The sequence below is a fragment of the Arachis hypogaea genome, chromosome 5 (assembly GCF_003086295.3).
Source record: "Arachis hypogaea cultivar Tifrunner chromosome 5, arahy.Tifrunner.gnm2.J5K5, whole genome shotgun sequence".
Classification (NCBI taxonomy): Eukaryota; Viridiplantae; Streptophyta; class Magnoliopsida; order Fabales; family Fabaceae; genus Arachis; species Arachis hypogaea.
The window spans coordinates 66,216,793-66,288,881 of NC_092040.1; the positions used below are offsets into that span (position 1 = coordinate 66,216,793).

The 72,089-nt window shown below is 36.4% G+C and overlaps 1 protein-coding gene and 2 non-coding genes across 3 annotated transcripts; 1 reads left to right on the forward strand and 2 right to left on the reverse strand.

The window, feature by feature from the left end:
• Nucleotides 1–6,408: 6,408 nt before the first annotated feature.
• LOC112804405 (small nucleolar RNA R71) lies at nucleotides 6,409–6,517 on the reverse strand. The gene has a single exon (XR_003203013.1). It is a non-coding gene; the product is annotated as a small nucleolar RNA R71 (small nucleolar RNA).
• A 16,675-nt stretch (nucleotides 6,518–23,192) lies between these two features.
• Nucleotides 23,193–26,064, reverse strand: LOC112803581 (uncharacterized). The gene is made up of 3 exons (XM_025847065.3): nucleotides 25,806–26,064; nucleotides 23,990–25,035; nucleotides 23,193–23,440 (listed from the first exon to the last, which is right to left on the reverse strand). The coding sequence occupies exons 2-3, from the start codon at nucleotides 25,000–25,002 to the stop codon at nucleotides 23,224–23,226; spliced, it is 1,230 nt and encodes a 409-aa protein (XP_025702850.1). The 5' UTR covers nucleotides 25,003–25,035; nucleotides 25,806–26,064; the 3' UTR covers nucleotides 23,193–23,223.
• Nucleotides 26,065–45,009: 18,945 nt separating this feature from the next.
• Nucleotides 45,010–45,117, forward strand: LOC112804877 (small nucleolar RNA R71). Its single transcript, XR_003203495.1, has one exon. It is a non-coding gene; the product is annotated as a small nucleolar RNA R71 (small nucleolar RNA).
• Nucleotides 45,118–72,089: the final 26,972 nt, after the last annotated feature.

Genomic DNA, 72,089 nt, shown 5'->3' on the forward strand with positions numbered 1-72,089 from the left:
TGTTATTGCTTGTTTATGCACCTACAACAAACAACAACTAACCTTCTATTCGCCTGACTAAGATCTACAAGATAACCACAGCTTACTCAATTTAGCAATCCACGTGGAATTCGACCCTCACTCACCTGAGGTATTATTTGGACGATTCGGTGCACTTGCCGGTTTAGTTGTGTGAGTCACAAATTCGTGCACCAAGTTTTTTACACTGTTGCCGGAGATTGTTTGAGATTGACAAACAACCGGTTGTTTTGCTCCTTAGATCAGGTACTTTTTACTAGCTTTCTTTTAATTTCCTTTCTTGTTAATTTTCGAAAAACTCTTTAAAAAAGTATATTTTTCAAAAATTTATCTTTAGTTATCTTTTTCTTTTGTTTGAGTCTTGTGTCAAGTCTTAAGTTTGGTGTCCCTGTGGTTTTTGTTCTTTTCTTGAGTCTTTGAAAATTATTCTTGCTTTTATTTCTTGGTGTTCGAACTTTTCTTGGTATTTTTCCTTATTTGATTTCAAAATCTTTAAGTTTGGTGTCCTTTAGTGTTTTTCCTTTTTGATTTTTGAAAATTTAGTGTCTTTGATTTCAAAATTTTTAAGTTTGGTGTCTTTTAGTATTTTTCATTTTAATTTTTCGAAATTATTGTTGTTTAAATTCAAAATTTTTAAGTTTGGTGTGCCATTGGTATCTTTTCATTTAATTTAATTTTCTTGCTTATATTTTTATCTTTAATCTCTATCATATCTTTTTCTTTGATTTTATCTTTTATTTTTAAGTTCCAAAAAGTAAATTTTGCATTAAAACCTACTAAAATATAATAAAACTTAATAAAATATACTGAAAACACTAAGAAAATGACATCAAAAAGTGTATAAAATATCTGCTCATCACTCATACGCAAATGGTTCCTCCCTCAATTGATTATCCCACTCCATGATGCAATCCCAAGTTGAAGTTATTATACCCTACAATATAATCACAACCAAACTCCAAGCAACAAGGGTAATAACTCATAGAGAAAGTAGAAAATCAAAGCAAAAGACATCAATAAACAAGAAAGACAAACACCTAAGTATTAATAAAAACAATCAAATAACCAAAAAATAAGATATCTACACTATTGATATATTTACAATAACCAAAAATATAACACTGATTTCATCAACCCCGGTAACGGCACCAAAAACTTGATGTGTAAAGGGTTATGCTGATTCAGAATTTAGACAAAACAATTTCGTTGATAGCATAGTCCAAACCGACAATCGATCCTCTTAATCAAAGTTTAAATTCAAAAGATTTGTCAATCCAAAACAAATCTAAACCAGGAGTTATAAGTCCCGGGTCATTTCCCTCGGACAATCCAATTAAGGTGTCACACTCTTTGTTATGAAGAAAGGGGTTTCTTCAATTAAGGAACAAAAGATTAAAAGAAATAAGTAATAAAAGAACTAAGAAGAGATCAAAATTGAAATTAATGCGAGCACAAAGGAAGTAAGGTCTAAACTAGTGAAAATGCTATAAATGCATAAAAGAGCCTTGAGTTGGGAATAAGAATTAAGGAATCCTATCATCGTCATAACCACAACTATGGCAACAATGATGAGTCAATCTCATTTCGTCAACCCTTAACATCAAGGAGTAAGTCAAGCAAGCATAATTGACCTTAATCCATAAGTCCTAGCTAACTTACTAATTACTTAGTGATGCCTAGGCATCTTAGGCTAGTTTCACAAGCCTTTTTCATTAATTTTTACTTAGTTTTCATGCATTTATTAGGCAATAAGTAAGCATTTGGATGAGAAATTTATGCATCTCTTGATTCAATCAAACATTGTTAATTATGTGCATTTTCATGAGATTTAGGCAAGAAGTACTTGATGCAATGAATGATGCATTATCTTATGATTATGGCCATACTTTGATGCATTTTGTTTGGTTGATGATAGGTAAGAAGAAGCAAGAGAAGGGCAAGGAAAAAGCAGAGGAGGCAATGTTGGTGGCCAAAGTTGGCTCACCAACGTTGCCATGAATGTTGCTTGTGGAAAAGGAAGCAACTTTGGTGGCCAAGTTGGGTCACCAACCTTGCCACAAACGCTGGTTCAAAGAGGGGTGAACAACATTGGTGGTCAAGTTAGCTCACTAACGCTGCCACAAACGTTGGCATTAGTTAAAGAAGGCAACGTTGGTAGCCAAAGTGAGCTCAGCAACGTTGCTAACAACGTTGCTAGCAAGAGAAGTGCAACGTTGGTGGCCAACGTTGGCTCACCAACGTTGCTGGCAATGTTACAGGCAAAAAAGGTGCCAACGTTGGTGTGCAAATGTTGCCACAAACGTTGCACACCAACGTCTTCGACAATTTCAAGAGGAATGCATTGGAAATATTGGTTGTGACGTGCACGCGTGGGTGACGCGCAAGGGTGAGAGGAGTGTTGGTGCACTAACGTTGTGTCTATAAATCTAGCATTTGCACGCCAACGCTGGTTCACGCGTACGCGTGGTATGAAAAATGTTGGTGCACCAACGTTGGTGCTAACGCCAGTGGCAACGCTCCCAGCAGCTTATTCATGCAACGTTAGTGCCAACATTACTATACTAACGTTGGTCACTAATGCCATGGCCAATTCCAACTTCAATGGCACCCATGCAAACTTGTGAACGTTAGTGAGTTAACGCCAATGTCAATGTCACAAAGAGCCACTTTTCACTTGCTTCAATCAAGGCCAAAAGCCCACATCCAAGTACTTGAAGACCCATTTGAAGATGAGAAGAAGAGTATAAATAGAAGAGTTTTTAAAGTAGAAAGTAGGCTGGAGGATTAGAGACTACAGAGCTCTCTTGTATCCTAGAGGATTAGAGACTCCAGAGAGCGTAGCATAGTTTAGATAGACTTTTCTTTTTTGCAATTTTACATTTTAGTTTGTATTGAGCTTCATTTAATTTCATGCAATTTCAATTCCTTTCACTTCTTCCTTTATGCAATTTTACATTTGAGCTTGTATTCAGTTTGATTTACTTTCATGCAATTTCACTTTTTCACAATTGTTCTTAGAGCGATGATCAAATAAACCCCACATCATTAGGGGGAAGAGCTCTATTGTAATTCACATGATTGAATGAAATTCTTCTTCTTCTCAATCCGCTTGTAGTAGCTAAGGGACAACTTCCATGTTTATTTGATCCACTCACTCCAGAAGGGGGTTTGGGTCTATTGAATTCTTATGTGAGCCTCAGAAGGGAAATCATAGGAATTAGAATTGAAGCTCTATCCCTCATAATTCTCTTGACCAACACCATTCGGAAGGAATTGAGGTCTTGAGGATTAGTGTGGCCTATGGATAAGAGAATGCACTTAACCTCTTCTCATGACAATTAGATCAAGGAATTGGCAAATTGATTGTGTTTAGAGAGATTGGGTTCCCAAGGAATTGGGACTCAATCAATTACAATCCGCCATAGATCTACTTCATATGATTGAGAATGAAGTTGAGACCCATTAATTCATGATGGATTATGATATCTCCAATCCCTAATGAATCTATCTTTCTTGTTATTCTTCACTTTAATTTGCTTTAGGTTCTTTTAATTTCCTTGAATTTACTGCTTCTTTTAATTCCCAGCACCCAAAACACTTTACATTTCAAGAAATTTACTTTCCATTGCTATTTACATTCTTGCCTTTACTTTCTTGCCATTTAAGATTCAGTTATTCAGTTTCTTTCCATTTAAGTTTCCGTCGTTTACATTTTGCAATTTACTTTCAGCACTTTAATTTCTTGCAATTTACATTCTGTCAAGTCAATTTCACCAAACTCTCTCAATGTTAGCTTGACTAGACTCATCACCTCACTAAAGTTGCTTGATCCATCAATCCCTATGGGATTGACCTTACTCTTGTGAGTTTTACTACTTGATGCGACCCGGTATACTTGCCGGTAGTTGTGCGGGTGTGATTTTCATCCATCAAGATTTTGGCGCCATTACCGGGGATTGATTAAGATTGACAATGATTAAGTAGGTGATAGTCTCGATTAAGCATTTTTCTTTAAAGCCTACTAACTGTTTGACAGATTGTGTCTACTAACTCTAACACTACTCTAGCAATAGAGTGTTCTGTTTTGCTTTTGGTATTTTTGTGATTGTGCAAGTCATGGAGAATGAGGTGCATGAGGAAGGAGTGGCTAACAACAATGCCCAAAATCTTAAACTTTTACAAGAAAAATTTGTCTTTTCTTTGTTTGAGTTCTGTGTTCTTTGAGTCTCTGATTTTTGCAAGAGTATAACTCTCTTTCTTTGGTTAGAGTCTTTGAGTCTTTTATTTTTATTTTCTTTTTCTCTATTTTTTGAAAATTTTAAAAATAGTTTTATTTTTCTTGCTCAATTGGTTAGAGCGTTGCGTTTATGTTCTTAGTAACTTTTTGCTTCTTTGAGTCTCAGTATTTATTAATTACAATAATTTTTTATTTTTTGGTATCTTCCTTTCAAAAAATTTTCAAAAATAATTTTTCTTGGATTAATTCTTGTGTCAAGTCTTTAAGTTTGGTGTTTTCTTGTTTATTTTCTTTTGATTTTGGAAAATTTGTGTTAAGTTTTCTAAAAAATTTTAGTTTGGTGTCCTTTTTATGTTCTTGAGTTCTTTGAGTCTTTAAATTTTGTTCTTTGTATTCTTGTGTTTCTTCAAAGTGTTCTTGAGTCTTGTATGTGTTCTGATCTTAAGATTTTTAAGTTTGGTGTCTCCTTGTGTTTCCCTCCAAATTTTCGAAAATTTGAGTGCACTAGATCAAAAAATTTTAAGTTGTGTCTTTTTTGTGTTTTTCTCTTTCCTCATTAAATTAAAAAAAATAAAAAATATCTTTCCTAGCTAATTTCTAACCATAATTTTTGAAATTAACCATAAAAATTCAGATTTTGATTTAAATTTTTATCTTATCTTATCTTAGTTGTCAAGTTTTCAAAAAAATCAAATCTTTTCAAAATTAAAAATAATATCTTTTTCAAAAAAAAATATTATCTTTTTCGAAATCTTATCATATCTTTTTCAAAATTCAAAAATATTTTCTTATCTTATTCAAATCTCAAATTTTAAAATTAAATCTTTTTCAAAATTAAATTTCTCATCTTATCTTTTTCTAATTTCAAATTTCAATTTCAAATCTTTTCTTATCTTACCTTCTATTTTTTTTTTCAATTTCAAATCTTTTCTTAATTAATATCTTATCTTCTCTCTCTTATTTTTCAAAACTTCCTAACTAACTCTTCTCTTCCTTAATTTTCAAAAATAATATCCTATCTTCTCTCTCTTCTTTTTTAAAACCTCCCAACTAACTCTTCTCTTCTTAATTTTCAAAAATTACTTCTCTTCTTCTCTCTCTTCTTTTTCAAAACTACCTAACTAACTCTCATCTCTCTTAATTTTCGAAAACTTTTTCTTCTCTTCACTCCTCTATTTTCGAAAATTTAACATTTAAATTTTAAATTCTTTATAAATTAATTAACTAATTTTCAAAATTAATTAAATAATAAATAAAAACAAAAATATTTTAATTCTTATTTACTTTTTCTATTTATACTGCTGTTCTTCTCACATCTATAGTATTCAAACTCTACTCCCTCTCTATTCTACCTTCTCATCTTCTATCTTCCCTTATTTACTCTTATCTATTATTTCGAAGGTATTTTTCTTCTACTTCTTTTCTGTCTTCTTCTTCTTTCTTAACATCTCATTGGAAGCTCTTTGATCCAAGTGGCACAAAAAGCTTTCTTGTGATTTCCTTTCCATCTTCTTTCTTCTTATTTTTTTCTTTCTTCTATTTTGACTTTAAGAAAGAGCTTCTTGCCTATTGGCATAGTCTCTTTTCTTCTTTTCTTCTTTTTTCTTTTTTTCTTGTTTATGACCAGGAATATGGATAAAGAACCCCTCTTTACTACTGATCCTGAACCTAAAAGGACTTTAAGGAAGAGCTTACAAAGAGCTAAAGCACAGCACTCCGGAAGAGACCTTTCAGAAAGTTTTGAACAAGAACAAGAAGACATGGCCGAATCACAAGAGGAGCCTAGAAAGGTCCTTGGTGACTTCACCATGCCTACCTCTGATTTTTATGGCAGAAGCATTGTTGTACCTGCCATTGAAGCTAATAATTTTGAGCTTAAGCCTCAGTTAATCTCTCTTCTACAGCAGAATTACAAATATCATGGACTTCCAATGGACGATCCACATCAGTTTTTAGCTGAGTTCTTGCTAATCTGTGATACTGTAAAAACCAATAGAGTAAATCCTGAGGTTTATAAAATTATGCTCTTTCCTTTTGCAGTAAGGGATAAAGCTAAAAACTGGTTGGATGCCCAGCATAAAGAGAGTCTTGACTCTTGGGAAAAGCTGGTTAATGCTTTTCTTGCTAAATTCTTTCCTCCTCAAAGGATGAGCAAAATTAGAGAGGATATTCAAACCTTCAGACAAAGAGAAGGTGAATCTCTCTATGAAGCTTGGGAAAGATACAAGCAACTAATCAGCAGATGTCCTCCTGACATGCTCTCAGAGTGGTCCATTATAGGTGTGTTCTATGATGGTTTATCTGAATTGTCCAAAATTTCATTGGACAGCTCTGTAGGTGGATCTCTCCATTTGAAGAAAACGCCTGCAGAAGCTAGAGAGCTCATTGAGATGGTTGTAAATAACCAATTCATGTACACCTCTGAGAGAAATCATGTAAACCATCGTACCTCTCAGAAGAAAGGAGTTCATGAAGTTGAGACTCTGAATGCCATCCTGGCTCAGAATAAGATCTTGACCTATCAGGTCAATATGATCTCTCAACATATGACTGGAATGCAAGCTACAGCTGGCAGTAATCAAGAAGCTTCTTCTGAAACAAAAGCTTATGATCCTGATCAAGACACCATGGAGGAGGTGAATTACATAGGAGAACCCTATGGAAACACCTACAATCCTTCATGGATGAATCATCTTAACCTCTCATGGAAGGATCAACAGTAACCTCAGCAAGGTTTCAATCAAGGTGGTAGGAACCAAAATAGGTTCAACAACATACCATCGTTCCCATCTTCTCAATGGAATATGGAGACCTCTAAGCCAATACTTTCTAACTTAGCCATTCTAGTCTCCATCTTCACTAAGACCACTCATAGTTTCATTAATGAAACAAAGTCCTCTATTAGAAACTTGGAGGTACAAGTTGGTCAACTGAGCAAGAGGATCCCTAAGATCCCTCCTGACACACTTCCTCGTAATACTGAGGTTAATCCTAGAGAAGAGTACAAGGCCATTGATAAACCCCATTTTTAGAGTTTATCTTGTGTTAGATTTAGAGGATTTTGTCAACTTTTCTCCCATTTATTCCCTAAGATAGCATGGTTTTGTAAATTCTCCTTTAATTGTGCTTAAGAGTGAAAACATGCTTTTTAGATCTTAAAATAGCTAATTTTAATTTACCTTGATTCCAGTAGATGCCTTGATATGTTTGTTAAGTGATTTCAGGTTTAGGAGACAAAGATTGGATTGAGGGAATGAAGAAAAAGCATGTAAAAATGGAGAACTCATTAATAAATGAAGGAATCAAAAAGTTGTCAAGCCTGACCTCTTCGCACTTAAACGATCATAACTTGAGCTATAGAGATCCAAATGACACGGTTCTAGTTGCATTGGAAAGCTAACATTCGGGGCTTTGAAATGATATTAGATTTGCCATAGTTGCCGCGCGTATAAGGATGCGTATGTGCACTGTACGCATACACACCGATGGTTGCACATGATTCACTTACTGCAACATGTGGCCAGCGATTTTAGAAGCCTTGTGGGCCCAATCCAACTCATTTCTGATGCTATTTACCCCAATGATTGAAGAGGAATGAAAAATACGTTTTAGACACTTAGTTACCACTAGCTTAGTTTAGTTTAGTTTTGGAGGCAAAGTTAGTTTTTAGAGAGAGAAGCTCTCTCTTCTCTCTAGGATTAGGATTAGGTTTAGGTTTAGGTTAATCTCTTCTTAGATCTAGGATTAATTCATGTTTTGATTTACTTTTCCTTTACAATTTCTTGTTCCTATACTCTTCCTCTCTCTAATTTTGTATTTCATTCTTGTAATTGTTTACTTTGTTGTTGATGCACTATTTCTTCTTCTATTTTCCTTTAATGCAATTTGAGGTAATTCATGTAGATCTTGTTTTCTTTAATTGTTGTTGTTAATTCTTTGCAATTAGTTGTTGTTAGAATTCATTCTTGTTTTTGATTTACTATATTTTTCTTTTGTGCCTTCCAAGTGTTTGATAAAATGCTTGGAGGAGTGTTAGAGTAGAATTTTATGTTCTTGGCTTGGAGAGGTAACTTAGAAACTCTTGAGTTAATAATGTCCAAGTAATTGATGATTGGGAGTCATTAACTATAGTTCTCACTAATTGGATTAGTAGAGAGTTAGGACATATGGGCTTGGATTGATATAGCTCATTTTACTTTCCTTTACTACTAGTTAGAGGATGATTTAATGAGATTGATCCTTACCAATTCTCATGTTGTGGTTAGTTATAGGGATAGAGATCCCTGACCACCAACCCTTGCCAAGACCTTTTTGTTATTTGAATTTCCTTGCCATATACAATTCTTGTCTCTCATCTCAAAACCCCAAAATATACCTCATAACCAATAACAAGACACTTTATTGTAATTCCTAGGGAGAACGACCCGAGGATTAAATACTTCGGTTATTAATTTTAGGGGTTCGTACTTGTGACAAACAAATGTTTGTATGAAAGGATTATTGTTAGTTTAGAAACTATACTTGCAACGAGAATTCATTCGTGAAATTCTAAACCATCAATTTTCTGTTCATCAGCCATAACCATAGAGGTTGAGGTCGAAACAGAGGAGAATGGGAAGGCATTGAACGCCAGTGAAGAAGCCTTCACTGGCATTCAACGCCCACAATGGCAGCAAGCCTGGCATTAAACGTCAATGAGGAACCCCTCACTGGGCATTTAATGTCCATCCTGGCATAAAAGCTAGCATTGAACGCCAGCCAGAGAGCACTGGCTGTGCGTTCAATGCCCAAAAAGGAAGGCTTTCTGTCGCTGAATGCCAGTGAGGAACCCCTCACTAGGCGTTCAACGCCAAACCAGGCAGCTATTCTAGTGCTGAACGCCAGTGAGGAACCCCTCATTGGGGTTTCAACGCCCACCAGCCTAGGGAAGATGGCGTTGAACGCCAGTAAGGACATCCCTGCTGGGTGTTCAACGCCCAGAATGCTAGAGGAACTGGCGTTTAACGCCAGTCAGTATAGACAACAAGGGCATTCAATGCCTAATAAGCTGACAAAGCTGGCGTTAAACACCAGCCCAAGCACACCCGTTGAGTGCTTGAAGCCCACTCAAGAATCCTCTATCCCAGAACCAAAGGAAACCATAAAGACCATTGAGGTTCCTTTATATGCACTTCTACAGTGTATGAGTTCTGATTACTATTCATCCTCAAGTGAGGATGAAGACACTAGGGAAGAGCAAGTTGCTCGATACCTAGGAGCTCTTATGAGGCTGAATGCCAAGTTATTTGGTACAAAGCCTCTGGAGGAAGAACCTCCACTGCTTACCAAAGAAATCCATTCTTTGGTTCAGCAAGAGCTACCTCAGAAGCTTCCAGGTGCTGGACGCTTTATGATTCCTTACACCATAGGCACCATAACCTTTGATAAGGCTCTATGTGACCTAGGGTCAAGCATCAACCTCATGCCACTCTCTGTAATGGAGAAGTTGGGAATCCTTGAGGTACAAGCTGTACACATCTCTTTAGAGATGGCAGACAAGACCATGAAGAAGCCATATGGTTTAGTGGAGAATGTCTTGGTTAAAGTTGAAAACCACTACATCCCAGCAAACTTCATTGTCTTAGACATAAGAGAGGATGAAGATGATTGTGTCATCCTTGGAAGACCTTTCCTAGCCACAAACAATGCTATAACTGATGTGGCTAAGGGAGAACTAACCCTAAAGTTAGGGAAGGATCACATCTTATTAAAGATGTCTCATCCTAAGTCTCCATATAAAAGAGAGATAACAGTGCAACACCTAGTGTGCCAACCCTCTCTTTCTGTGCAGAGCTCTGCAGAGCCCCTAGACATCAATTCTAGATTTTGTGTTGGGCAGCCACCAACAAGCTCTAAGCACAAAGGTACGAAAAAGAAAGTACCTAAAGGCTAGAGGGATAAGAAAGTTCCTACTGAATGCCTCTCACCTGGCATGAGAGTTGTCTTCAATAAGAAGCCAGTCTTACCACACACAGTGAGTCGTGTTCTACCTTTGGAGCTCATTCATGAGAGGACAGGAAGAAGATTCATTGCAAAGGGTAAAAATCTGAGCTCATACTCACCTCCGTAAGGAGCTAAACATCAAGCTAGTGATGTTAAAAGAGTGCTTGTTGGGAGGCAACCCAACTTTACTCAACTTTATTTATTTTGTTTTGTTTTTCTTTTAGTTGTTAGAGTCATGATCATGTGCATCAGTCAAGAGACGAAATTCACAGCAGTGAAAACAGAACACTCCAGATGGAGTGTTAAAGTTGAACGCCAGTGAGGAAGCCCTCACTCGGCGTTCAACGCCCCAAGAGGGGAGCATTGTTGGCATTGAACGCCGGCCAAGGAGTAGCCATATGTCTATGCATAGCTTTTTCTCATATATATATCAAATCACTCAATGGGGATACCATTCCCGAAAATTTATAAGTGCCCAGTCAACCATACATCGTAGGGTCAACAGAGTATCGAGTCTCAACCTGGAATACGTGGTGGCATGCTATGTTACTTTACCCAGGAAAACTCGTATCTCAGATAATTCAAATAAATAAGCCATATGAATATTTCAATTATAATTCATCAATATCCACATCATTCTCAATCATGTTTCATTCATCACGAATCTTGTCATCAATACCACAACTAACGTCATCAATCACAGTCATTACCCCACATCACTATAATTAACCAGAATCATCACCAAATCTCAAACAACCCAATTGTCACTAAATCACACCTCAATTTCACAGACAACCTCCAAATAACTCACTAAACTCACCTCCAAATCAACACCACACATTTTTCATCATATTTCTTAAAATAACTTTCTTCCTCTTAACTCTTATGTTCAATTTCGTTAAAAATTTTAAACTCACTTTCCTATTCCCAAACCCTTGAGTTTATATTCAATTCACCACTTAAATTGTTTGGCTAGTTAATCAAATATCTTAGAAATCAAATGAGTTTAAAACCACAAGTTAAACAAATCATAAGAATCCAATTCTCTTTAATAATTTTCAAAAAATTCAAAACATACTTCTTTTATTAAAGTTACTTAAATCTAAATCATTTTTGAAATCACAACCAAAACTTCTTCAAAATTCTTTGAAAAATTCCGGCAATACCTCCCTTAAAAACTAGAGTTTGCCACCTGTCATGGGTCCCCTCTTTTCAACCTCGACTCAATCAAAACTAACATTTCAAATTAACATTTCCAAATCCATCATTCAAAATCAATAAGAACCAATTTCAAACAAACGTTCAAAATCAACATATTAAGTCATTTTCGTCAGAAACTCAACAAATAGACAAATCAATAATCAATTCAGCCACAACTTCAATCACAGTAGAAAATCATTTCAATCACAGATATTAATTCATTTGCATTAATTCACTAAACTCATCAAGTATTCAACTCCAAAATATTTTAACTTTAAAACAATCCTCTACCTCGAAAAGTCAAACCAACGCGTTAAAGGAAACCTTTTACCCTTGGTTCGAAAACAATGGCGTTAGCTCTGACTATGTTCTGCAGCGGTAACAGCCTCAAGGGCACCAGCTAATAATAGGAACTCAACCCTGACATAAAATCGTCGTGCAAAACTCGATAATCTATAACAGAATAAATAGAGAGGTTTTTAGAGCAAAATACCTACTGCACAAAAAAGAACCAGGATCGAAGCAGCGGCAGATCTGACGGTAACTCCGGCAGCCACAACACTGTCCCCAGCAGCCACAGACACAGCTACGCAACTCAAAATAGAACCAGAGTGAGCGGCAGTAGCCTCCAGCGACTCTGGTGAGCTTCCTCAATGATAGTGGTGGCAGGAGCTTCGGCAGTGCTAACCGAGGCTTGACGGCGGCAAGAACGGTAGCGGTCGAAGCTCAGCAGCAATGGAGACCAGGCGCGGTGGTGACTCCACACACGACGGTGACAGCGATGGCTTCACCTCCTCCACGCGCGCTCTTTCTTCTCCGTATGTGGCTTTGGTTTGCGCTTCCTTCCGTTCGCAGTTCTATTTCTGACGCGGCGCAAGGACGATGGTCGGCGACAACCAGACTCCAGCGATGGCAATGAGGATGCCCGGCGGTGGCTTCTCCCTCCCAGTCCTAGCTTGGGCTCGTCACTCTCTCCCATGGCTTCCTCCACAAACGCTCTCTCTCCACGGTCCGACAATGATGCGACGGCGGCGGTGAAGCCCAGTACGCCAACGCGGTCTTCTTCTCCTCTCTCCTCTGCCTTCCCTAGATCTCTCTTTTCCCTCGGACTCCCCCTTTATGCTTTCTTTGTTTTTCTTCATTTCTTTCTTGGTGAATGGCTAAGGGTTTGGGGTGGTGGATGGCAGTGCTGTAGGTGTGAGGGGGATTAGGGTTAAATTTGGGGTGATTTGGGTTAATTAGGATTTGGTAATTCTAATCAAATTAGGGTATATTTTATTAATTTGAAATCTAATTTAATCCCTTGAAATTACATTAAAACTATTAATCAAGTATCTTAATTTAAAATTAAATATGATATAATTTATTTTATTTTCTTATGAAATTAAAATATTAAATTCTAAAATCTCAATTATGTAAACTATATCATATAAAATTCTTATTCTTTTACAACTGCTAAATTTTATAATTTAAGTATATAAAATTTTTCAATAATAATGAAATTCAGTAAAATTTATATTTTAATTATCAAAACCTGATTTAAATATTTTCAATGAAATAATTTCTGAAAATAAAATATCCAATAAATAAATAAATTTGAAATTGGCTCATAATAAAATTTTTCAAAATTTCTGGGTCTTACATCCTACCCCACTTATAAAAATTTTTGTCCTAAAAAATTAGTGTATTACAGAAAACATTACATGATTTTAACACTTTGCAAATCTTGCTGGTCATAAACCTAACATCAACAAAACTCTTTCACGTAAAACAAATCTCCATAGCATCCTATGGCATCGCACATTTACCAACTTTACCTTTTGCATACACTAACCATGTCCTAAGAACTAATGCATTACTTGTCATATCTAACATCGCACGTGACATTAAAATAAATCTCAAATCGCGCAGAATGACACAAGATTTTAAAAAAGAATGACAAGTGACAAGGATAGTACTCATAGGGATTTGAAAGAATGAATGAAATTACAGGTAAACGTAGATACATAAGTAATGAAGATTGCCAGAAAGGAATCAATTAACAACTACAAGGATAACTCTTGAATTAAAGAAATTTGATAAGATCAATAAGAAGAAAAACAGCTCGTTATTTTGAAACAAATTTCAAGCTGAGTCGAAGAAGTGTGAGCTTTTATAGAATTGGAATGATTAAAGACAATAGCGACGCATCACAGCAGAACAACTTCGGATTACTATAAGGGTTCCTTAGCTCGTGGAGAAATATGAGTTCAACAACTATGTTACTAAAGTTCTTACCATATTCGAAAATGTAAACATATCAAGATATATTGTGAAACAAAGAAATATAAACTATATATTAAGAAAATGAAAAGAATAAACGAAACTTCAAATTACACGACATGATTAGAACGCATAAGCCAATACCGTCTAATTAAAAAGAGCACTTACCAATTTAAAAAATTTAAGGATTCGTGTTGTACCAAAACAATTTTCAATGAGATAAGTGCGAGTATGTTCAAAAAGATGCAAATCAAATTAGAGGAAAAATCAAATTTTATTCAGAGACGAAGGTCCGAGGTAATTGGTACGTTACAAACAAACAGGTTTCGATTGCACAAGGAAGTTTCAAAGCTTCATACAAAGGAGTGTATACTAGTTCCCAAAACAATCTTATCGAAATTTAAAGTATAGCTACGGATGGTATCTAGCAAAGGAAGAACTGAATCAAAATTTCTTCAATGGAATCTGAAACAAGAACCTTAGAAGGAAATTATAAGAAGTGGTATGTTGCATCAAAATAAGTTTGGAATTTACTTAAAGAAATACAAACTTTGGAAAATAAGAACAAGCAACCAAGATAATCTTTCGCAAGAACTTGGAGAAACTTTTGAAATTACAAGTAAGCAAAAATGTACAAGAATAACAAGATGCACCGGAGGAGAAAATCAAGTTGTAATCTTATGAAGGAATGAACTCATTTTCCCAAAAGAATTACCAGAAATCTTAATAAGGTATTGCGTCAAAACAACCCAATTTAAAATAAATTATATGGTGTTTGTCAAATAAAGATTAACTGGAATAGAAGCAAAAATCTCTCATCAAGAATCTTAAAGTACATAATCAAGTAAAGTCATACATAAAAAATTTAAGTAATATTAGAGAAGAATCAAATTGTGTTCAAAGAAGGAAATCTATTATAAAGTGTTCCTGTATAATTAATAAAAGAATAGATAGTACTTTTAGAAACAAGTATGTTTTTTTTTTAGCTACTTAAAAGATTTATTTATTTCTTGTAGGAAAGTACATATAAGATTAGTGGTGGTCATATCCAGAATTCAAAGAATGGTTGCAGACAAGATCAGATAAATAATAAAAAAAAGATCAAACCAAAACTCTTTTCAACGAAGATTCCGAAACGAGAACTTCAGAAGAATACTACTAGAATTGTTATTTCGTAACAAGGCAAACTCAAAATTTTTACCAAGGGGATTACTTTATTCATTTAGAGGAGCACAGGATCAAAGATTGTAATTTGGACAGAATAAGCATAAGGTGTAGAAGGCGAAGCAAAAGAACCAAATCGCACAATTAGCTTGCTTCGAATTGTAACTTTCACGATTTTAAATCACTTAAGTATTAAGAATTATGTGTTACGCCAGAACAGATTTAAGATCGAATAAAAGGGTACATAATTCATGAAGAAATTCATAAATACTGATAATGATGGATAATTAAATCGGGTTCCAAAAAGAATTTAAACAAGGAGCGAGAAAGATGATAAATCGAAGAATAAGCAATACGCACATCATGTGGCATGATTAAAGCACTTGTCTTCAGTGTAAACTAATCAAAGAATAACTTCTGACATTTTTCAAAGAATTAAGGACCATTGTCATGCGAAACAGGTTCAAAGCTAACTAAAAAAAACTCATGATTCATGAAGAGAAATATGAGCAATATCAGGGATAAAAGTTCAAAGTGATTTCAAGTGAATTATCAGGATTATAATCTAGCAGAAATATACATATATATATATATATATATGTATATTTCTGCTAGATTATAATCCTGATAATTCACTTGAAATCACTTGGAACTTAAGAAATGAATAAATACGGTTGGGAACAGAGTCGAATCATATCCTAAAAGGGAAGATCTAAAGCAAGGAATTCCAATATAACCAATAAAAGAGAAAACAATGTACTAAGCAATGCAACACGAACAAGATTACATGTCAAAACGGGACTAACTTCAAAAATTAATTTCTAGCGCTCCGAAAACCCGTAAACCGCATCACTTATTAATTCTACTTTGTCCATGATAACTCATTAACTTTCTTAAACACATAAACCATCAACATTAAGCTGGTGAGACTTAATATCAACAGATATGCAATGGTAAGCTAATAGTGTTAATCAATAGACAGTCATGTGCATAAAGTTATAATTCTCGTCATTCGGACAAGACTTATAACATGATAAACACTTAGAGTATGCAATGAAGCATAGTCAGTCCATTTCTAAGGCTCTAATCAGGATGAACTACTCTGATACCATAACATAACAACCTAGCTTCCAATACGTCATGATCGTACCAAAAGTAAGGCGTTACTAACCGGTTTTCCTTATTAGTTATTTAATATTGAGCCTTTAGTTCGGAATCATGTTTCAATCTTTAATAAAAAGCCAAAAAATTATTTCCAACTCATTAAAAATCATATATCAAACATCACCAAGTAATAGTAATCACATAATTACTAATAATAATAAATCTTATACAAGCAAATCAAAATAAAATTTGGATACAACACTTATCCCTCTTTATTAAATAAAGATCTTAAGCAACAATCACCCGCAGCTTCAAACTGAGTCTTCAAACCTGTATCACTGAAAGGGTGGAAGATATTGGGGTGAGAACAAACCACACGTTCTCAGTAGGGACGGGAATACCATCAAAGTAAAGAAATACTTGCAAATAGAATTAATTCTATTATAAAACAATTTTTCTTTTTTGAAATAACCTTTTGAAAAAATTTGGTGAAAAACTTACTTTAAAAGGTGTTTAAAGAAATTCCTTTAACTTACAAATTAGTAAGATGAATAGTTTAAAGAAACAAAAAGGACCAAAAACATGCCTAGTGACTTCCTACCCAACTCGCCTCGCTCACTCCTATCCAAATAGTATACACATTAGAATACTCAAGCAACACCTAGTCCACCTGCCTCAACCTTCATTACCACATACCAGAAACTATTCTCATCACGCCTCCACCAAAAAGAGTCTCTCAGATAAACATACACATACAAGACAAACAAGGAAATCACAGATAGGATTCAAGTACAGCAAGTAAAACAAGTAGCAGATGAACATGGCTAAGCAGTTAAGCAAACCAAAACAAATTCACACTCAATCAAAACATACAAATGCATATGATGCATACCTGTCCTATGACTAGTGAGCTCATCTGTCGGTTATAAAGCCAATCCGACATGTCCTGATAGCTAACCATTGGACAGTCCCCTGACGCGCATCCCCATGAGTCTATGCATAGATTTTTCTCATATATATATATATATATATATATATATATATATATATATATATATATATATATATATATATATATATATATATATCGCTCAAATGGGGGTACCATTCTCGAGAATTTATAAGTGCCCGGTCACCCTTATGTCATATGGTCAATATAGTATTGAGTCTCAACCCAGAACACGTGGTGGCAAGCCACAATACCTTACCTAGGGAAACTCGTATGTCAGATAATTCAAATTAATAAGCCATATAAATATTTCAATTATAATTCATTAACATTCACATCATTCTCAATCATGTCTCATTCATCACGAATCTTGTCATCAATACCACAACCAACGTCATCAATCACAATCATCACCCCACATCACTATAATTAACCAGAATCATCACCAGATCTCAAACAACCCAATTGTCACTAAATCACACCTAAATTTCAAAGACAACCTCCAAACAACTCATAAACTTGCCTCCAAATCAACACCACACATTTTTCATCATATTTCTTAAAATAACCTTCTTCCTCTTAAATCTTATGTTCAATTTCATTAAAAACCTTAAACTCACTTTCCTATTACCAAACCCTTGAATTTATATTCAATTTACCATTTTAAAGTGTTTGGCGAGTTAATCAAATCTCTTTTCATTATTAGAAATTAAATGAGTTTAAAATCATAAGTTAACCAAATCATAAGAATCCAATTCTCTTTAATAATCTTCAACAACATTCAAAACATACTACTTTTATTAAAGTTACTTAAATCTAAATTATTTTTGAAATCACAACCAAAACTTCTTCAAAATTCTTAGAGAAATTCCAGCAGCACCTCCCCTAAAAACTGGAGTTTGCCACCCGTCACTGGTCCCCTCTTTTCAACCTCGACTCAATCAAAACCAACATTTCAAGTTAACATTTCCAAATCCATCATTAAAAATCAATAAGAACCAATTTCAAACAAACGTTCAAAATCAACATACTTAGTCATTTTCGCCAGAAACTCAATAAATTGACAAATCAATAATTAACTCAGCCACAACTTCAATCACAGCAGAAAATCATTTCAATCACAGATATTAATTTATTTGCATTAATTCACTAAAATCATCAGATATTCAACTCTAAAATATTTTAAATTTAAAACAATCCCTTACCTCGAAAAGTGGAACCAACGCATTAAAGGAAACCTTTTACCCTCGGTCCGAAAACAACGGCATTAACTCCAACTATGTTCCGCAGCGGTAACAGCCTTAAGGGCACCAGCTAATAACAGTAACTCAATCCTAACATAAAATCGTCGCGTAGAACTCAATAATCTATAACAGAATAACACATAGAGGTTTTTAGAGCAAAATACCTACCGCACAAAAAGGAACCAGGAATGAAGCAACGACAGCTTTGACGGTAACTCGGGCAGCCACAACACTGTCCCCGGTGGCCACGGACATGGCTACACAACTCAAAATAGAACTAGATAGAGCGGCGGCAGCCTCCAGCGACTCTGGTGAGCTTCCTCAATGACAGTGGTGGCAGGAGCTCAGCGGTGCTAACCGAGGCTTGACGGTGGCAGGAACGGCGGCGGTTGGAGCTCAACAGCAACGGAGACCAGGCAGAGTGGTGAATCCACCCACGATGGTGACAGCGACGGCTTCACCACCTCCGCGCACGCTCTTTATTCTCCGTCTGTGGCTATGGTTTGCGCTCCTTTCCATTCGTAGTTCTATTTCTGATGTGGCGCAAGGACGATCGACGTCGACGACCAAATCTCTAGTGACGGCAACGAGGATGCCCGGCGGTGGCTTCTCCCTGCGAGTCCTGGCTTGCGCTCGTCACTCTCTCCCAAGGATCCCTCCGCAAATGCTCCCTCTCCACAGTCTGACAACGACGTGACGGCGGGGGTGAGGCCTAGTGCGCCGGCGCGGTCTTCTTCTTTTCTCTCCTCTGCCTTCCCCAGATCTCCCTTCTCCCTCGGACTCCCCCTTTCTGCTTTCTTTGTTTTTCTTCATTTCTTTCTTGGTGAATGGCTTACGGTTTTAGGCGGTGGATGGCGGTGCTGTAGGTGTGAGGGAGATTAGGGTTTAATTTGGGGATATTTGGGTTAATTAGGATTTGGTAATTCTAATCAAATTAGGGTATATTTTATTAATTTGAAATCTAATTTAATCCCTTGAAATTACTTTAAAAATATTATTTAATTATCAATTTGCTAATTAGATTTTAATCAAGTATCGTAATTTAAAACTAGAGATGATATAATTTATTTTCTTTGTTTATGAAATTAAATTATTAAATTCTAAAATTTCAATTATTTAAACTAAATCATATAAAATTCTTATTCTTTTACAGTTGCTAAATTTTATAATTTAAGTATAGAAAATTATTCAATAATAATGAAATTAAGTAAAATTTATATTTTAATTATCAAAACCTGATTTAATTATTTTTAATAAAATAATTTCTGAAAATAAAATCTCCAATAAATAAATAAATTTGAAATTGGCTCATAATAAATTTTTTCAAAAATTTTTGGGTCTTAAAATTATGTAAAGCTTCTTCTCAACGTTAACGATTTGGTTGCAATTTTCGGATCTGCTCTGCTACTCGTCGTTCTTCTTCTTTTTCTTGTCTACTATTTATCGTTCTTTTCTGCTGCTCGTCGTTCTTCTTCCTATTCTTCTTCACTTTCTTTTTCGATATGTGAATTTATCTTCTTCATTTTCATATTTTAATAGGTTATTAAAACAATGAATGATTCAGCTTCACATTAATTGAATAAGAGTGATTTGGATTATTCTTCTGAATCGAATCAACCGGACGAGATTTTTATTGTTGAATTGAATTGAATGCAATTGCTAAATTCTAGACGTAGGTGTTCTTATTTGGATTAAACTGGATTGAATTTAATGGAATGCAATCTCTGAATTTTAGATGCAGGTCTTTCGAATTTGATTTTATATATATATATATATATATATATATATATATATATATATATATATATATATATATATATATATATATATATATATACATACATACATACAATATTCGAATTTGAATTTATATAATGGATAATGTTCTGTTCATTTAGTTCTATACAATGGTTTTACTTTAATAATATGTTTGGTTTATTATGCAGACTGTTGTTCGAATTTGAAGTTATGTAATGGACAATGTCTGTTCATTTAGTACTATACAATGGTTTTGTTTTAATAATGTGTTCGGTTTATTATGTAGACTAGGTGTGTTGTGAATGAACAATTTGTCTCAGAGGTTGGAATGACTTTCAAGACACTAGAAGAAACTGAAAAGTTCTACAAAGATTATTCCAAACTTGCTGGTTTTTCTACCAAAATAAAGAACACGACTCGGAAGGGAAATGAGATTAAAAATCAACTAATCGTATGCAGCAGAGAGGGGCTCTTGATGTTTAGGTGTTTCTAAAACTGAATATGGATATAAACATTTTTTTTCAAATTAGCGTTCTATAATAGTGCTATATACACTTTTTTCGGTTCATCTAGTGTATTAATTTCGGTTTATTTGTATTTTTGGAGCTCTTAATGTTTGATAAATACCCTGAATCCATTCACTATGAAGTTAGAACAAAACAGCAGCCTAGATAGTTCCAATAGATATATACAATAACATTAGATTTTCCATTAACATTCACATATATACATTAACATTATATTTTCATTAACATTTACATTAATATTCACATATATACATTAAAGAAGAAATGTTTGCTTTCTTAAACAAGTTAAACAAATTAGTAATAATTGCAACGAGTCAAAGAAACTACAACTTATTTACTATCTATATTGCCTGATGTGAATTTTCAAAAAGGGCTTGAGAGGGAAGCAGATGCCTTGGGGAGTCTATGGCTTCAAATGCCTGAATCACTTGGTCTCTTATTTTGTTAATTTTGTTCATTTACCGCTGAGCCTGATATACTCTGCTTCAACCCCCTCTCCATCCTCCATCAAGGATTCTGCCCCAGCATAAACCCTCATTTTGGATATTATTAATCCCTGAAAAGGATACAAAAAGTAAAATCAGGCACAAGGAGTGATTGAATAAAACGTGATAAACATTCAATCAGCAAGAAAAATATTTTCTACATGCAAACGAATTCAAGTAAACACTTAACAATCAAGTGAATATAAATCACCAACTCCAACGAACCGAACTCCATTCATATTTGAATAAAACGTGATAAACATTCAATTAGCAAGAAAAATATTTCTGCATGCAAAAGAACTTAACTAAACACTTAACAATCACGTGAATGTAAATCACCAACTACAATGAACCGAGTTATATATCACAGAAAACAAATAACAATACATTTCCATTCGTATGCCCTAGTTATAGAGAAAAAAATGGAATTAGAATAAGTCGATCTACTAAACGCACCAACTCAATCCACTAAACCTTAATTTACTATCTATATTGCCTGATGTGAATTTTCAAAAAGGGCTTGAGAGGGAAGCAGATGCCTTGGGGAGTCTATGGCTTCAAATGCCTGAATCACTTGGTCTCTTATTTTGTTAATTTTGTTCATTTACCGCTGAGCCTGATATACTCTGCTTCAACTCCCTCTCCGTCCTCCATCAAGGATTCTGCCCCAGCATAAACCCTCATTTTGGATATTATTAATCCCTGAAAAGGATACGAAAAGTAAAATCAGGCACAAGGAGTGATTGAATAAAACGTGATAAACATTCAATCAGCAAGAAAAATATTTTCTACATGCAAACGAATTCAAGTAAACACTTAACAATCAAGTGAATATAAATCACCAACTCAAACGAACCGAACTCCATTCATATTTGAATAAAACGTGATAAACATTCAATTAGCAAGAAAAATATTTCTGCATGAAAAAGAACTTAACTAAACACTTAACAATCACGTGAATGTAAATCACCAACTACAATGAACCGAGTTATATATCACAGAAAACAAATAACAATACATTTCCATTCGTATGCCCTAGTTATAGAGAAAAAAAATGAAATTAGAATAAGTCGATCTACTAAACGCACCAACTCAATCCACTAAACCTTAATTTACTATCTATATTGCCTGATGTGAATTTTCAAAAAGGGCTTGAGAGGGAAGCAGATGCCTTGGGGAGTCTATGGCTTCAAATGCCTGAATCACTTGGTCTCTTATTTTGTTAATTTTGTTCATTTACCGCTGAGCCTGATATACTCTGCTTCAACTCCCTCTCCGTCCTCCATCAAGGATTCTGCCCCAGCATAAACCCTCATTTTGGATATTATTAATCCCTGAAAAGGATACAAAAAGTAAAATCAGGCACAAGGAGTGATTGAATAAAACGTGATAAACATTCAATCAGCAAGAAAAATATTTTCTACATGCAAACGAATTCAAATAAACACTTAACAATCAAGTGAATATAAATCACCAACTCCAACGAACTGAACTCCATTCATATTTGAATAAAACGTGATAAACATTCAATTAGCAAGAAAAATATTTCTGCATGCAAAAGAACTTAACTAAACACTTAACAATCACGTGAATGTAAATCACCAACTACAATGAACCGAGTTATATATCACAGAAAACAAATAACAATACATTTCCATTCGTATGCCCTAGTTATAGAGAAAAAAAATGGAATTAGAATAAGTCGATCTACTAAACGCACCAACTCAATCCACTAAACCTTAAATTAAACTAGGAGAAATGCGAGTTTTGCGCGAAATTAAATGAACATAATAACAATAGTTTGTCTTATACCTTGCGGAGTCTCTATTCTTGTTTTTGTTTGTTTTTTCTTCTTCTTTTCGAAAGCTTGACGCAAATTTGGAGAAGCGGCAGTTTTCGCAGATAACACGAACGAGGTTTGAGAGATTTCGAGAGAGATTTGAAATTTTCCAGTAACAGTTTCGACAGTGAAGAATGAACGTTGTTTCATATTCAAGCGCGAATGGTAACGTTTGGGGGGAGGGTTTCCGCGCGTGTATACACGTTTCATTTAATGAGATTGGTTTTTTTGTTTTTGTTTTGAGCTTGCTTGGATGGAGTTGGATATGTACCCCAACTGATTATTATTATTGCTACCAAATGCTAATTTAAACCCACAACTAATTCATAAGCCATCATTTAAAATGGATGGTGGCACATATGAAGTAAAAAAAAAGTTTGTCCAACATCTATGACGCGCATTCACATTTGAAACCTGAAAGGTAGGTACCTAATGAATGAAAATAGTAACTAATCAACTGCAACATTTACAAGCATTCCATTTACAACAACTCTTACAGAAAGCACAAGAAGGACAAGGAAAGCAATAACACCAATTGCAAGATTTGAGACAACTCCAGCAACTGGTTCCTGGTTTTCTAGTTTCTTTTACTGATGATTCTTGCTTTTCATATGGTATCTGTTGAGAAATATCCGTCTCTGTTGTACTAATTCTTTTTGGTTCCATCAAACTGCAAGAATCCCAAACAGATTTCCATCAGTGTGTTTCTACAATTTGAGATAAAGTTAATCTCGGAACAATTATATAATCCTGTAAATAATGTGCTAATAACAAAATAGATAACAAGGGTTATGAAAGAAAAATAGACAATGCTTGGAATTATTAAAATGTTGATGATGATTACGATAATGTGATTTGATTAGATTATATTTGATTAAATCTTAAGGTGAAATGAATGGGAAAATGAACTATGTAACATAAATAGAAGAGATGTATAACTTCTACAACCATATGCCTAATAATACACAGGAGATGGAAAGGCATGAGAGTCAAGATCAAAGCATTTGTTTGGGCTATGTTCCACAAATGGCAGAATGTCCAACAACAAAAACACTTAAGAATGACAACAAATGGCAGCAAGAGAGCCACCCACAGACGCAAAACACCCAACTAGAATTAGAAAAGAAACAAAATATGCAAGACATGTGATATAGATAATGTATAGTTATTAAAGAATAAATCAAGATTGTCTCAAAAACAGAAACAAATATGGACTCACGCTGGAAAAGAAAAAGATTGCTTTGGGGTGGTTCTGGTAATTTGAGTAAGGTCAACAGTCAAGGATCCGGATGAATTGTCACTTTCTGCTCGTGATAAATCTTTTATTTCATATTGGTCTGTACAAGGAATTTCTTCTATCATGAAAGATGCACTTGATGTTCTGTAGATTTGCAGGCTCTCTACGACGTCACTCTGTGTGACATTGCTGATCTCCTCTATTATGGGAGAATGAATGTCCTCACTTATGTCACCAGATTGGGGGACTTCATGGGGCATGCTTACTTCATAATTCACAAATACATGGTCTCTGTTGAAACTAAGATTCCCTACATGAAGGCTAAATAATGATTCATTAGAAGCAACACTCCAGTCCAATGGATTTGCAGGCTTCTCGAATATTGAAGATGGGATCCTAGAAGCATCATATCCTGACGATCGATCCATCACCTGGATGGGAGGTCTTGCAGTTAGTGGAAAATCATTCCTCTTCTGGACACCATAATCTTGAAATGAAGGTGGGGTGGCAACAAGTTTGTTGCCATGCTCAGATTTGACAAAGCTCTCACTACTAGAAGGATAATTTGTTCCATGTTTGGATGAGTATTTAGATGTGCTAGATGTGGTGATATCCACATTATCCGAGCTATCACTTGATGATTCTAACATAAAGGAAGAATCCACCTTTCTGGCTGAGTTTGATATGCTTTCAATGCCATTGATTTGTGTGTTAGAAGTATCTTTCTTACCACTTTTAACTCTAGATATAACAATTGTGTTCCTTTCTGAGGTAATACTACTTTCACTTCCGTCAATTATCTCAGGATTTGACTTAGTATGCCTACTCCTTCCACTACGATAAATGATCTCAGGGTTTGAATAAGTATGTCTATTGGTTCCTCTCCAGTCAAATATCACAAGATGTGAATTAATACTCCTATTGCTTTCACTAGTTTCTGAACTTTTCTTTGCACATTTATCATCTACGCCACAATGAAAGGTCTCTAAAGACATCACGAACACTTGTTCTACTTCTCTTCTATAACCCTGCATAATTTTTCTTGAATTATTAGCTCCTCACATGCTTTCCAAATGCATTACTGAATTTACTTCAATTTAAAAGTAGTTTCTATGGTCAGGAAGATGAATGCAAACTTTAGGTTATTTTCATAGTTGATGCAGTCATTGGGGGTGCCTCAAATTATCATTTTCTTCATTTTTAAAAAACATGAAAGAGGAAGAATATTAAACAAACAGAGCAAATAAAATGGTCATTCAGGATTATTAGATTATGAAATCTCGATTAAAAAATAATCTATGAATGACAAAAGTATTCTTTATCATTAAAGATAAACAACATGTTGGAATTTTCATATATCTCCGAGTAAGAACACAAAAAAATACCACATCTTTATGCAGCCTAATCTTAATCCAATATTGTCAATTTGTAAAGCTTTTCCATATAGCCTTATTTAGCCATCTTGAGATTAATCAATTAAAGGGAAAAAAATTTATTGAAAATAAACAGTTAGATGCACATTTCCATAATCCCATAACATGTAATGTCACCAAGTTGATTGTTAAACTTCCATTAGTTTACCTTCTTAATCCAAAAAATTGAATAGATAAATACTTAATCTTTTAATTTTAGCTTTTATTATTACAAAAAAAAATCAGGCAAATAAACTGGAGAAAGAAATCTAGCATATTATGAAAGTCAAAATGAAGTTAAACCTTATGGAGACCCCAATTATTTAGAAGCCAAAACCTACTATTAAGAATGAAATGAGTTTTGCATGGAAAGGTAAGGAAGATACCTGGAAATGATCATGGACTGGGAAAGCTCGCTTGATGTTGATTTTTGCAATAACGAAATTGTTTGAATTCTAGACGACGAAAAAGGATGTGAGGAAAAATTAGGGATTAGGATTTTTGGAGGGGCAGAATCAGGGAAGACGAGATGTGTTGCAAGGATTTCACTTGTCTTCAGTTTCATTCTCCGAATAACTAATTTGCTGTTGCACGCCATAGTATTTTGTTGTATAAACAACTCAAATTCCCAGTGGTTACGCTAACAAATATAACTGTTGAATATCTAATCTAATTGAAGCGAAAACTGAGGTAAAGTCGACTTCTCGCGAAGTTGATTTTTGAGACTCGTTAAATAATTTGACTGATTTGACTAAATTTTTAGTCAACAATTCTCTGATATTAACTTTACATAAAGTTGACTTCACCTAAGTTTCCACCTCTAATTTAACATTATTATTAACACAGAAAACAAAAAAAATATTATTACTCGCCGCTCAAAGGGCATCATTTTTTTATTGTTTTTAAAAAATTAATTTTTTATATTTTTATTTTTAAAATTATAGATTTCATAAAATAATTTAAATATTAAGAATAAAAATATTTAAAAAAAATATAAAAATTTTATAAATTATTTAAATTTTAAAACATAAAATTTAAAAATATAAATTAAATAAGATATTAAAAAATTTATTATATTATTATTATGTGTAACAAAATCAAGATAAATATTTATAAAGTAATTATTTATAAATATTATATAAATTTATTTATTTATTTTTTTAACCACATTAAATTTGAAGTGAAGATAGAATTATATAAGTTTATTCATTTATTCTGTATTAACCGACGTTAAGCGGAGAAGTTAATTAGAAAGGATAATATTGGAAAGAAATTCCGGACACTAAATTTATGTATTACAGTTATATATTGTTATAGATATGAATTTATAATAATATTTTTTATTTTTTAAAATTATTAATTTATATTTTTATTATATTCCTTCACTATATTAAATACTATTCTTTCTCTTAGTGTATATTATTCTCTATACACATACCTGTCATTCTCTCATAGCTATATTATATTACTTTGTTCTTTTTTCTCATTTTTTTCCTTCTCCTTCTACCTTCTCTTCACCCTATCCTTATTAATTATTACCAAGTATTATTATCACAACTTTTACTCTTGTTTATTACTTTGATTTATAACTATCTATTTTGTTAACTTTTATGAGTTATTGAAGTTTTGTGAAAAAAATTAAGAGATAAAGTATTTAAAATTTTTGCCTAAATTATCAAAATTTGATGCAAGTAATCATAAAAAATAATATTAAAATATATTATTTTCAACTAAAATAATAAAAATAATATATAATTGTAAGTTTTTTAACTAATAATTATAAATTTAAGTTGTAGTTTAATATAATACCTTAGAATAGAAGGCAGCCATTGCAATCTATATTTGACTGCTACTAAATAAGTTTCACATTTATTTTATTGTGCACATTAATTAAATTATATTTTATTATTTTATTTTACATTTTTTGAAATAATGCCATCTTATTATAAGAATGAGATTAATTTTCATAATCTAATGCGAATTTTTTTATTATTTTGTTCATCATTGAATACTACACATAAAAAATAGTTACTTAGAGTGAAATACTAAATAAAGAGAAATAGAAAACTTTTAGATTTATCGTTTTGATTTGCTTCTTAATCCTTACTTAATACACTCAAATTTAATAACTTTGATGGTGGTGATTCTTTATAATTAGTTAGAAAGTTTTAACTTTCTCTTTCTTTCTCTGTCTCTCTATAATTTTGAACAAACTCAAATTCATTTTTGTTAAGCTTCACTGTTGCCGCTGTTGGGACAAGAAGCGTCTGCTGTCCTTTCACTCAGAACATATTTCTTCCTCCGATCATCCTTAATGACTCGTTGAAGTACCGTCGCAGTGGGTGGTGGTGTTGTTATCGCGGCTCTCCTACAGCCTCCTTACTTAGCCTTCTTACTTCTGTAATTAGGTTTTTATTCTATTCTTTTTTTTTTTTTGCTTTATGTCCTTTAATTTTGTTCTAAACTGAGTTAATTGGAATTGAAATAGGTAATTGGAACAATAGTAACTTTAATTTTGACCAAAAACACTTTGGATGTTGTTGCGTTATTTTTCTGAATCTTTCATCTTATAATAGTTGTTGATGTTATGTTATTGTTGGTTTTTGTGTCTTTTTTTTATTTATCTTCTTGTAATTAATTAGTGATAGAAAGAGTAAGTGTCATGTACCTAATATTTAAAGATGATTATATGGGATTATGGAGAGCATTTGTCAGCGAGTGGCTGAATAGAAAAACGAAAAGTATATAAGCAACAGTTGTTTTGTTGAATTAGGACTTTGCTTGGTGCGTAAAATTAGAACTCGCACAACTTAACCGGCAAGTAGACTGGGTCATCCAAGTAATATCTTAGGTCAGTGAGGGTCGATTTCACGAGAATTGTCGAACTGAGCAATCAATATTTATCCTATTGAATTTAGTCAGGCAAACAGTAAAAGATGGTTATTTGTTGAAACGCATAAATCAAATAAGCAAGAAAAGCAATAAAAGATTTTGTGTAAAATAATGATGAGAAAATAGTTAAGATCTCAGAGATGTTTATCTTTTCAAATTAAAACTTCTTACTAACTATTTTAACAACGAATAATTCATTTTATGAAAAATATACCAATAATTCAAATAATTATATCTAATTTAAATTCTAAAATAAATATATTAACTACGTTATATAAAACACAGTTTAAATTCAAAATATTAATTACTTAAATTAAATCATATAATTTTTTCTTATTTTTTTTATCGTGAAAACTTTAATTTCAATTATACAAAATAACCATCTACAATAAAAATTGTGCAAAAATATTATCTTAAATTCAAAGTATTCATAAAATTAATTTAATCTTCCTTAATAAATTAATTTCTATGAATGAAGAGCTCAAATTAATAATATAAATCATAACTTATTCACAATATCAGTTAATTAAATTAAATTGTGTAATTATTTTATTTCTAAATTCTAACTTCCATTATACTAAAGTTACGTAAGAATCTTGATTGATTTAAAATCAATCTATCTTTTAATTAATATAATTACTTTTAATAAAAGAATTTCTAAAAATATAAAGTTCAAACTTAATAAAATAAATTATAACTTATTTATATTTAGATTTTTAAAAATACGGATTGTTATAATATGGTGATAATTAATTGTTGTAGGAGTGAATAGAAGAAGAAAATAAAAAAAAGAAATAAAATAAGGGAACATAATAGTAATAGTGAGATAATAATTAAATTAAAAATTAATAACTAAAAAATAATAATATTAAAATAATTAAAGATGTTCAATATAAGATTAAAGAAATAAATTTTTTATCTATTAGACTTATGCATAGAGATAAAGAATATTTTAAATATAAATTTTTAAATTTGTTTTAAATTAAATGGAACTGAAAAATAAATAAATTTCATAACATTTATAAATAACTAATCTATAAATAACTAATCTATAAATAATGTTAGTAAGTTTTTATCTTGATATAATTACACGTAATAACAGTGTAATTCTTTTTTAATCTTACTTTTTATTTCTAATTTAAATTTATTTATTTTATACATTTACATGTTAAATACATAAGATATTTTGTTTTTATAATTTATTTTTCAATTATTGATATTAAATTTATAATTTTAAATATAAAATATAAAAAATTCTTAAACTCGATAAAAAAAGTGGCTGAATAGCATGATAATGTCGTGCCTATTAAGTTACTAGTATTATATAATTATATAATATAAAAACACCAAAACGGTAAATCTACCTCCCAATGACGCATAGTTTTAAAAAATCATTGCTTATGAGTTTTCACATGTTAACACAAGGGTGTTCATTGAGTGTCGTATTTAGGGTTTTGTTCTTCGGTTCAAAGGAGAATGTTCTAACCGTCTATGCAATGAATTGAATGGCAATTTTTTCCCACAAAATAGAAAAAAATTCTTTTATTTTGATAGAAAAAAGTAAGAAGGGAGAAAATTATAATTGAATAAAATTACATTAATATCCTTATCTATGTTATATATAAATTAAAATGTGCATTATATGTGAATTGTGAAATAATAAATTTATTCTTATCATAGAATAAAGTATAAATATTTTTATTTATTTATTTTTATTGTATTTTATAACTATTATAAAATATTTTGTAATTTTATATATTTGACCTAAATTATTCTTCTAATATATGTTAAGATAAAGAAAATTAGTAAATAATTAGTCAATAAATTAAATTTTAATAAAAAAAAATTAGAAATGTAAATTTTATATTAATATAAGATAGAGCTAATTAAAACGAGAATTTTTACACTGATTTCAAAGAATTTAGCTCAAAATTAGACCGAACGAGCCGAACTGATGAACCGAGACCGAACCAGGCCCAAAGCCCATCACATAAAAGGCCAAAAGTTCAGTTCCCTTCCCTTAAACATTTCCATTTACACGCTGGAAACAATGGAAAAGGGGGAAGAAAACCCCAAAACACCAAACCCTTGATTCTCAATCAAATCCATATAACTTTTGATTCGAATCTCTGATCGCTGCACTGTTTGCTGTCATGTGACTGCAACGTTGAGCTCTACAAAGCCCAGTACATTATAAGGCAAGAAAGTCATGTTTTGCTTCCTCAATTTCCTCATTTCCAGTTTCAAAATTTATAAGCCACGATATTGAAAATTGTTCAATTTTGATGTTTAAGCTCGAATTAGTTTGAGAGAAACTTTCAATCTTGCTTCTTTGGTGCTTGTGTAAGGTGAGAATTCTAAAACCCTAGCTAATTACTTGGTTTCGTATTTTAGGTATTGAATTTTGGGGATATGTTTGTGATAAATATGTTAGGTGTATATATATATGTGATATGAGGCAATTGGACATGTTGGAAGCTTAATTGAAAGATTAGAGTGAGATCTAATTGCTGAATTTTGGTGTTGAGGGATTGCTCTCTGCTTAAGTGGGTGCCTTGGAAAATATGTAAAAATTGGCCAAGGTATGGTTTAGATTTCATATATTTAATATATAATATTCTGTGAAAACTTAGGCTAGATGACGATAGGATAAGTTGGAACGTATGAGCATGTTTATTGCATAGCGCCCCTGATGATGAACATGATATGAATTGAGTGTTTGCTGCATGATTATTGTTTCTGATGATGCTAGGTTGTTAGGAGATAAGTTGATGATTGTGATATGAGTAAATAGGAACGGATGGTGGTATTTTGATGATTTTGTTAACATTATTAGGAAATTTGTGCATATGGTTTATTAAAGTTGAGGAATGGTTGTATATGGTAATATGTGATGGATGTAATATGGTAATCGGTGTTGGGGTGCTGAATTTAATTGGTGTTGGGGTGCTGAATATATGTGTATAGAAGGTTGGGAGTGGGTTTGGTTTTTTAATAAAACTTGAGGTTTGAAGTTTTTGTGAAAAACTAATTTTAGTCGAATTTCGGCGAGTCATGACTTGGCTTTCGAACCACCAAATTCTTTCAAACTTGTTTTAAATAAAGATTGGGTTCGTGAAGTTTATGCCGTTCAAAGAACGGATGAAAAATGACTTAAAACGAAAAAGTAATGCGTATCGGAAGTTTGGAGTGCAAAGATGAAAATTCTGCAGCATTCGGCATTTTTAATGTTCTGCATAACTTGCGTATGCGACCATTGCATGCGACGTGACCAACCTATTCGGGTTGGGTATCTCGCATACGTGAGTAGAGTGCTTGCATACACGAGCGTAGAAAATCGTATGCCCACGCCCACGCGTACGTGTGGTCCATGCAGACGCGTGACCTTTCAGAAATGCACTCCCACGCGTACGTGTGACCCTTGTTTTCAGCAAATGAGATTTTTGTGTTTTAAACTTGATTTTAAACCTCTAAACTTCTATTTTCATTCCTTTGGTCCTATATCTTGTTAGTAAGCTTAGTAATGATATGAAGCTAGGAATAGGTTGTAACTTGGGGATGAAGAAAGTTTGAGAAGTGATGATTAATGTATGAGAAGGTAGGGTGCTTATGTATATGTATATATATGAACTATTTCAATTATGAAACTGGCTAAAGAAAGGAATAAATGTTGCATTTGAGCACTCTTTCTTGAAAGTGCGATCCCAAGAGATGGTGGAAGGTGATGATCCCCTTCCTTATTCCTCCTGGTATTGTAAAATCGCCCCCAACGAGATGGTGGGAGGTTAGGATCCTCTCTTTTGTTCCTTGTGGGCATATTAGAATGTACCTCCTGGTTAGACGCAATGGTTATGGTTTCGCCCCACTTGCTCTAGGTTGGTTAGTATACAGGCTCTCCGGGTAGACGCAAGGGTTGTGGTTTCGCCCCTATTTGCTCCAGGTTATGATAAACTATGTATAAAGATGCAAACATATGATGTATAAAGTGACTTTACAGCCATAATGAGTGATTATGAGATGTTAATAAATGTATATGAAATGATTATCTGAGATACGAGTTTTCCTGGGTAAAGCACCGTGGCTTGCCACTACGTGTTCCAGGTTGAGACTCGATACTTTGTTGACCTTACGTCGTAAGGGTGACCGAGCACGTATAAATTCCTGGGAATGTAACCCCCATTGAGTAAAGTTATATATATGAATGTATGAATTATGAATGAAAAAAGAAAAAGCTATGCATAGATTCATAGGGACGCGTGACGGCGGACAGTCCAGGGTTTAACAGCCAGACTTGTCGGGTTGACTTGATAACCGACAGATGAGCCTCATCAGCCATAGGACAGGCATGCATCATGTGCATATTGTTTCAATTGTTTGATTGTGCATTAACTTGGAATGCTTAACTGCTTATAACATGCTAGTTGTTATACTTGCTATTTGTACTATTTGTATTTTACCTGTATCTGCCTTTGTTTGCTTGTCTGTCTTTGTAATTTCATCGGAGATGGAGGAACGGAGGAAAGGCAGAGAGATTTAGGTTTCTAGTTTAGTTTTAGTTAGATTTAAAGAAGTAGTTTAGTTTAGAAAGCCTTAGAGAACCACCCATTTATGGCTTCTGTTTTTAGTTCCTTAAGCTTTATAACCGAGTGACGACGTTCTAGGATTGCCTCTAGCATACCCAGGACCTTATATCTTTTATGCGTGGAACCTTTACCATGCTGAGAACCTCCGATTCTCATTCCATACTGTATTGTTGTTTTTCAGATGCAGGTCGAGAGGCTCCTCGGTAGGCGTCTAAAGTTTCTGCAGTGAAGTGGTTTTCATTTTGGGGTTTCCTTTATTCTTTTAATATATGTATATATGTAAATCTCCTCTTACATACTTGTTTATTTTGCTCCTCCTAGAGGATTATGGAGAACTAGGGTTTTATCTATGTATTTTGGATTTGGGATATGTATATATGTATATAAATATTCTCTAGCCAGCCTTAGCTTCGCAGGCTGAGTAGGAGCTTGTTATTTTTGTATTCTTGATCCTCTATTCCTACTTTCTGTTTATTTATGCCTTTGAACCTTAGTTTCTTCACACGCAAGTAATCACGTTTCCTGAGCATTGCGCTTTATATTTTGTAATTTTGTTTTATCCATGTTTCAAGGCTCTTCGTATACTGTGTCTTTTTCAATATTATTATATATATTTTCATTTTTAGAGGTCGTAGCACCTTGCCACCTCTGATTTACATCCTAGGTGTAAAGCTCTGTGTGGTAGGGTGTTACATTATGGTATCAGAGTAGTTCATTTTTGTAGAGCATAAGGGACGGACTAGCTATGCTTCTAGGCATACTCTGAGTGTGCTAATTTGGATATTTAACGGATATATATGGCATGAATGCTCATGAGCATGCATTTAGGACTTCGAATCACTAGACTTCTGATATTGAGACTGATCACCTTGATATCACTTGTTTGGTGTGAATAGGAACCAGATGGCATCTCATGGGCGTGGGCGTGGACATAATCAAGGTCGGAGATGGAGAGGTAATGAGGTAATCATACTGGTAGGTAGTTTGACCAATTTTGGACCGCGATGACGAGTGCCGCTGCTGCCATTGGTGCTGTTGCTACTGCAACCAGTCGAGCGATAGATAGGATGGAAACACAAGTTAGAATTGGCAATGACGATGGTAATGATATTGATGGCGGAAATAATGTCCCAAGTACAGTGATACCAGTGGAAATAGTGAATTATCCGGCATTAGTTAACACGGGTCAAGCAATGGGAGAGAGTTCAAGACAGACTGTGGTGGTAGAAAGTTACCACCGGGAATCTTTCACAAAGAAAAAAGGAAAGAAGACGAAGATTACACAAGGAGCCAAAGTTTCAAGAGGTGTTGTTATGTCACTTCACGTTCTCAGCGCTGGAACAATGACCGAAGGAACGACAACCGTCAGGGGCCGAATTCAGAAAGGCAGACTACTACTCAACCGGAATACTTAAAGTGTCTGAGATGCAAAAAGTATTATCCAAACAGACCATGCAGGGCCAGACTAGGTGTGTGTTACCGGTGCGGGAAGCCAGGGGATATATCTCAGGATTGTCCACACAGGAAAGGCCGGGATGTAGCTGAATTTGATTGTTAGACCCGAGGTAATTGCAAAGTAGCAGTTGAATTTTTAACTACCTTGCATACCATTGATATGTAATATTTATTCGTGATGCATGATAAGTTTTGATAATCATTAAGTCCAAGTCGATGACTAGTCGAAGACTATTAATTGTTGAGACGGAGTGATATTTAGTTAACTTAGAGGAGTGGCTAGAATTTTGAAGGTTAAGGATCAAAGTGACGTAGTGGAATCAGGTTGGATTATGTCTAAAGAATCAGGAGTGTTGAGGGCTATGCGGAGTTATTATTTGAAATTCAGTGACGGTAGAACTTCAAGAAAAAGTTATAGAGTGAATTCAACCTTTAGTTGTTAATTGTTTAACAGCCAAGTGAAGTTGAGACCAAATTCCTACCACGAGAGAGTTTCCGAGACAATTCTTGAAGGTGTACCAGAATTTCCATCTCAGAGAGAAAGTGAGTTTGCGATAGACTTAGTACCGAAATTCGGATTAGTGTTGATTGCACCACAAGCGAAGATACCATTATAATCGGTAGAACTTATGATCCAGTTGAAGGGAGTACTGGAAGAGAGAATTGTCCAACTAAGTGTTTCCATGGGAGAAGCGCCAGTTATGCCAGGTGAGAATTGTCCAACTAAGTGTTTCCATGGGAGAAGCGCCAGTTATGCCAGGTGAAGAAGGAAGAGAACGGCAGGGGACTTTATGCGAGAAGGAGTGTGCCAACGGATCTTTGTGACTTGACCTAAACTTTCCTTTAGAACTCGTATTAATGCTCTATCCGGTGTTGTTCTTAAATGACTTGATCCTCCTTTCAGCTCTACTTCTTATGTGCATGAATCTTGATTCTTCCAGGATTAGCGTGAGCTTGTCTTGGTATAAACACCTAATCCTTGAATCTTGGGAGCTCGCTGTGAGTAGAATTACTCTTATTCGCAAACCGTATTCTTCAAAGTTAGTTGATATTTCTTTTACTCTATACGCTCTGTTATTTCTACCAAAGGTCCTTTATTTGAACTCTTTTTCTTGGGATGCACCTAGGTTCCTCTTCTTGTGCATTTTGTTATTTCGGTACAACTGATAGATGGGGATTTGTGCCGGTTCAAAATTTCTCAAAACAAGAATCACCTTGTCTGTAGTATAGTCCAAACCGGCAATCAAATCCCATCAATCAAAGTTTAAATTCAAATTAAAATAACCGAGAGTAGTTAAACCTCGGGTCGTCTTCCCTAGGAACTAGTGACAATAAGCGCACAATTTTGGTTGTGAGAAGCAAGGGGATTTTCAATGGTTGAAGCAAACAATTAAGAAATAAAAGAACAATTAAAATTGCAATTAATAAACTAATAAAGGAATAAAAGAACTATCTATGTAATATGGACAAGTAATGATTTAAAGTGAGTGAAGAGTGTGGTGCAAAACTTAAATGGAACCTTGACTTGGGATGAGTTATGGAATTCCTTCCTTGTCACAACCACAACTATGATAATTATAATGGACCCGAATGAGAATTTAACTAAAAGAGAGGATTCTAAAGATCTCGATGAAACTCAAAAATACAAGAATTTATGGATTGAATGCGAAAATTGTTATAGATTAAATTATAGGAAATTTTTTAAATCAAAAAGGAATATTTGTTACGACTTCACTCCAGTCACTAGCCCTGCCTTCGGCATCCCCCTCCTTACGGTTAAGGTAACGACTTCGGGCATGGCCAGCTCCCATAGTGTGACAAGCGGTGTGTACAAGGCCCGGGAACAAATTCACCGCCGTATGGCTGACCGGAATCTCACCTAGTCAATCCTTAACATCGAAGAGTAAGTCAAATGAGCATAATTGTTATTAATCCATAAATCCTAGCTAACTTACTGATAAACCCCAATTTTTTGGTTTATCTTGTGTTGAATTTAGGGAATTTTATCAACTTATCTCACATTTATTCACAAAAATAGCATGGTTTTGTAAACTCTCCCTAATTTGTGCTTAAGAGTGAAAACATGCTTTTTAAGCCTAAAATTGTTAAATTTAATTCACTTTAATTTCATTTGATGCCTTGATATGTTTTATTGAGTGATTTAAAGTTTTGAAGGCAAGAATGGCTTGAAAGAAATGGAAGAAAAGCATGCAAACTAGGAGAACTCATGAAGAAATAAAGGAGTTGCTAAGTTGTCAATCCTGATCTCTTTGTACTAAATCAATCATAACTTGAGCTATAGAGGTCCAAATGAGACGGTTCTAGTTGTGTTGGAAAGCTAACATCTGGGGCTTCAAAATGATATACAAATTGCCATAGTTACCTTGCAGTTAGATGACGCGTACGCGTTGCCCATGCGTGTGCATCGAAGGATCAGCATGACTCACTTAAAGGCAACACATGACCAGCGATTTCTGAAGCATTTTGCCCCCAATTGATGCACGAAAACTTGCCTCTCAACAAATTTTCCTTTGGCAAGTATACCGAATTGTCGTCAGGTAAAAACTCACAATAGAGTGAGGTCGAATCCCATAGGAATTGATTGGTCAAGCAACTTTAGTTGGAAGGATGTGCTAGTTGAGCTAAAAAGAATGTAGTTGATATTGCAGGAAATTAAATGTTGGGAAAGTAAATTGTAGAAAATAAAATGCAAAATCTTAAATGGGGATTTAGGGAGATGAACATGGAAATAAATGGCAGAAAGTAAAGAGAATGGGTAAGATCAGAAATGGGGAATTCATTGGGCTTAAGAGATGTTGCATTCTCCGGATCAAGTTCATTGTCATCTCTTCCTCAATCAATGCATTCATTGATCTCCTTGGCAATCTTAAGTGATTGGATCCCAATTCCTTGGAAATCCAATTTCTCTAAGCTTGAACAATTGCCCAATTCCTTGATTTAATTGCTCATGGGAAGAGATGAAGTTTGGTCACTGATTATACCACATGTATTTCCAAATCAAAGTATTGGGAGGATTACATGTCACTATATCCGTCCAAATCCCAATTTGGTCCAACATGAGAAAGCATTTCTAGCATGATCTCCTCATCTCTTTTCCAAGGCTCAAAGGAGATCTAATTGTGGAGAGTTTCTTTCCCAAGACAACTAACCAATTGAATTAAGATCGAAAGCTTTCTAGTAAATCAAGAGAAAAGAAAGAGGAAGAAGAATGAAAACTATAATTGATCCATCAAATTACAACAGAGCTCCCTAACCCAATGAAAGGGGTTTAGTTGTTCATAGCTCTGGGAATGGAAAAAGGTAGTAAAGAATACATGCAGAAAAGTAAATATACAGAGGGTAGTTCTCCAAAGTGCCAAGCTTTCGTATAGTTCAAAACTACTCCTATATATACTACTCTTCTTGATCTTCTAGTGAGTTCTTCAAGTCCTGGATGTGGGCCTTAGATCTTGAGTTGAAGCAGTTACAATCTTCAGTGGGCTCAGCTTGCAGAGAAGTGTGACTTAGGCATAGGCGTTAGTTAGGACGTTAGCGGTGTTAACGTTAAGTGAAAATGTGGTTTCGAGAACGTTAGTGGCAATCACTTTTTTCACTAACGTCCCAACCCCAAAATGGTCCATGTTAACTTCAACGTTAGTGGCACTAACATGACCACTAACGTTGCCTCATGGTCCTTCGCAAACGTTATTGGGAATCACCTTTTCAAATAACGTTGCATTGTGCCCCCTTTCCCTACGTTAGAGTTCACGTTTGTATAACTAACGTGACTCTTAACGTGGGCATGCCTTAGCTTCGAGAGCGTTAGTGACACTTACCTTTGTCACTAACGCTCCAAACGCCCCTCCTCCCCACGTTAGAGTTCACGTTAACTAGGTTAACGTGGCCACTAACGTGGTAGTGAATGCCATCTACAATGCTAGTGACAAAGATGAGTGTCACTAACATTGGTTCATCATGCTTAGCTCCACGTTATTTCTCACGTTAGTGGTCTTAACGTGACCACTAACGTGGGCAATGTTGGCTCAATCCAACGTTAGTGACAAAGGTGAGTGTCACTAACGTTGGCATTGTCTTCTCCTTCCACGTTAGAGTTCACGTTAACTAAGTTAACGTGACTCTTAACGTGGCCAATTGCCAATTTGTAGCGTTAGTGGTATTCACTTTTACCACTAACGCTGGAGCTCCATTTTCTCCATGTTAACTACCACGTTAATGTAGTTAACGTGGCAATTAACGTAGGCTATGATGGCTTCGAAGACGTTATTGGCGATCAGTTTTCTCATTAACGTTGCAAGCTCATTCCCATTCCACGTTAGTGGTCACGTTAATTAGATTAACGTGGCTACTAACGTGGTTCTTCCTTGCTTCCTTTGTCCTGAAATCAAGCAAATAAAGTACATCAAAGCTCTAGCCCCATTCATGAGATTATGCATTGGTGCGCGAAATTGTGAACAATACTTTTTCACAACTCTCATAATCCCCGGTCATGAATCCCAAAAACTTGGTAGCTCAATACCATGGCATTACACAACTTCGCACAACTAACCAGCAAGTGCACTAGGTCGTCCAAGTAATAAACCTTACGCGAGTAAGGGTCGATCCCACGGAGATTGTTAGTATGAAGCAAGCTATGGTCATCTTGTAAATCTTAGTCAGGCAAACTCAAATGGATATGGTGATGAACGAAATAAACATAAAGATAAAGATAGAGGTACTTATGTAATTCATTGGTAGGAACTTCAGATAAGTGCATGAAGATGCCTTCCCTTCCGTCTCTCTGCTTTCCTACTGTCTTCATCCAATCCTTCTTACTCCTTTCCATGGCAAGCTCATGTAGGGTTTCACCGTTGTCAATGGCTACCTCCCATCCTCTCAGTGATTACGTTGCCTATGCTCTGTCACAGCATGGATAATCATCTGTCGGTTCTCGGTCAGGCCGAAATAGAATCCATCGATTCTTTTGCGTCTGTCACTAACGCCCCGCCTGCTAGGAGTTTGAAGCACGTCATAGTCATTCAATCATTGAATCCTACTCAGAATACCACAGACAAGGTTAGACCTTCCGGATTCTCTTGAATGCCGCCATCAGTTCTAGCCTATACCACGAAGACTCTGATCTCACGAAATGGTTGGCTCGGTTGTCAGGCGAGCACTCGGTTGTCAGGCGATCAACCATGCATCGTGCAATCAGGAATCCAAGAGATATTCACCCAATCGAAAGTAGAACAGAGGTGGTTGTCAGTCACATGTTCATAGGTGAGAATGATGATGAGTGTCACGGATCATCACATTCATCAAGTTGAAGAACAAGTGATATCTTAGAACAAGAACAAGCGGAATTGAATGGAAGAACAATAGTAATTGCATTAATACTCGAGGTACAGCAGAGCTCCACACCTTAATCTATGGTGTGTAGAAACTCCACCGTTGAAAATACATAAGAACAAGGTCTAGGCATGGCCGAATGGCCAGCCTCCCAATGAGGGTTCAATCATAAAAACATGATCAAAAGCTCTCTAATACAATAGTAAAAGGTCCTACTTATAGAAAACTAGTAGCCTAAGGTTTACAGAAATGAGTAAATGACATAAAAATCCACTTCCGGGCCCACTTGGTGTGTGCTTGGGCTAAGCAATGAAGCATTTTCGTGTAGAGACTCTTCTTGGAGTTAAACGCCAGCTTTAGTGCCAGTTTGGGCGTTTAACTCCCATTTGGGTGCCAGTTCCAGCGTTTAACGCTGGGATTTCTGAGGGTGACTTTGAATGCCAGTTTGGGCCATCAAATCTTGGGCAAAGTATGGACTATCATATATTCCTGGAAAGCCCAGGATGTCTACTTTGCAACGCCGTTGAGAGCGCGCCAATTGGGCTTCTATAGCTCCAGAAAATCCACTTCGAGTGCAGGGAGGTCAGAATCCAACAGCATCTGCAGTCCTTTTTGGTCTCTTAATCAGATTTTTGCTCAGGTCCCTCAATTTCAGCCAGAAAATACCTGAAATCACAGAAAAACACACAAACTCATAGTAAAGTCCAGAAAAGTGAATTTTAACTAAAAACTAATAAAAATATACTAAAAACTAACTAGATCATACTAAAAACATACTAAAAACAATGCCAAAAAGCGTACAAATTATCCGCTCATCACAACACCAAACTTAAATTGTTGCTTGTCCTCAAGCAACTGAAAAATAAGATAAAAAGAAGAGAATATGCAATGAATCCCAAAAACATCTGTGAAGATCAGTATTAATTAGATGAGCGGGGCTTTTAGCTTTTTGCCTCTGAATAGTTTTGGCATCTCACTCTATCCTTTGAAATTCAGAATGATTGGCTTCTTTAGGAACTTAGAATCCAGATAGTGTTATTGATTCTCCTAGTAGAGTATGATGATTCTTGAAAATAGCTACTTATTGAGTCTTGGCTGTGGCCCAAAGCACTATGTCTTCCAGTATTACCACCGGATACATACATGCCACAGACACATAATTGGGTGAACCTTTTCAGATTGTGACTCAGCTTTGCTAGAGTCCCCAACTAGAGGTGTCCAGGGTTCTTAAGCACACTCTTATTGCCTTGGATCACAACTTTATTTTTTTCTTTCTTTCTTCTCTTTTTTTTCGTTTTTTTTTTCTTTTTCTCTTTTTTTTCGATTTTTTTTAATAGTAATGCTTTTTCTTGCTTCAAGAATCATTGTAATGATTTTTCAGATCCTCAGTAACATGTCTCCTTTTTCATCATTCTTTCAAGAGCCAACATTCATGAACCACAAATTCAAGATACATATGCACTGTTTAAGCATACATTCAGAAAACAAAAATATTGCCACCACATCACAATAATTAAACTGTTATAAAATTCAAAATTCATGCACTTCTTTCCTTTTCAATTGAGCACGTTTTATTCAAGAAAGGTGATGGATTCATAGGACATTCATAACTTTAAGGCATAGACACTAAGATACTAATGATCACAAGACACAAACATGGACAAACATAAGCATAAAATTCGAAAAACAGAAGAATAAAGAACAAGGAAATCAAAGAACGGGTCCACCTTAGTGATGGCGGCTCTTTCTTCCTCTTGAAGATCCTATGGAGTGCTTGAGCTCCTCAATGTCTCTTCCTTGTCTTTGTTGCTCCTCTCTCATGAGTCTTTGATCTTCTCTAATCTCATGGAGGATGATGCATCCCTTGAGGAATCTCAGGGATTTCATGATGAGTAGGGTCTCTTGTGTGCTCCATCCTCTTCTTAGTGATGGGCTTGTCCTCATCAATGGGGATGTCTCCCTCTATGTCAACTCCAACTGAATAACAGAGGTGACAAATGAGATGAGGGAAGGCTAACCTTGCTAAGGTAGAGGACTTGTCCGCCACCTTATAGAGTTCTTGGGCTATAACCTCATGAACTTCTATTTCTTCTCCAATCATGATGCTATGGATCATGATAGCCCGGTCTAATGTAACTTCAGACCGGTTGCTAGTGGGAATGATTGAGCGTTGGATGAACTCCAACCATCCTCTAGCCACGGGTTTGAGGTCATGCCTTCTCAATTGAACCGGCTTTCCTCTTGAATCTCTCTTCCATTGGGCGCCCTCTTCACATATGACTGTGAGGACTTGGTCCAACCTTTGATCAAAGTTGACCCTTCTAGTGTAAGGATGTTCATCTCCTTGCATCATAGGCAAGTTGAACGCCACCCTCACACTTTCCGGACTAAAATCCAAGTATTTCCCCCGAACCATAGTAAGATAATTCTTTGGATTCGGGTTCACACTTTGGTCATGGTTCTTGGTGATCCATGCATTGGCATAGAACTCTTGAACCATCAAGATTCCGACTTGTTGAATGGGGTTGGTAAGAACTTCCCAACCTCTTCTTCGGATCTCATGTCGGATCTCCGGATATTCACTCTTTTTGAGTGAAAAAGGGACCTCGGGGATCACCTTCTTCAAGGCCACAACTTCATAGAAGTGGTCTTGATGCACCCTTGAGATGAATCTCTCCATCTCCCATGACTCGGAGGTGGAAGCTTTTGCCTTCCCTTTCCTCTTTCTAGAGGTTTCTCCGGCCTTGGATGCCATAAATGGTTATGGAAAAACAAAAAGCAATGCTTTTACCACACCAAACTTAAAATGTTTGCTCGTCCTCGAGCAAAAGAAGAAAGAAGAGAGTAGAAGAAGAAGAAATGAGGGGAAAGGGAATGGCTTTAATTTTCGGCCAAGAAGGGGAGAAGCGGTGTGTATGTTGTGTGAAAATGAAGGAGTGAAGGAGGGTTTATATAGGAGAGGGGGAAAGGGATGTTCGGCCATTTGAGGGTGGGTTTGGGTGGGAAAGTGGTTTGAATTTGAATGGTGAGGTAGGTGGGGTTTTATGAAGGATGGATGTGAGTGGTGAAGAGAAAGATGGGATTTGATAGGTGAGGGGTTTTTGGGGAAGAGGTGTTGAGGTGATTGGTGAAGAAGAGAGAGAGTGGTAGGGTAGGTGGGGATCCTGTGGGGTCCACAGATCCTGAGGTGTCAAGGAAAAGTCATCCCTGCACCAAATGGCATGCAAAATCACGTTTTGTGCCATTTCTGGCGTTAAACGCCGGGCTGGTGCCCATTTCTGGCGTTTAACGCCAGCTTCTTGCCCCTTTCTGGCGTTTAACGCCAGTCTGGTGCCCCTTTCTGGCGTTAAACGCCCAGAATGGTGCCAGACTGGGCGTTAAATGCCCAACAGCTAACCTCACTGGCGTTTAAACGCCAGTGGGTGCGTCCTCCAGGGTGTGCTGTTTTTCTTCCTGTTTTTCATTCTGTTTTTGCTTTTTTCATTGATTTTGTGACTTCTCATGATCATCAACCTACAAAAAAGAGAAAATAACAAAATAAAATAGTTAATTATAAAACATTGGGTTGCCTCCCAACAAGCGCTTCTTTAATGTCAGTAGCTTGACAGAGGACTCTCATGGAGCCTCACAGATACTCAGAGCCATGTTGGAACCTCCCAACACCAAACTTAGAGTTTGAATGTGGGGGTTCAACACCAAACTTAGAGTTTGGTTGTGGCCTCCCAACACCAAACTTAGAGTTTGACTGTGGGGGCTCTGTTTGGCTCTGTTTTGAGAGAAGCTCTTCATGCTTCCTCTCCATGATGACAGAGGGATATCCTTGGGCCTTAAACACCAAGGATTCTTCATTCACTTGAATGATCAACTCTCCTCTATCAACATCAATCACAGCCTTTGCTGTGGCTAGGAAGGGTCTGCCAAGGATGATGGATTCATCCATGCACTTCCCGGTCTCTAGGACTATGAAATCAGTAGGGATGTAATGGTCTTCAACTTTAACCAGAACATCTTCTACAAGTCCATGGGCTTGTTTTCTTGAATTGTCTGCCATCTCTAGTGAGATTTTTGCAGCTTGCATCTCAGAGATCCCTAACTTCTCCATTACAGAGAGAGGCATGAGGTTTACACTTGACCCTAAGTCACACAAGGCCTTCTTGAAGGTCATGGTGCCTATGGTACAAGGTATTGAAAACTTCCCAGGATCCTGTCTCTTTTGAGGCAGTTTCTGCTTAGACAAGTCATCCAGTTCCTTGGTGAGCAAAGGAGGTTCATCCTCCCAAGTCTCATTTCCAAATAACTTGTCATTTAGCTTCATGATTGCTCCAAGGTATTTAGCAACTTGCTCCTCAGTGACATACTCATCCTCTTCAGAGGAAGAATACTCATCAGAGCTCATGAATGGCAGAAGTAAGTCCAATGGAATCTCTATGGTCTCATTTTGAGCCTCAGATTCCCATGGTTCCTCATTGGGGAACTCATTGGAGGCCAGTGGACGTCCACTGAGGCCTTCCTCAGTGGCGTTCACTGCCTCTTCTTCCTCCCAAAATTCGGCCATGTTGATGGCCTTGCACTCTCCTTTTGGATTTTCTTCTGTATTGCTTGGAAGAGTACTAGGAGGGAGTTCAGTAATTTTCTTGCTCAGCTGACCCACTTGTCCTTCCAAATTTCTAATGGAGGACCTTGTTTCAGTCATGAAACTTTGAGTGGTTTTGATTAGATCAGAGACCATGGTTGCTAAGTCAGAGGTATTCTGCTTAGAACTCTCTGTCTGTTGCTGAGAAGATGATGGAAAAGGCTTGCTATTGCTGAACCTGTTTCTTCCACCATTATTGTTATTGAAACCTTGTTGAGGTCTCTGTTGATCCTTCCATGAAAGATTTGGATGATTCCTCCATGAAGGATTATAGGTGTTTCCATAGGGTTCTCCCATGTAATTCACCTCTTCCATTGAAGGGTTCTCAGGATCATAAGCTTCTTCCTCAGATGAAGCTTCCTTAGTACTGCTTGGTGCATTTTGCATTCCAGACAGACTTTGAGAAATCATATTGACTTGTTGGGTCAATATTTTATTCTGAGCCAAAATGGCATTCAGAGTGTCAATCTCAAGAACTCCTTTCTTCTGACTAGTCCCATTGTTCACAGGATTTCTTTCAGAAGTGTACATGAATTGGTTATTTGCAACCATTTCAATCAGTTCTTGAGCTTCAGTAGGCGTCTTCTTCAGATGAAGAGATCCTCCAGAAGAGCTATCCAAAGACATCTTGGATAGTTCAGAGAGACCATCATAGAAAATACCTATGATGCTCCATTCAGAAAGCATATCAGAAGGACACTTTCTGATTAATTGTTTGTATCTTTCCCAAGCTTCATAGAGGGATTCTCCTTCCTTCTGTCTGAAGGTTTGGACTTCCACTCTAAGCTTACTCAATTTTTGAGGTGGAAAGAACTTTGCCAAGAAGGCATTGACTAGCTTTTCCCAAGAGTCCAGACTTTCTTTAGGTTGAGAGTCCAACCATGTCCTAGCTCTGTCTCTTACAGCAAAAGGGAATAGCATAAGTCTGTAGACCTCAGGGTCAACCCCATTAGTCTTGACTGTGTCACAGATTTGCAAGAACGCAGCTAAAACCTGATGAGGATCTTCCAATGGAAGTCCATGGAACTTGCAATTCTGTTGCATTAGAGAAACTAGTTGAGGCTTAAGCTCAAAGTTGTTTGCTCTAATGGCAGGGATAGAGATGCTTCTCCCATAGAAGTCGGGAGTAGGTGCAGTAAAGTCACCCAGCACCTTCCTTGCATTGTTGGCATTGTTGTTTTCGGCTGCCATGTGTTCTTTTTCTTTGAAGAATTCGGTCAGGTCCTCTAAAGAGAGTTGTGCTTTGGCTTTTCTTAGCTTTCTCTTCAAGGTCCTTTCAGGTTCAGGATCAGCTTCAACAAGAATGCCTTTGTCTTTGCTCCTACTCATATGAAAGAGAAGAGAACAAGAAAATGTGGAATCCTCTATGTCACAGTATAGAGATTCCTTGAAGTGTCAGAAGAAAAGAAGAGTAAAAGACAGAAGTAGAAAATTTGAACTTATCAAAGGAGATGGGGTTCGAATTTTGCATCAAGGGATAATGTTAGTCCATAAATAGAAGGATATGAGATGAAGGGAGGTGATTTTCGAAAATTAAGTAAAAAAAAATTTGAAAACATTTTTGAAAAACATTACTTAATTTTCGAAAAATGAAAGTGGGAAAGAAATAAAATGATTTTTTTGAAAAAGATTTTGAAATTAGAAATCAAGAAGATTTGATTGAAAATTATTTTGAAAAAGATGTGGTTAAGAAAATATGATTAGAAAAACATTTTAAAAAGATTTGATTTGAAAATTAAAAACTTGGCTAACAAGAAAAGATATGATTCAAACATTAAACCTTTCTCAACAGAAAAGGTAACATACTTGAAATGTTGAATCAAATCATTAATTGATAGTAAGTATCTTTGAAAATAGAAAGAAACTGAATTTGAAAAAGATTTGATTGAAAAGATTGATTTGAAAAAGATTTGATTTTGAAAAACTTTGAAAACCTGAAAAAAAAATTGCATTGAAAAACAAAAGCTTCCCCCTTTAGCCATCCTGGCATTAAACGCCCAGAATGGTGCACATTCTGGCGTTTAACGCCCAAAACTATACCCTTTTGGGCGTTAAACGCCCAACCAGGTACCCTGGCTGGCGTTTAAACGCCAGTCTGTCCTTCTTCACTGGGCGTTTTGAACGCCCAGCTTTTTCTGTGTAATTCCTCTGCTGTATGTTCTGAATCTTCAATTCTCTGTATTATTGACTTGAAAAGACACAAATTAAAAAAATATTTTTGGATTTTTAATAATAAGGAAAAATCAAAATGCAACAAGAATCAAATAACAATGCATGCAAGACACCAAACTTAGCAGTTTGTATACTACTGACACTAATGAGAATGCATATGAGACACACAAAACACTCAAGTCAATAGAATTCAAAGATCAGAGCAAGAAATCATCAAGAATTACTTGAAGATTCTTAAGGACACATGAATGGATGCATGCAATTGACACCAAACTTAAGATGAGACACTAGACTCAAACAAGAAATTTTTGGATTTTATGATTTTTCTGATTTTTTTGTGTTTTTCGAAAATTAAGTGAAAAAAAAAAAGATATCAAAATTCTTAATGAGAATTCCAGGAATCAGTGCAATGCTAGTCTAAGACTCCGGTCCAGGAATTAGACATGGCTTCACAGCCAGCCAAGCTTTCAAAGAAAGCTTCGGTCCAAAACACTAGACATGGCCAAAGGCCAGCCAAGCCTTAGCAGATCACTGCTCCAAAAGCAAGATTGATAAAAAATCAACAAGCTCTTGTGGTGATAAGTTGAAACCTCGGTCCAATGAGATTAGACATGGCCTCTCAGCCAGCCAGATCTCAACAAATCATCATGAAACTCTAGAATTCATCTTCAAGAATTTCAAAAAAAAAATACCTAATCTAAGCAACAAGATGAACCTTCAGTTGTCCAAACTAAACAATCCCCGGCAACGGCGGCAAAAACTTGGTGCGCGAAATTATGAACAATACTTTTTCACAACTCTCATAATCCCCGGTCATGAATCCCAAAAAACTTGGTAGCTCAATACCATGGCATTACACAACTTCGCACAACTAACCAGCAAGTGCACTGGGTCGTCCAAGTAATAAACCTTACGCGAGTAAGGGTCGATCCCACGGAGATTGTTAGTATGAAGCAAGCTATGGTCATCTTGTAAATCTTAGTCAGGCAAACTCAAATGGATATGGTGATGAACGAAATAAACATAAAGATAAAGATAGAGGTACTTATGTAATTCATTGGTAGGAACTTCAGATAAGTGCATGAAGATGCCTTCCCTTCCGTCTCTCTGCTTTCCTACTGTCTTCATCCAATCCTTCTTACTCCTTTCCATGGCAAGCTCATGTAGGGTTTCACCGTTGTCAATGGCTACCTCCCATCCTCTTAGTGATTACGTTGCCTATGCTCTGTCACAGCATGGATAATCATATGTCGGTTCTCGGTCAGGCCGGAATAGAATCCATCGATTCTTTTGCGTCTGTCACTAACGCCCCGCCTGCTAGGAGTTTGAAGCACGTCACAGTCATTCAATCATTGAATCCTACTCAGAATACCACAGACAAGGTTAGACCTTCCAGATTCTCTTGAATGCCGCCATCAGTTCTAGCCTATACCACGAAGACTCTGATCTCACGGAATGGTTGGCTCGGTTGTCAGGCGAGCACTCGGTTGTCAGGCGATCAACCATGCATCGTGCAATCAGGAATCCAAGAGATATTCACCCAATCGAAAGTAGAACAGAGGTGGTTGTCAGTCACATGTTCATAGGTGAGAATGATGATGAGTGCCACGGATCATCACATTCATCAAGTTGAAGAACAAGTGATATCTTAGAACAAGAACAAGCGGAATTGAATGGAAGAACAATAGTAATTGCATTAATACTCGAGGTACAGCAGAGCTCCACACCTTAATCTATGGTGTGTAGAAACTCCACCGTTGAAAATACATAAGAACAAGGTCTAGGCATGGCCGAATGGCCAGCCTCCCAATGAGGGTTCAATCATAAAAACATGATCAAAAGCTCTCTAATACAATAGTAAAAGGTCCTACTTATAGAAAACTAGTAGCCTAAGGTTTACAGAAATGAGTAAATGACATAAAAATCCACTTCCGGGCCCACTTGGTGTGTGCTTGGGCTGAGCAATGAAGCATTTTCGTGTAGAGACTCTTCTTGGAGTTAAACGCCAGCTTTAGTGCCAGTTTGGGCGTTTAACTCCCATTTGGGTGCCAGTTCCAGCGTTTAACGCTGGGATTTCTGAGGGTGACTTTGAACACCGGTTTGGGCCATCGAATCTTGGGCAAAGTATGGACTATCATATATTGCTGGGAAGCCCAGGATGTCTACTTTCTAACGCCGTTGAGAGCGCGCCAATTGGGCTTCTGTAGCTCCAGAAAATCCACTTCGAGTGCAGGGAGGTCAGAATCCAACGGCATCTGCAGTCCTTTTTGGTCTCTTAATCAGATTTTTGCTCAGGTCCCTCAATTTCAGCCAGAAAATACCTGAAATCACAGAAAAACACACAAACTCATAGTAAAGTCCAAAAAAGTGAATTTTAACTAAAAACTAATAAAAATATACTAAAAACTAACTAGATCATACTAAAAACATACTAAAAACAATGCCAAAAAGCGTACAAATTATCCGCTCATCATGCATCATCAATTTGTCATTCAATTCCTTGCATAATCCTCATGAAATCATGTAAAATTCACAATAGTTTCTTGAATCAAGGTGTAAATGAAATTTCATCCAAAACTTGCTTATTTCCTAAGAAAATGCATGAAACTACCCTAAAATAGTAAAGAAAAGGTCAGTGAAACTGGCCTAGATGCCCTGGCATCACAAATCCAACCCATTTCTGATGCTATTGAACCATGTATTGAAAGGGGAATAAACCGAGTAGTTATAGTTTAGTTTTCATCATGTTTTAGGTTAGAAATCTAGAGAGAGAAGCTCTCCCTTCTCTCTAGAATTTAGGGTAGTTTAGGTCAAATTTTCTTAGATCTAACTTTTAATTCTTGTTTTTAGTTCAACTCTCTTTATATTTTATTGTTCTATTGTCTTAATCCTCTTTGTTTTTCTTGTTAATTTCCTTATTTTTCCATTTTTACTTTCATGAACCTTTGTTGGAGTTTTATTTTATCTAATGCAATTTTATGTTTCCATGTCTTTTTAAGTTTATCTTAGTTGCTATTGTTGATTTCTTGCTTATGTTAGTCATAGCTTCTATTAATTCTTGCATTTTATGATGTTCACTTTTATTGCACTCTAGGTGTTTGATAAAATAATTTCACTAGTTATAGAGTAGTTTTCTATATTCTTGGCCTAGGCTAAGGGAATTGGGTGACCTTGAGTCATTGGGTCTAATTGAATTGGTGATTTGAGAATCTTTAGTGGTCAATTTGATACCCATTAACACTAGCCTACTATTAAGTCAATTAGTAGCTAGGTTGGAGACTTATGGGTTGATATTGATCAAGCCTATTTGACTTACATCAAGCACAGAAGTAGACTTGATGGGTTGGTCCCTCATAATTGTCAATATATGGTTTGTAGACAAGGATGGTAATCTTAATTTCCATGTCTTACCCAAGAGTTCTTTTCCTTTCATGTATTAATTAATTGTCATTTACTTTCTTGTTATTTACTCTTCTTGTCAATCACCAAATCAAACCCTCTTGTTCCTTCATAGCCAATAATTGAGCACTTTATTGCAATTTCTTGTGAGACGACCCGAGGTTTAAATACTCTCAGTTTTTATTGGGGTATGTAATTGTGACAAACAAAATTAAAACTTTGATGGAGAATTATTAGTTGGTTTGGAACTATGCTTAGCACGAAGTTCTATTTCTATTGAGAAATTCTAGACCAACAATAATTCTCACTTCAAGTTTTTGGCGCCGTTGCCAGGGAATTGTAATGGTGTTATGTTATTGGCTATTGTATATATGTTAATATTGTGAATATGTGGTGGACGAAATTGTGATCACATGCTCTTTGTACTTGTATGAAATTTAATAATTGGCTTTATTTGAATTCACAACTTCGTTCAACTAACCAGCAAGTGTACTGGGTCGTCCAAGTAATAAACCTTACGCGAGTAAGGGTCGATCCCACAGAGATTGTTGGTATGAAGCAAGCTATGGTCACCTTGTAAATCTCAGTTAGGCAGATTAAATTGGTTTATGGATTTTTGAAATAATTAATAATAATTGGAAAATAAAAAGGGATAGAAATACTTATGTAAATCAATAGTGGGAATTTCAGATAGGTGTATGGAGGTGCTGTGCTCCTCTTGAAACTCTACTTCACTATTCACTCTTTCTTCAATCCTCCTTACTCCTTTCCATGGCAAGCTGTATGTAGGGCATCACCATCATCAATGGCTACTTTTAATCCTCTCGGGAAAATGGTCCTATGCGCTCTCACTGCACGGCTAATCGTCTGGAGGCATCACCCTTGGTTGATAGCTACATCCCATCCTCTCAGTGAAAATGGTCCAAATGCTCTGTCACAGCACGGCTAATCATCTGTCGGTTCTCAATCAGGTTGGAATAGAATCCATTGATTCTTTTGCGTTTGTCATCACGCCCAGCCTTCAGCAGTTTGAAGCTCGTCACAGTCATTTAATACCGGAATCCTACTCGGAATACCACAGACAAGGTGAGACTTTCCGGATTCCCAGGATCCTACTCGGAATACCACAGACAAGGTTAGACTTTCCGGATCCCCATGAATGCCGCCATCTATCTAGCTTATACCACGAAGATTCTGTTGGGGAATCTAAGAGATATGCGCCCGGCCTAAAGTAGAACGGAAGTGGTTGTCAGTCACGCGCGTTCATAGGTGAGAATGATGATGAGTGTCACGGATCATCACATTCATCAAAGTGTTGTGCAACGTATATCTTGGAATAAGAATAAAAGAGAATTGAATAAAAAGTAATAGTAATTGTATTGAAACTTGAGGTACAGCAGAGCTCCATACCCTTAATCTATGGTGTGCAGAAACTCCACTGTTGAAAATACATAAGTGAAAGGTTCAGGCATGGCCGAATGGCCAGTCCCCATGAAGGTGATCAAAAGACCGAATGGTCAAAAGACATCTAATACAATAGTTAAATGTTCTATTTATAATAAACTAGCTCCTAGGGTTTACATGAGTAAGTAATTGATGCATAAATCCACTTCCGGGGCCCACTTGGTATATGTTTGGGCTGAGCTTGATCCATCCACGAGCTGAGACTTTTCTTGGAGTTGAACTCCAAGTTATGACGTGTTTTGGGCGTTCAACTCCGGATCATGACGTTTTTCTGGCGTTTAACTCCAGACAGCAGCATGTACTTGGCGTTCAACGCCAAGTTACGTCGTCAATTTCCGAATAAAGTATGGACTATTATATATTGCTGGAAAGCTCTGGATGTCTACTTTCCAAAGCCGTTGAGAGCGCGCCATTTGGAGTTCTGTAGCTCCACAAAATCCATTTCGAGTGCAGGGAGGTCAGATTCCAACAGCATCAGCAGTCCTTTTGTCAGCCTTTTTCAGAGTTTTGCTCAAGTCACTCAATTTCAGCCAGAATTTACCTGAAATCACAGAAAAACACACAAACTCATAGTAAAGTCCAGAAATGTGAATTTAACATAAAAACTAATGAAAACATCCCTAAAAGTAGCTTGAACTTACTAAAAACTACCTAAAAACAATGCCAAAAAGCGTATAAATTATCCACTCATCAATATGCTTCTTTGTTAGTTGTTGCTTGCTTTAGGAGTTAGTTTTTATTAGTTCTTATTAGTATTTGTTTTTATTTTCTCTTGTCCTATGAATTCTCATCACGTGTGCTATGAGTGTGGTTCTAACTATGTTGTAGGAGATGGAAACTACATTAAGAACATGCATCAAGGATGGGACAATCGAAGGTGGGAGGATCCATGTGCTTATGATCAAGCTTCTTGGAAACAACCTCCTTCCATGTACTATGAGCAAGAACCATTCCATGATGCATACCAATCTAATGGCTATGGTGGACCTCCTTGTGATTATCAACAACCACCACCATATGCTTATGAACGGCCTCCTCGTTACAGCCCTCAACCACCATACTCACAAGCCCCATATCACCAAACACCTCCATATGACCCTAATCCTTACCCACCATACCAACAACCATATGAGCCATATACACCACACATAGAACCACAACCATTGCAACCTCAATACTTTTAAGAACCACCACCTCTATACCATTACCAAGATGAACCCCCTCCCATATATGAGAACTTTCTACCACAAGATGAATTATCCTTTCCACTACAACTCTCCATGGAAGAATATCCATATCCATCAACCCAAGAGCAATATGATCCTACCTATGTTAGTCAAGTGGAAAAGAGCCAAGGGATCGTCTCAAGGAAGCAATGGATCAGCTTCAAGCGATCATCCGTCAAAAGGAGTAAGAGGAAGCCCAAAAGAGACATGAAGATATCATGACTAACCTTGCCAAAATTAAAGCCACCTTAGACTCATGGGACTCATGCAACAAGCAAAGCATTTCCACGGATGAATGTAAAAAATCAACCGAAGAGAAGAGCATGAAGGAGATTTTAGAATCTTAACATGAGAACAAGGAAGTGGAGTGTGTTGTGCAACAAGTGGAAAGGATGGAGATTATTGAAGAAGAAGGGGTTGAAGACATGGGCAAAGTTGAACAAGAGGTGGATTTCAAGCTTGAGAACACTTCAACACCAAGTAATGTTGTTGGTGATTTTGTGGAAGTGGTTGAACCTTCTTCTATTGAGCTTGAAATTGATGTTGAAGAGGATAATGTGCAACCTCTTGAGCATATTGTGGATGATGAAAAATTGGAAGAAGTTGGGCAAGTGACAAGTCCTACTTTTGAAGATGATTCCACACCAACTAATCTGCTATTTGAGATTGTTGAACCTTCCTCATTGTGTTGTGAAATTGATGTTGAGGAGGTGATAAAGAGAATTTATCGTCGATCTAGATTTTCACAAAATAGAATTCCATCGTTGAAAGTATAGTCTAGACCAACAATTAATTCCCAAATCAATTGTTTTAAATTCAAATTAAAGTAACCGAGATCGAGAGTAATTCAACCTCGGGTCGTTCTCCCTAGGAGTTGCAATTAAGTGTTTATTATTGGCTATGAGGGATATTTTTGGGGTTTTTGGATAATAAGAGACAAGAAATTCAAATGGCAAGAAAATAAATATGCATGCAAGGGATTAAAAAAGGTTCTTGGTGAGAATTGGGGAATTTAGGATTCCTATCCTAGTTATGGACCACAAACATGGCAATTGTGTGAAATTAATCCCAATTAGTCAATCCTACTTGAGAATTAGGCAAAAGGGCATAATTGATCCCAATCCCTAAGTCCTAAGTCAACACTAGTGGGTCACTTAGGGTCAAGGGAAACCAAACCAATTAACAATCTTCACATAATGCGGAATGGACATCCACTACTCAATTTTACCCAAACAACCAATTTCTCAACCAAGAGTGCAAAAACTAAACATGCAAAAAATAAAAGTCAAAGCAATAAAAGTCAAAGCAATAAAGATTCAAGGAAAAACTTCAAAAGCAAGAAGCCCCTTGGTCAATAATTGAGAGCTAAGGCTACCTATCCTAGCCATTGACCACAAACACATGATGATTATGAAGAGTTAATCCTACTTAGTCAACCTTACATCGAAGATAAGTCAAATAGGCATAGTTGATTTCAATCAATAAGTCCTATGTGAACACTAAGGGGTCACATAGAGTCAATAGAGACCAAATCAAGTAACTACTCTAATATGTCAAACAATAATGGACATCAATGACTCAAGGGTCACCAAGGTCATCAATTTCAAGACAAGAGTGGATAAAAACTAAGTAAAAACCAAGCCAAGCATTTTATCGAACACTTGGTGTGCATGAAAATAAAATAACATTAAATTGCATTGAAAATAAAGTCTAAAGCTACCAAGGCAAGAAAATTACAAGAACAACTAAAGAAAGCAATAAATGAACACAAAACATAAATTGCATTAATTGAAAGTAAAATTAACAAAGAGTGTTCGTAACATAAAAATGACAAGATAAAGGAAATAACAAAGGAAATGAAGAAGAACAAAGATGCAATAACACTAAATGACAAGAAATTAAAAGTAAGAATTACAAGAAATTAAACTAAAGAACCCTAATTCTAGAAAGAGGAGGGAGCTTCTCTCTCTAGAAACTAAGAGAAAACATCATAAAATCTAATCTTAATTGCTTCTCCTCTTCATTCCTCTTCACTTTGGTCTTAAATAGCTTCAGAAAATGAGTTGGACTGGATTTTAGAGGCCCAGAATTCACTCCTAGCGATTTAAATTAATGAGCTCATGTAATTCTGGCCACGCGTACACGTGGGTCATGCGTACGCGTCGCTCACAAAACCACCCTGTGCGTACGCACGCATACTTGTGCATAAGCATGGGTGCTGGAACTTCCAAACTCCATTTCTTCATGGTTTTTTGCTTTTGCATGCTCTTTTCCTCACTTCTTCAATCCATACTTACCTTGAAAACCTAAAAATCACTTAACAAATACATCAAGGCACAAAATGGGATTAAAGTGAATAAAAAGAAACTAAATTAAGCACAAAAGAGCATGTTTTCACCTTTAAGCACAATTGAAGAAGAAATCTCAAAAGCATGCTATTTTAGTGAATAAGTGTGAGTTCATATGATGAATCCATCCAATTCAAGCTAAAATATATTGTCAAATATGGACTCATCAAGCACTACACCAATCCATGCTCTTAAAGTTTGAGCTTCCAACCATAATGAGCCTAGATTTACAATGCAAACCACTAAACATCATCCTTTTACGCTTCATTCAACAAAGCACCCTAAGTTGGCCATCCGTTTCAAGCAAAGCAAATTCAAGTGGGATAATAAAGGTAAGAGTAATGAGTTTTACCCACTCAAATGAAGGATTGGTTGGCGATTTAGGTGGAAGAGTCCCCAATGATCTTGATAAAACACGTTCTACTCCCGTCCATCCTCTTCTAGGGGCTTTCACCACTTGGCAAGGTTCTTCAAGCTCTATCTCTTGCCAAGCTTCCTCAAGTTCACATGCTTTTTCACCATTGTCCTCTAGCTCTACCCCATCACTCAAATCTTATCTTGGAGGTTGAGTAAAATCTACCTCATCATCAATTCCAAGTTCAACGGGGGAAGGATTCATTAAACTAATTGATTGGATCCCAATTTCTTGGAAATCCAATCTCTCTAATCACAATCAATCTTGCCAATTGCTTGATCTAATTTTCATGAGAAGAGGTTAAGTGCATCTTTCTCATCCATAAGCCACACTAACTCTCAAGATCTCAATACCTCCTGAATGGTGTTGATCAAGAGAGTTGTGAAGGATAGAGCTCCAATTCTAACGCAAGTGATTCCCCTTCTGAGGCTCACACAAGCATTCAATTGAATTAAACCCACTTCCGGAGTGAGAAATTCTCAATTAAACTAGAAGTTATCCTATAGCTACCCAAATGAATTGAGAAGAAGAAGAATTTCATTGATTCCTTATAATTACAATAGAGCTCCTCCCCCTAATGAAAATGGGGTTTAGCTCATCATTGCTCAAGTAAAACAGAAAATAGAAAAGTGCAGAAGATGAAGAACAGAAAGAAAATACAAAAGAAAATGAGTGCAAAATTTCTCAATTTGGGTCCCTGACTCCCTATCCCTCACAGTCTTTTTTTTTTCAAAATCAAATTCTCTTCTATTTATACACTTTCTTCTTTCAACTCTTCAAGTCTTTGGATTGGGCTTTTGGCCTTGTTGAAGCAAGCTAGAATGGCTCTTAGTAACGTTGAAGAGGACGTCTACAAACTAACGTGCATACTCTGCAAGGGTACCATTTTGCATTGAAGTTGGCTTTGGAGTTGGAGTTCAAGTTGGGGTCAATGTTTATGGGCAAACGTTGGGTCAAACATCACTTGAAAAATGAATTTTGGGCATTGCCAGCAACGTTTGACTCAACGTTGGTGTACCAACGTTCGCCTGGTCACGCGTACGCGTAGCCCACGCGTACACGTGAATGGTCGATTTTGTCATTTCACGCGTGCGCGTCGCCTACGCGTGCGCGTCGATTGGAAAAAATGCCCGTTCACGTGTACGTTTCAATGACGTGTACGCATCACTGCACATTTTCCAACTCCAGATTTTGGAGATTTCATCGTAGCCGTTGGACCCAACGTTGGATCACTAACGTTACCTCCAACGTTGGCATTGTCACGCGTGCGCGTCACCCACGCATACGCGTGGATGGTCGATTTCGCCATTTCACGCTTGCGCGTTGCCCACGCGTACGCGTCGCTGCTAATTTTTTCAAACTCCAGAAATTGAAAATCATCGAGCACGTTGGAGGTAACATTGGACCACCAACGTTCCCTCCAACATTGGCACCCCTCTACCTTAACGTTGCCAGCAATGTTGGAGCACCAACTTTGGCTCCAACTATGGTCTCTTGTGAGTAGTCTGAGGCATAGTTGGAGTCCAACTTTGGCTCCAACTATGGTCTCTTGAATTGGATTATTTGAAGCATAGTTGGAGTCCAACTTTGTTTCTGACTATGCACCTTCCTTGGCCAACGTTTGAGGCAAAGTTGGAGGTCTAACTTTGGCTCCAACTTTGCACCTCTTTGAGCATGACTTTTGAGCCAACGTTGGAGGCCAACTTTGGCTCCCACGCTGGTTTCTCTTTCTCTTCATCAATGTTTGAGGTAACGTTTGAGGTCCAACTTTGGCTCAAACATTACCTTCTCTACTTCTTCCTTGCCATTCTTCTGCTTCTCTTCACCTATCATCAACCAAACACATGCATCAAAGCCTTGCCAAATCACAAGATTTTGCGTCATTCATAACAATCAAGTAAATCTTGCATAAACCTCATGAAATTACACATAAATAACCATGTTTGATTGAATCAAGATATGCATGAGTCTCTAATCCAATTACTTACTTATTGCTCAAGAAAGTGCATGAAACTTAATGAAAACTAATGAAAAATGTTTGTGAAACTAGCCTAAAATAACTTGTCATCACAACACCAAACATAAATCTTGCTTGTCCCCAAGCAAGGAGTAAAACATGAGAAGAATGAATGAAACCAGAGAGGAATATATGTTCTTATTTGAAAGCATTCAGTCTAGATTCATGGGGTTTCATGCAGGATCTGTTTGAAGCTCTACTTTTATTGGTTTCCTGGTTTGAGATGTCCCTTTAAGTGCTAACTAAGGTGCTGCTGTGAAACCTTGTTATTCATTGATCCTTGATTTTTTTGCTTTTTCTATAGCTTAGAAACTTATTCTTTACTTGCAGCTTAGTGTTCTGTGTTGAGGCAGCTATTTAGATAAGTTTTTAGTCAACACTCCCGATCCAGTTGGCTCAAGGTGTTGGGTGATGAAGCACCTCTCAGACCTACTAACTCAAGCCTCTCCCCAGCACATATACACCATAGACACTTGCCTCTCAATTCAATTCTAGAGACATTGATGCCCAGCACCTCTTTGGGTCACTAAATGCCTTGTAACTAGGTTGTTCTTGATAGTGGACTTTCAGTTGATAATCCTGGGTTAGTTAACCCAAGTTACCAAGTGTTAAAACACTCATTAGAACCCAATTATCCATGAAGATCCTAGTACAAAAGCACCACATGCATGTGTCTTAAGGGTTGAGCTATTGGTGTCTAGCTTATTCTTTGTTTCTTTCCTTCTTTCTTATTCTTTCTTTCTTTCAAGGAGATTTATTCACTAAGTTTTCACATGCAGCAGCCAAGTTCATGCTAAAAGGGACATTCTACCCTTCATCTTTATTAGTGAACTTGCTAAACAATCAAACATATACCACCACTGAACCATATTCTATTTCCTATCAAATTGGACTATTACTCTTTTTGATTCAAAATCATTTTCTTTTATTCATGCAAAGGGGACAAAGCATACATTCAAGCAGTTGGACGAGAATGAAGTAAGCACTTAAACTAGAAAACTTAATTGACAAATAAAAAGTCAATAAATGAACAGAATGCAAATAACTTAAACTAATCAGCAGGGGTACATTTAGACTTCCAACTAAAGCACTTCAAATCAGAGGGAATTAAGTAGCAATACAACATCTTGGTGGTGTCTTCTATCTCTCCCTTTGTCATCATCATCCATAGCTTTTGTATCCTTCTTTGTGTCCTTGGATGATAGTGCATAGTTCTTCTAAGGGATTGATTGAATTCCTACAAAGTTATTGGAAGCTGCTTTTTCCCCAAGCACTTGAAAGATGGTTAGCATGCATGAATGGCTGTAGGCTTTTGAACTTACTTTGGTGTGTGAACACCAAACTTAGTTCCTTGCCAATGTCTCTTATGCAACAGATTAATCACATATATGAAACCTTGTACTTTTATTAAAGAAAAGCTAGCTATAATCTAAAAGTTGAGCAACTGTCAAGAGATTTCCCTGATTGTTTTGGAGTTTTTGACTCATGATGCTCTTTAAAGGGTTATTGTGTGTTTCATGAGATCTCAGGTGGAACACCAAAATTCAAATCACACATTCACCCTTTTTATACTCATTTTGGTGTGCAACACCAAACTTAACTCCTTGCAATACAGGGAAATCTTGACTTTTTATTGAAACAACTAAGAAAACAATGTTACCTCTGGTTGGGTTGCTTCCCAACAAGCGCTTCTTTATAGTCATTAGCTTGACGTCCTCCATTCTTGTTTATCTCAGTTCATGAATGCTCTCCTCCTTGTTCTAAGGCTCTTCCAGGTAATGTTTAGCTCTGTGACCATTTGCTGTAAATGTATCCTTTGTAGCTTCATTCAAAAGTTCAAGGCTTCCATGTGGGAACACCTTAGTCACCAGATAAGGGCCAGTCCATTTAAAGTTAATGACTTGACTAACAAGAAACTAAAAGATATGATTCTAGAATTTAAAGGTTGAACCTTTATTAACAAGAAAGTAACAAACTTGAAATTTTTGAATCAATCACATTAATTGTTAGTAAAGTTTTTGAAAATTTGAAATGAAATTAAGAAAAATATTTTGAAAAACAATTTTTAAAATTTTTGAAAAACATGAAAGAAAATATGAAAAAGGTGATTTTTGAAAAAGTTTTGAAAAGATAGGATTTTTGAAATTGAAATCTTAACTTGACTAACAAGAAACAACATATTTTAAAAATTTTTGACTAAGTCAACCCAAAGATTTCGAAATTTATGAGTGAAACAAGGAAAAGATATTTTTTATTTTTTTGAATTTAATGAGGAAAGAGAAAAACCACAAAATGACTCAACACATAAAAATTTTGGATTAAAACAAATGATGCATGCAAGAACACTATGAATGTCAAGATGAACACCAAGAACACTTTGAAGCTCGTCACAGTCATCCCATCCCAGATCCTACTCAAAATACCACAGACAAGATATAGACTTTCCAAATCTCAAGAATGCTGCCAATTGATTCTAGCTTATACCACGAAGACTCTGATCGTGAACCAAAAGGCTAAGAGATATGCATTAAGCTCGTGTGCATGTAGAACGTGAGTGTTTTTCAGGCACGCGTTCATAAGTGAGAATGGTGATGAGCGTCACATAATCATCACATTCATCATGTTCTTGTGTGCGAATGGATATCTTAGAACAAGAATAAGCATGAATTGAATAGAAAACAGTAGTAATTGCATTAATACTCGAGGAACAGCAGAGCTCTACACCTTAATCTATAGTGTGTAGAAACTCCACCATTGAAAATACATAAGTGATGATGGTCCAGGCATGGCCGTGAGGCCAGCCCCCAATATCTAAGATAGCATAAAACTGATCAAAGATCCCAGCATCATGTCTAATACAATAGTAAAAGGTCCTATTTATACTGGACTAGTTACTAGGGTTTACAGAAATAAGTGAATGATGCAGAAATCCACTTTCGGGCCCACTTGGTGTGTGCTTGGGCTGAGCATTGAAGCTTTCATGTGTAGAAACTTTTCTTGGAGTTAAACGCCAGTTTGCAGCCTATTTTGGGCGTTTAACTCTAGCTTTTAACCTGTTTCTGGCGTTTAACGCCAGAATAGGGCAGGGAATTGGGGTTTGAACGCCAATTTGCGTCGTCAAAACGCGAGCAAAGTATGGACTATTATATATTGCTGGAAAGCACTGGATGTCTACTTTCCAACGCAATTGAGAGCGCGCCATTTGGGTTTCTGTAACTCCAAAAAATCCATTTCGAGTGCAGGGAGGTCAGAATCCAACAGCATCAGCAGTCCTTTTTCAGCCTCTGAATCAGATTTTTGCTCAGGTCCCTCAACTTCAGCCAGAAAATACCTGAAATCACAGAAAAATACACAAACTCATAGTAAAGGCCAGAAATATGAATTTTGCTTAAAAACAAATAAAAATATACTAAAAACTAACTAAATTATACTAAAAACTATGTAAAAACAATGCCAAAAAGCGTATAAATTATCTGCTCATCAGACCTCTTCAAAGAGGTCAGGTATGAGTTAGAATCCCCCGTTATCAATTGGACCTCTTATATTTTATTGGGCCTAGCTTTAGTTGTTGGGCCAGGATATGAACAACTTCTTTCACTTGTTGTAAATGTTAATGTATATATTTGAAAATCTTTTCTTAAATTCCTTTTGATTTATTTGTTGGAAACGTATGTCCTGTATTGAGATCACATTAATTTGAATGAATCTAGGTTCACACTGAATAGGTTGAATGTATTTATCAAATCTCAAGAGCGACAAAAATACAAATGAACCAAAATTTATACACAAAATGAACCGAAAAATGATCCTCATTATATGACCATTCAATTGCAGAAACACCCAAAAATGGTTTGCCGCAACACAATTGCAGAAGCTAATTTGGAAAAGCAAAAAGTGACTATTCAACAAAACATAACATAAATAAAAAATCAACCCTCATTATATGACTAGAACTCAAATGAACCGAAATTTAGTCATACATGAATCGAAATGTATTCTAATAAACACCTAAATCTATTTACCACAACACAATTATAGCAACTAGTTTAAAAAATCAAAATGTGGCTATTCAATAAAAATAACACAAATAAGAAATTAACCCTCGTTTTCATCAAAGGGGAAAACAATATATTAGCAAAATTTATTTTAATAAACACCAAAATTTCTATCACCCTCTCCGAGATAAAGGTTCAACTGTAAAAAAGGCTGGAGCTTGACTGAATCATTGGTCCACTATCTAAAAGGTTCAACTGTAAAAAAATCATATATTAGCAAAATGCACAAATGCATTTTTCCCTAATCAAAAGCAAATCAATGTTACCTCGCTTAGAGCTGGCGTTTTCTTTTTCTTTTTTGCAATTGCGATCTTTTTTTCCAAATTTGATCCCAGTCTATTCTTGGGACATCTTCTTGTTCTAACTTGTGGGGACTTTAAAGGTCATTAACATCATTCTACGTAATGGCTTCATGAGATAATGAACATTTGCTTTTACTTTATGCTTGATATTCTTGCATCTCATCCATGACATTATCAAAAGCCCGGTGCAAAATTCCAGTCAACTCCTCAAATTCTGACGCAAATTCACAAATATTGTGCAAGCAAAACACTAAATCATCAAATCTCTTACTTTTTGGCTCCAATAAAGGCTCGTCTTGGCTACTTTTGATATGTGTGTGCCTCCTCTTTACGTTCTTACTCCAACGCTGCAATATATATTTTGGTGCCACTTTATATACTTGCTTAAAGCTTAAGGCACTTAGAGAATGACAGCACGATAAACCCCTTGACTCAAACAATAAGCACTAGCATTTTACTTTGCATGATATCACATCGTATGTAACAACAAACTTGTTGAACGTTAGGTTAGAAACCTGTTCTATAACTTCATATGCCATATAACCTAGAACTGACTGTGTTGATCTTGTGATACAATTCACCTTTCCTCTAAATTGTGCTTGCACTTCCCTGAACTTCTCATGAGTATACACATGTTGAAATTGAGCCTCTATTGATGATTTTGTTACACACGGTATGACAGTATAAAAATATGTAGCATCAAATTCTCTCTCTCTCTCTCTTTGCTCTCTGCTTCCTAGGCAATTATTATATTGCTTTACAAATTGAATCAAGGAGTTATTGCATGTAATAAACTTATTAAAAAAGCATGCATTCTCTCGCTCCTTTGTGTGCTTCTCATCCCAATCCAAAAGTGATAATCAAGATAACTGGAATCCATACATAACAACACTACAAGAAAATAAGCTTTCTGCCATGCTTTAAAAGCGTACCAAAAGTGCGAAAAAGCGTACCGATAGCTTTTCGCCATGCTTTTTGAGCTATCAGCATGCTTTTGAAAGGGTCACATCTTCCAGCGTGCCGATTGCTTTATCACCACGCTTTTGTGGATCTATCAGCACGCTTTTTCTGTTGGCACGTTTTCATTTATTGCCACGCTTAAAAGCGTGGCTATAGGTCTTAATCTATAGGTACGTTTTAAAAGCGTACCTAAAATTGCACATACCGCCACGCTTTTAAAACATCCCAGAATGTATGTTTTGGGTACTCTTTAAAAGCGTGCCGATAGAGGCAGATATGGGTACACTTTTTAAACGTGCCAATAGGGTAAACGTATGGCTATGCTCTAAAAGCATGGCTATTTATAACTACGAAAAGATACGGCTACGCTTAGAAAACGTGTCGATAGATTAGGATATGGGTACGCTTTTAAAGCATGCCGGTTGCCAAGTTATGGCCACGCTTATTAAGCATGCTTGTTGAGCCCACAGTTAAGATATAGCCACCCTTTTTAAGCGTACCCATAAGTTTGGTCAGAAAATTTTTTTTCATTAATCTTCCTAATATTTCATGCAAAATTCATATATAATTTTAAAATTATAGACCCAACTAAAATTATATATATTGAACTTAATCCAAGAAATATAAACTTTTCCATTAAAAAAGACATACATATAAAATTGTCACCACAAAAGTAGGCTTTGATGACAAAGTACCAAAAAGTGTAAAATCATAGCAAGTAAATAAGAATTGCAATTCAAACAAGTGTCACATATTTACTTCTTTTATATACTTAGTTACAAAATATCAAATTTCATGAGTAGTGTGATCATCCATTATGAGCTCCATTGTTTTTATCACTACCCTGCAGAATTTTAAATAATCTTGTTAATACATGTTATAAAAGCGACTTCAATTAAGTCCAACAAATCCAATTCCAAATCCAAATTGATTAAACATGAAAATGGTAAGGCAACTTTAATTTTGTCCCACAACATTGCATATTCAACACAAAAGAAATAGTCCCCTATACAAGGTCACAAAAAGAGTTGTTCACACACAAATTTCAAATTATTGGAGAAGAGGAACAAACATTTACATGAGTAAAAAATTTTCAGAATTCTGGTTACATTTTGTTTTTTATTATTATTTAGCAGATTTGGTGTGTGGAGTCAAAATTAAATAAGCTAGAAATGTCAGAGCGCTTTATTCCCAACCGCGATCAACGGCTTTAAAAGCCGAAAATGAGATTAAATTGCCAGATCTTTTTCTTTCACACACCCTCTATCTCAATTCTCAATTCTCAATTCTCAATCAACAATAATTCAATTCAACCAGCAACATAAATTCTCAATCAACAATAATCAACAATTCCCAATTCTCAATTCAGCCAGCAACATAAATTCTCAATCAACAATAATCAACAATTCTTAATTCTCAATTCTCAATTCAGCCAGCAACATAAATTCTCAATCAACAATAATCAACAATTCTCAATTCAGCCAGCAACATAAATTCTCAATCAACAATAATCAACAATTCTCAATTCTTAATTCTCAATTCTCAATTCTCAATTCTCAAAGCAACATAAATTCTCAATCAACAATAATCAACAATTCTCAATTCTAAATTCAGCCAGCAACATAAATTCTCAATCAACAATAATCAACAATTCTCAATTCTCAATTCAACCAGCAACATAAATTCTCAATCAACAATTCTCAATTCTCAATTCAGCCAGCAACATAAATTCAACATGAAAAACGAATTTCTATAATCTAAATCAAGGGAATGACAATAATACGAGGTTAGGACAGTTACTTACATCATCGGTTGGTGGAATGTGAGTTGCTTCGGAGGAGTGGGGAGTATTTTTTGGTCTACTACTTGAGGTATTCACAGGAGAATTTCGGGCTGCTTGCACTATGGCTACTACCTCTTCTTCACTTATTCCAGGATTGAGTTGGTGCAACATCACCTTTAATAGACCACAAACACCGTCCATCTTCTTTTCTAATGATGAGACTTTATCATTGTATTCAACCTTCACCTGGCGAATCTCCTCATCCTTTCTAAGAGAGCTTCTTGTTATTGAAGTCCCATAATAACGAAGTCGACTTGGTTGGTCCTTTCCTAGCACTGCTACAAATGCATCCTCATGATTTCCCCTGCCTCTATGCGGCTTTGAAGTTCATTCTACCAAAAGTAACAACAAAAAAATACAAAGTCACATTAGCTTAATATAAATACAAATCTATCTAGCATTTATATTGTACAAATTCAAATACAAATACAAAACAACTCACAATTGTTGTTTGTGTTTTAGCATCAATTTCTTTTCCATTTTGACTTGTGTGAGTTGCTGTGAAAAGTTCAGCCCTTGATGGCTCTTCATTATTCTCTTTAGAGTCACGCTAGAGTATGAAGAGAAAATTTTATATGAAGCATACTAACTAGACAATATAAAATGAATATAAAGGAGAAATCACAAAAAAATAAGTTATGTTACCAGCTACTTGCGCACTATTGCAAAATTTGTGGAACCCATTTGGTGATGACATGTTTGTTTTGACCTATTTCAGTATTCTTAACAGACATAGCCTAAATATAAACATGAAAAAGAGATATTATTCTTAACGGACACATTTTCTTTCTCTTTGAAAATCACATCACCTTTTTTTGAAAGAGCAAGTCGAATCACAAAAAAAATCAAGGATAGCTAGAAGAAATAGAAGACATAACATTACCTTGATAGCGGAAAGACTCCAATACCGAATTAGCTTGCAAAACTGAAATTCAGGAATCTCTAATGGTCGGTTCTTTATCATTTCTTTCTTTATGTTGTACTTTAAGAAATGTTCTTTTTTAATTTCACCCTTGTATTTTTTCCATGCACGACAAAATCCCTGCATGACCCACGACTTTGAACTTATTGGAAAAATAAACTTTTGCTATGCAAGACATACATTAGAATGCCAAAGGTTAGCACACACAACATAACAAATAAATAAATAAATAAATTGTCCATAAAGGCATATTTACAAACGTTGGCGTACTCCCACATGCCCTCCTTGATACTATCAGGCACACTATGCCAACTAGTGTATAGCAAAGTCACAAAATGGGGATTTCTAACTGTTGAACCCAAAAATTGGCCTAGGTTAGCTACGACCTCCTTGGTTGGACCAATAGGCTGCCCTTGTAAAAACTCCACCTTCCATCGATCACTAAAATCAGTGGCATGAAGTTTTTTGCATAAGGTCTTGGCACGAGTTTTTTTTTTAGTGCCTAAGTCCAATTAGAATAACAGAATTTTAACTCTGCCTGATTGAAAAGTAATGTAAGATATAATTAGGCAATAAGGGAGATAAGAAAAAGTACCCTCATTACTAGCTTATCCTCCACTTCCCTCAATATTTACAGCATCTTGCTCATCTCCCTCGTCTTCCTCTTCTTCCTCGTCTTCGAAATTAATCCCATGCACCTTAAAATACATGTCAATACTCATTCCTTTTTTGTTTGATTCTATGCTCAGCCCACTTGTATCTTCTCCCTCCTCATTAGAACTTGCATCATCTTGATCCATTGAAACATCTTCAATAGTTTTTTTATTCCCAGTTTTCGAGTTCTTTTCATCTTGAAACATTATCTCATTCCCACTTTGGGGGTTCTTTCCAGCAACCTTTGAATTATTCCCATTATCCTCACATTCTTGAAATAGTGAGTTTGGTTGGACTTTCTTTTTCTTCTTCGGAGTCCCAGTTTGCTCTTCAAATGCATCTTCCACTATTGTGATGGGTTGTTTTCTTGTTGGATCTTTTGGGCCTTGAGCTTGCAACCTAGCTTTCTTATTGTCAGCCATGATCTTCTCTCTCTTAATAGTATATTATTGTAGCAATTCAGCACTTGACTTAACTTGCATCACCTCAAAAGAATTATTTTTTTTGGACTTTTCTGTTTCATGTTCTTTTGACCTAAGGTAATTATTCTTTTTCTTTTAGTGATCTCCCCTTTCTCCTCCTGCACACATAAGAAATAAAGAGAAAAAATGTAATCATATTAATTAAATAAACATAATCAGCACAAGCAAGTAACTAAATAAGCAAAACAACCAACAAAAGTAATTCATTTAGAATACTACCAGAAAAATGCAAAGATAAACACATGTCAAGATGAATCGAAATCAGACTCCTCCATGTACTCATCATATTTACTTTCCTCGTCTTCCTCACAACATTGCTTGCAAAACATGTTTGCAGCCATATCTATGATGGTAGCTCGTAGATCATTCCTCACTAGATCAACTTCGCCATTATCATTTGGAAGACTTGGAGTCATTTCAGGTTCACATGGCTCCCTTGCATATATTGTGGGGGAATCGGACTCAAGGTCGTCACTTATTCTAAATAAATCTCTTGGAATTGTTTTCATAACATAGTGTTTGTCACTCACATATGGGTCTTGCACATAAAAGCATTGGTTTACTTGAGATGCTAACACAAATGGTTCTTCTTGGTAGCATTTTTTACTGAAATACACATATGAGAGACCAAAGTGGTCTTTTGCAACTGTATACCACTCACACATAAATAGGACTACTTTAAATTGGCCATAATAATCTAACTCAAACATATCAACTATTCTACCATAGTAGGTTACTTTTGCTTCAATTAGGTTTTTATCTTTCACCACTATTTTGGGTTTTACGTCTCGCATCACGGTGCCTTGCATGGAACCTGTTCCGAGGGTTACCTGAAACTGGAGGTCGATCTCGGATGAGATCTTCTGTGCTGGTCGGTGCTAACGTGTCCGGCTGGTGGGAGACGGCCGGAGCTGTTGTGTCCGACTTGTTGGACTTGGTGGTGGTGCTGATTCCTTTGTCCCCGGAGGGTGGGGGGTACCTGCAAGGGACTCCGATGCTTAAGTTAGCAAGGGTATTAAGCAGGTATTTAGTAGAATCAGAGTATGAGTTATACCAGTGTATTTATAATGGTGAGAAGTGACCTTTCAAGATAAGATAAGTTAGTTATCTTATCTTATCTTATCTTATCTTTTGGGTAAGGTCAGCTTATCTTCAACGAAACCGCCTTTATCTCTGTAGGCTGGGATTGCCTCTGGATTTGGGTCGTATTCCTCTATTTGGGCCCTTTATTGGGCTTTCCTGTCGATTTGGCCGAACTCTTTGAGAAGAGGTCGGATAGTCTGACCTGAAGAGGTCGGTTGCCTTGTCGCTAAACATCCCGGGTCAGTCAGCTCGACCCAGGGTATGAACAGTGCCCTTGCTTGAGCTCGGTTCTTCCTTTGGAGGTCGGGTCTTTAACTTCGGTCCTTCTTAAGTGAAGTCGAACTCAAGCATTTTGTCGATTCCTTTTTTTTTGTAGAGTCTTTTTTGAATGTAGAACGTTTTCCTCTAAAAGCGCGCGTTTTTGTATTAGCGCTTTTTTGGGAACGCAAGCGGTTTTAACATCCGCATTTAATTGGCATTTAATTGCCCCATTCTCTCTTGGCTTTTATTTTGAATCCCTCAATAAAAAAAATGGTTTCTCTTCTTCACTTATTCTCCGTAACTCCTCCCTTTACTCTCTCGTTTTTCTGTTTCTCTCATCTGCTCTCTGTCTTTCGCTTGCTCCTCTACTTTCTTATGTTTGTGGCGTCGCTTGGCGTTCTTCTGGGCAGCCTTTATCTCTACGCTTCCACTCTTCCTCGAAGCTTCTTTAGTCTCCAGGTTAGTCCCATTTCGTATTTTGTTTTTAGCTTTTGGGATGAAGTTTTCCCTTTGATCCTCTTTTTGGAGAAAGTTTGGATTTTTCTGTTTTTATCGTGCTTGACTTTGTTTGCATGCTCTGGACTTTTTTGGTGTGAACCTTTTTCTTGTTGCTTGAATCTTTTTCTTCTGCATGTTGCCGCCGTTTCTGTTTGTGCCTTGGCTGATGATTTTTCGCTTGATTTTGAAAAGTTTGTGCCTTTGCTATTTTCCGTTTGGTCTTTTTGGTGTCCTGATAAACTGTAGCAGTAGTGTTGGTAAACTGTAGGAGCAATGCTTTTCTTGATAAACTGTAGAAGGGTGGACCTTTTGCGTTCTTTGCTTCCCTTGCTTTCCTTTCTGGATTTTATTTTGATGAGTGCCAAGATGTAGACTGTAGAAATGTTTTTGAAGACCCTTCTTATTTATTGCCTCCAAGGGATGCTCCAAGACTTCTTCTCTTGAGTCTTGGGGTTTTTCCCTTTTTGGTATATCCTTCCGTCGAGATGTTTTGACCCATGTCCGAGATGTTTTTAAGTAATCCACTCTTCTTTTCTTTTGTAGGATTTAGTTGGCCTCATGTCTTCCCAAAATAACGTTGTAGAGATGCCTTCCCAGGTTCCTGCGGGTATGGCCGATTGGGTGGACTCCATGGTTCTCCTGTGTGTCTCGCTGGCTGATCCTGAGTTTTGTGCTCAACTTAGGCAGTTTCATAGTGTCTGTAGCAATTCTGGTGATGAGATGAACTATGAACTTGTCCCTCCTTCTTCTGACGAGAGAGTCTGTTTTTCAACTCGAGTTGTTGATGGTCGCCCTTTCTTTTATGCTTACAACTTTTTCTTTGGCCAGCTGGGTATCACCCGTCCTTTTACTCAATTTGAAATCGACCTGTTATGGTCTTGTAATGTTGCCCCTTCTCAACTTCACCCCAACTCCTGGGGTTTTATAAAAATTTTCCAATTGTTGTGTAATGGCTTTGGTATTCCTACTTCCCAATCTCTCTTCTTCTACTTGTTTGTCTTGACTAAGCCTGGAGTGGTGAAAAAGAAAAAAGCTTGGGTCTCCTTTCGTTCCACCCAGGGAAAGAAGGTTTTTTCCATGTTTAACGAGTCATTCCGCGATTTTAAAAACTACTTTTTCAAGGTCCGAGCTGTTAAAGGAACTCGGCCCTTTTTTCTGGACGAAAATGATGAGCCCGCCTTTCCCCTGGAATGGCAAAAAGTTGTGAGGGTCTCCAGGTATTCTTGGGACATGTTGGATGAGGCTGAGTGAGCCTTTGTGACTGTTTTGGAAGAATGCCGGGGTCAACCTCCCCATCTTGATACAAAGAAATTTCTAACCAATCCTTCTCTTCTTCAAACTGAACTGGGTATCTTGTGTTTTCTTTGCTGTTTGTTTATGTTACTTATAGCTGTATTTCCGACTTGTTCGATTTGTAGCTTGACTTCTGTTTTATTTGCAGAGGCAATGAAGAATAATGAATCTATGAAAGCTTTTAAGAGGGTGCAGAAGGCGACTGCTGCCAGGAATATTGCCGCCAAGGCGGCTGGGGAGGGGTCCTCCCAAGTGCGCGAGAAGCCATCAGTGCCGAGTTCCCCCATGGTGAAGAAAGTGATTCCGACACCTCGGGTCCGCTTGGTGGATCCTCACCCTACTTCTGCCATTCCATCTGCTGCCCCTCCAAGTAAGAAGCAAAACACGGTTGAGCCTTTCGACCTTAATGCCCCTGACTTCAATGCCATCGAGTTCATAGATCAACAAATTGGGCCCTATGGTACCCTCTCGATGGACGATGTGTCCATCCTCCACCATTTGGAATTTATGGCCCGGAATCACGTGCAGATGGCGTTTATGGCGGCCGTTATACACCGGACTGCTCAAAGTCTCCCTCTTCATGCCACCAAGGCATTTATGGAGGAGGCAAAGCAAGAGTTTGACCGGATGAAGGGGCTGAAGGAGGAGCTTGAATTAAAGGTGACCAAGTTATAGAAGGATCTAGAGAATGAGAAGGCGAGTTCCCTTTCATTGGCGGCTTCTTTGCGGTTGGCCGAGGACACAGCCCTGATGCATAAAGATAGTTATGTTACAACTTATCGGGAGGTGATGCGTCTGAGGGGGGAGTTGGACAGTGCTCGGGAGGATTATTCTGAGCTCCAAGGTTATCTTGTCGGCAGCGTGACTGCTGCTTATGAGAACTTGAAGGAGTAAGTTCGGGTCATTGCTCCCGAGGCCGATCTCACCCTTTTCAGTTTAGACAATGTTGTCAGAGATGGCAAGATTGTCCCTGATGACGAGGGTGATGATGATGCTGATCCTCCTCCTGTGTCCTGTGCCAAAGTGTCGACCTCTTCTGTTCCTCCGGTTGCACCTGACTCGGATTGCCAAGTTCTGAACCGGGAGGACGGAACTATAGATGCCGTGCCTATTCAGACTCGTCCGCCTTCTCCTTGTCCTGATGATGCCACGAAAGTTCCTGAAGCTTGTTGATCTGTAGCTGGCCCGGCTTGTGGGCTTTTGAAACTTTTTTATTCAACTGCTGACTCTTCTTAGTTGCTTTATCTAGCAACTTTTATATTTTGAACAATAGCTTACGGTCTTTTGATAGTAGGTTTTGGTGGCCTTTCACGGCCTTTAAAAAAGTAGTCTTTTGACTTGGCATCTTCTTGTTGATGTTTGAAATCTTGAAGCTTGACCTTCTCGGATTGTTTTATTTTATCATTTGGAGCTTTGATCCTTTGCGGTTGTGATTCAGGGGTCCAACTTGTTTCTTGATGGGTCTTTTGCGCTGGTCCCTCTTTTAGTTATTTCTGTAATCCTCTTTTTTGGACCTTTGTTAGGTTTCTTTTCAGGGATTACTTTGATAACTTTGAAGTGGTAGGAGTCCGACTTGGTTTACATCGGTCTCCTTTAAGTTATTTTTTGTAGTCCTCTTTCTTGGATCTTTGTCAGATCTCTTTCAGGGACTACTTCGCATAACTTTTAGTGGTAGGAGTCCGACTTGGTTATGTTGGTCTCCTTTAAGTTATTTTTGTAGTCCTCTTTCTTGGATCTTTGTCAGATCTCTTTCAGGGACTACTTGTATAACTTTTTAGTAATAGGAGTCCAACTTGGTTATGTCGGTCTCCTTTAAGTTATTTTTTGTAGTCCTCTTTCTTGGATCTTTGTCAGATCTCTTTCAGGGACTACATGTATAACTTTTTGTTTTCGGCTGACTTTGTTATGTCAGGCCCTTCTAAGTTAAAGTAATCCTCTTTAATAGGGTTGGCCAGACCTCTTTCCAGGGTTTACTTATAACTTGGTTTGACTTGGTTCGTTCGACCAGTCCTTAAGTTATTATTTTAGCGATCCGTAAGACCTCGTCAGGTTCTTTTTTAGATCACTTTCGATAACTTCTTACATTATTCTGTGTTCATCTTTGCCAATTTGTAGAAAGTGGTTGGCATCTTTAGATCGTCCTTTGGGTGAATCGCGTTTTCACCTTTATCGGTCGATTTATCTTTATTGTGGTCGTGCAGTGAAATTGTTTTTCACTTTCTGCCGACCTGTCGCTTTATAATCGGATGATGAATACTTCAAATTAATGCGTCTTGGATTCTTTGTAGAATATCTAAACAGACTTTATTCAAAGAAAAAATACAAATATATACATGCGGGAATTTTCTTATCCCTTTAAGTCGGGCA

Excerpts from the sequence above, each read along its gene's own strand:
- LOC112803581 (XM_025847065.3), bottom strand. The coding sequence starts at position 25,002 with ATGTCTTTAGAGACCTTTCATTGTGGCGTAGATGATAAATGTGCAAAG. Across the intron at positions 23,441-23,989 it reads CAATCTTTTTCTTTTCCAGC|TTTGATGGAACCAAAAAGAA; the intron begins GTGAGTCCATAT and ends GGATTCTTGCAG.